The sequence below is a fragment of the Solanum dulcamara genome, chromosome 7, assembly GCF_947179165.1.
Source record: "Solanum dulcamara chromosome 7, daSolDulc1.2, whole genome shotgun sequence".
Taxonomy (NCBI): domain Eukaryota; kingdom Viridiplantae; phylum Streptophyta; class Magnoliopsida; order Solanales; family Solanaceae; genus Solanum; species Solanum dulcamara.
In genome coordinates, this window is record NC_077243.1 from 67,228,418 (window position 1) to 67,300,506 (window position 72,089).

Genomic DNA, 72,089 nt, shown 5'->3' on the forward strand with positions numbered 1-72,089 from the left:
AGAAGCTTTTTGTGCAAACGGCATCACAAGTACACAATAATCTATTTTTAGAAATATGGGGAAAAGCCTACATCCGAAAAGAGAAAAGTATATAGGTTTAGAGGTAAATTTAGGATTTTAAATTTTATAATGATGATTTAATTGATAATAATTGAACTTAAAATTTAATATTTTATACATATTTAATAAATTTATAACATAAATATATTATTTGATCAAACTCTATCAGATTCGATCAAACCCAGGCTACTCGCCCATGTATAGGTCAAAAAGAAAAAGAAATGCAACAATGAAAGGTAAAACATTTTAAAGACAGGATAAGAAAGAGGCCATGAGTTAATATTTGTATAATGATATTGTTGACCAATCAGTCCAATCAACTTGACTCACTTGAAAGAGGGTCAGTGCATTTTCCCTAAGGGGATTTCTACTTCCAGACTCTTTACATATTAGATTTAACTTGTATAATTTTTCAAAGTTTAGAGGTAAATTTTATACTATTAAAGTTTAACGATAAATTGGAGCCTTTTCTTGCGTAAAAAAAGGTCACATGTTGAAAAGCTTTCGCCGCTAATAAATAAAAATTTATTTTTGAATCAATTTTCAATAATAATGATATATTTTATCTCAACAATAAACGAATGACATATTTTGAACATTTTTCAAAGTTTAGTGACAATCTTTCCCTAGTAATTTTTTTGAACCACATGCCACACACAAATGGTTGTTGAGTCATCAACTTATTTGGTCGTGTGATCTTTCCACTTATAGAAATAGAAAAAGAGCTAGCTTGCCTTCCTCATCCTCAATTTTCCAATTCCGTTTATGTCATTGAAAATTGATTAGTACATGCACATTTTTGCCCGGGCCTTGCAATAATGCCAAACTTCCGATGGTCATTGCTCCTTTGTTTTTGCCTTCAAAGTAATCCATTGGTCACTCTGTTCCAATTCATGTGACATATTAACTTTTCTTTTTAGATTTGTCTCAACAAAATATTATAGTTTTATAATTAGAAATACTTCAATTTTAAAATTTTCTTTTATCTTTAAAATAACAAATAATTTAGAACTTCAAAGTCCGTGTAAAAACCCAAAAAAGTAATCAAGACTAAGTTTGGGGTTTAAGGATGAATATAGTGTGCGCATGCGACCACAGTATCACGTTGCGCTAGCTTAGAAGAAGAAGAGGTTGGCGAAAAATAGAGTTGTTGGAATATAATCCATGCACGATACAGCTAGGCTTCCAGGCCCAGGGGTGGACCCATAGCCACTTCAGGGGTTCATCCGAACCCCCTTCGTTAAAAAATTACACTGTATATATAAGATAAATTTTTTAATTTATGTATATATATTTAACATTGAACCCCTTGAACATAAGCCAAAGGACTTGCTCAGTGGCAAAAGGGGTTCAATATTTCACCTTACCTTGTCTCAGCTCGCGGGTTCGAATCCAAATAAACACATTTTTTTTCTAATTAGCGTGTTTAATTATTTTTGAACCCCCTTCATAAAATTTCTGGTTCCGCCACTGTCCAGGCCTATGTCGTACCAGGGAAATGTCCACTTCATTCATTAAGGGTAGCTTTTGTCTAGGAACTTTTTGATGTTAGGTGAATTTATTTATTTTCTATTTGGCTAAATTTCACCTATATTTGCGCATTATTTTTAGTAGATTCTAGTATGATACTTTTAATTTTAACTCAATTATATTATATAGAGATTATGAAAGATGTTTTATGCATTGTAGATGAAAAGACTTTGACATTTATTAAATATGAAGCAAGAAATGAATAAAACTCGCAAAACGAAGCCCAAAAACAAAGTCAGAAGCTTACCTAACGAAGTGGAAAGCGGGGGAGGATAACCAGCTCAAAAATTAAGAATCAAGGGCAAGGCGAAGCATATGACCTCTCAATGCGAAGGGCAAGGAGAAGTTGCCTGCCTCGCACCACGAGGTGGGACAGATTTGCCCAAATTTTGGGCTTTTCCAAGTCCGATTTGGTGGGTAGGGGTGTTTTAATGCTTTTGAAATAACATACTTGTGCATTTTGAAAGGATAGTTTAGTAATAGTGGAGAGGAGAACGCGATAAGAGTACAGAAAAAATCAAAAACTTAATTATTTTAGGGTTACTTCTAAACTCTAACTTAAATTACTTTTCTCTGTTCTTTAGGAATTTTACTTTGTGAAATCGAATAATGAGAGGTTAAAAGCCCTCATTATAGGGTTATACCATTGCATGAACATTTATCATAATTATATGATTGTTTAGCAAATTCTACTATTACAATTTGTTCTCTGAATCTTATATTCAACTATTTTGTGGCTTCACGATCCTTAAAGTAAATGGATAATTGGTAGCAGGACTCGAGAGAAAAAAAATTAGGAATATAATGCGGGTTAAGGGGAGTTGGGTTCATCGTCGGATGAATTAGCGTCTCGAATGAAAACATATTTAGTTTGCTCACTTGGATCACGTACAGAAAGATATATAAATGTATTCAGAGCGGTTTACCACATCCCCACTCAACGATTTAGGTGTAAGGCCAATTTCGAAAGATGGTTATAAGGTTTGAGAGACCATGACCATATTATCAATTATGTAGTTCAATAATTTTTAGATATTTTAAATATGATTTACTACTATAATTAGATAAGATGAAATTACCCAAGAATCATATTCCCAAGTCTTAATTTCTTTGTGAAGAACTTTTAGTATTCAATCTTCTTTATTATTATTGCTCTTATTGTTATTAGTAGAATAAATCACCAAAACAAGCTCTCTCAGATCGAACAACACGAGTTCTAATAACTTTGACCACTCTTCATTAAAAAAAAAAAGCTTCAAATTCCATTTTGCACAAATCTAATAGATTATGTATAAATATATCATAAATCAGATAAATCAGTCAGCATCAATTTTCAAGAGAATTGATTTTTGATCAACTACAGCATTTGTCAATTATCAATCACTTGTGATATATAAGTTGGACTACTCTTTGAGTAAATAGACAATAAATAAATAAATGAATGAAATTAAAATTTTTAATATTATTTAATATGATAATAATACTTTACTATATCATATGCGAGGTCCATCAATTGGTGACTGACACATGAGTTTGAGAGAAAAGTAATGGTTGTACAAAAGACTCTTAGAACAAGTTTTATGCTTTAATAGTGCTTATTTCTTCTTATATTTATGGAATTATGTCATCAATTGATGAGTCCTCACATAATAATATTTAACAAATTAGTAATTCTTAACATAATAACATGTGACTAATTACTTGTGATTATCATATAATCAATGATCCTTACAGCACCACCTTAGAACAAAGATTTTCTTCGAGAACCATCTATTTTTTATTTATTTTTAATTCAGTGTCCAGTACCCGCATTGAAGTCCGACTAATTCGAATTCGAGCAGTGTAGGGCCCCATTCGGGATGAAGAGCTCCTTATCAAGGATTTTTTTCACACCCAAAACTTAAACCCGAAATCTCTAATTAAGGGAGGAATAGTTACAGACAAGTATCATAAAAAGTATCTATTTCACCAATTTTCAAGACTTAAAAGAGTATTTTACTAATTGAGTTTTCAAAATGTCATGTTAGCCGAGAAACCCTAGTTTGTAGTCTACTTCTATAGGTGTAGTCACTATGCAATAGTCCTAAGCGCACATGCACATTTTCACCATGAAATTCTGGTTGTCTCATTTTTTTTTTTTAAGGAACTGTGGTGCTTTTATACGATTTTTACTATTGATAAATTGGGCCATCGACCCTATAAAATGCCTCTTTCCTACTCACTTTACCATTCACCTTTCAAGTACAAACAACTTTTGGCTGAACTCCAATTTTACACCTAATTCACTAACATTGTCCTTGCAAACTCAAATACTTTTAAGCCATGCAATCCACTAATGTCACAGAAATCTATTATAACCCACCTCACTATAGTTACACACCCACATTTCAATCCATTAATAGAATCCCTAGTCCCTTTAATCACCTTCAAATTGGTCCTCCAATTCAAGAATTCAATTCACAAACAACTTATTTCAACTATAACAATTCAACCTGTGATGAAAGTGATGAGCAACTACTCATGTCTCTAATAAATGAACGAAAACAGAGAAGAATGATATCTAATAGAGAGTCCGCAAGGAGGTCGCGCATGCGCAAACAGAAGCACTTGGACGAGCTATGGGCACAGGTTAGTGACAAATGTATAGATACGATATTCCAAATTTTGAATCGTAAGAAGAAAAAAAAGTACTAGCTTACTAAGTTTTGAATAAATTATTTATATATATATTAAGTTGATTTTTCCACACAAATACATGATTAAGTTGATTCATCCACACAAATTAATTTGTAAAGATGGTACTCATTACTTTTTAATTTGTGCCAAAATTTAATATTGACACCCTTCTATATTTGGAAGCTCCTTATTTTCAAATTTCTCACATTTCCAAACAACTTAAGTAGAACTTTAAACATATAAAGATTAAATCTTGAATTTACCTCTATGTACAGGTTAATTGCCTGCGGAATGAGAATCACCTGCTCCTGAACAAACTTAATCACGTCTCTAAGAGCCATGACCAAGCACTTGAAGAAAATGCTCAACTCAAAGAAGAAACTTCTGGACTTCGTCAAATGGTTACTAAGATGCAGCTCATGAATGGCCCTAATTATCCTTCTTTAAAAGATCTTGAACTTGATGATGATGAACCTTGTAGTGGTTCATCTCAAAATGAATAGCAAATTTAGTAGTCATAATACATAGACGCACCTATTAACATAAATAGGTATGCATAAATAAGTACTTGAACATATGTAAAATTGAAAAAGTAGATGCATGCATTCTATATGGCAATTCACATCCTACGTCTGACATCCTACGTGTATTATGCCATATTGAACATATGTGTCTATTTGTTCAATTTTATATAAGTTTAAATGTCTACTTATGTACATCCAAAATTGAAAGCTATAAATATCAACTAAATCCAGGTTAAAGTGCACGTTTATGTTGATGTATTATGCCAAGTTATAAGGTCCTCTAAATATTATGCATGTTGGCATGGTTTTCTTTCTGTTTTTGCTTTCTTAATATTTGGTTGTTGAGATGGTGGAAATAATTTGAGTTTTCCTCCGCTTATTGGTTTATCTCCTTGTTGTGGTCAAGGCTATGATTATTATTTGGGAAAAGTATACTAAATTGACTAAACAATCAAACTATTTATATCCATATACCTCATCCCCTAATAACTCTAATTCTGTTCAAACGGCCCAAAAAAATTACGTCACGTGCCCCTTTTCTTATGAAGTTGAATTTCACCGATAATTAAACTAAAAATGCAGCGCGTACCTATCTGATTTTTTAATTCACATATAATACCTTTTCATTTCTCTATTCTTTTCTTCTTCTTTTTTCTTTCTATATTTTGTGCATTACTATTCTTTTTATCTTGTTTTGTCTTTCTTTTATTTAAATATAAAAATCATTATAATGGTTGATCTTTCTTGACTAAAATAATATATAAAATAAATAATTAGCTTACAAGAAAAATATTAAAAGGAATATTAAATTTAATCATTTATTTAATAAAGTCTAAATTAATAGAGATCCAAATATTTATTTTTGATTAGATCGTCATCTTTTATTACATCTCTTTTTAATAATTGAATACGAGATTAAGAAAAAAAATTCTCTCTTTCTATATTTTTGCTTTTTTAAGAAAACAAAGTAAATACAAAAACTAAAATACTAACTACTTTCATATTAATAAAATAAAATAACAAAATAACTAGACTATAATAATAAATAAATAAATAAATAAATAAATAAGAAACAGTAGGAAACCCATTGTATAAATATGTGAAACAGTCCTTAATGATACCATGTCAGTATATGATATGTTGTAATAATATCACTGAGAAATGAGTTGGTTGTACATGAATGAGTGTAGGAAACCTTAATGATATCATAACAGTATATGAATATATCAAATAATCCTTAATGATACTATGTTAGTATATGATTATATGAAATTGTTTTTAATGATACCAAGTCAGTATATGATATATTGTGATTTTGTATCATTGAGAAATGCGTGATTGTATCATACATGATCTGAGAAGTGTTATCAATATATGTAATAGACCTTAATGATACCATGTCAGTATATGATATGTCGTGATGGTATCATTGAGTAATTATGAGTTTCTCTCACGAAGGATTGCTCATTAGTAAATGATATCATGCTATTATATGTATAATGTATTGGTATCATTGAGGAATGAGTTGGTTGTGCATGAATGAATGATACCATAGTAGTATATGAATTTATTATTATGGTATCATTAATGAATGAGTAATTTTATGAATGAATGAATGAAGAAAACCTTAGTGCTACCACAATGTACATTCACATAGTGTGATGGTGATTTGAGGAGTATTACTGATTATATGAAATAATCGTTGATGATATCATGTCAGTATATGATGGTATCATGAAGATGTCGAAGGATTGAAGTAGACATCAATGATACTATGACAATAGATAAATATATTTTGGTGGTATTATCATGGATTAAAACAAACATCAATGATATCATGTCAGTATATAGATATATTGTGATAGTATAACGGAGGTCTCATTAAAGTATTGAAACATACATTAATGATAACATGAAAGTATATGTATATATTGTGATAGTATCATTAGAGACTGAAGCAAATCAAAAAATAAATAGAAATAAAAAAATAAAGAGACCATTAAATTAAAGAAAAAAAGCTTAGAATGACCAAAAATATGAAATTAAATATGGTGAAAAATAAAGAATATTATGATTTGAAAAAAAAATGATGGAAAAGGAAGAATAATAATAAAGAATAAAAAGTAATTAAAAAGGAGAAAAAAAGGAACATGAAATAAAAAAATTATAAAATAAAGAAAAAATAAAAGGAACCAATAAAGGAGAAAATAAAATAAAAATTGAGTATAAATTAGACTATGGTGTAAAAATAAATAATTTGAAAAAACAACTGTACATAAATGCGTAAAAAAAACGTGAAAAAAGAGATGTAGAGAAAATAAACGAATAACGAAATATATGAGAAAAAAGGAAAAAAAGAAGCAATAAAAAGAATAAAGGAAGTATATCAAATAAATATTGAGTATAAATTAGATTATGGTGTAAAAAAATAAAGAATAAAATAATTTGAAAAAATTTAAATGAACAAAGAAACATAAAAAAAGAAGAAGTAGAGAAATAAAAAGAAAAAGAATTAAAAAGGAGCTAAATGTTATAAATACATTGAACAATAGATTGTCCATTTGGTTTATTCATGAACTAGCAAATTCATGTATGTATATTTTCAAGGTGATATGAATCTTTTTAAATGCTAATGTATCCATTAATTTGAGCATTTAATATAATGACTTTTGGAGTGATTTCTCAACCTATAAATATGGTTGTCATTCCCTATTGTATGACACTTGAATAGAAGAAAAGTTCTCTCCTTCATCTACATTTCTTGCCTTCTTCTCTTTATACTTATATTGTTCTGAGCTTAATTTTACAATACATTATCAGCACGAAACTCTCGCCAACTGAGATTGAGTTTTAGTTTTTCTTCAACTCATGTTCTGATTGATCTCGTTATGAGAATCGAGAAGGGAAAATGATTACTGCAATCAAGAATATTCTATGCATAAAATCAGTAACCAAAGGCATATACTCATACTGGTTGAATATTCTCTACTCCACAAAATTTCTTAAATGAAAGAAGGTATAAAGTTTTGGTAGCATGAGTTTGAGTATAATTTTCATTATGCTAATCTTGAAGGGTAAGTTTGATGTTTATCTTATTACAATTACTTATATGTCGAATGCATTAGTTCACATAAGTGGTTATATTTTCTAAATTTTATTTAAATATTTTGAAAGACTCAAAGGGTGAGTCATATTGTACATCGGTCTATTATACCATTGGTTAAAAGTAAGACGGTGGATTCAAATCATATCGCACCAAAAGGGTAAGACATCAGCTTCAAGTCTAAATGCACCATAATGATAAACATTTGAGGGTAAGGTGGTAGATTTAAGTTCTATTGCACCAAAAGGGTAAGACCTCAATTTGAGTTTTGATGCTCTATGATGATAAGATATCGAATATGAGTCCAAAAGAATTATGGCCTAACACACCTTATTTGGATAAGACATTGAGTTTGAGTGTCAATACATCATAGTGATGATAAAATAATGACTAAGACAAAAATAATATATTTTTGATCAAAAGTTTGAAATCCGCTCAATTGATTTGCTCAATTCTATCATATGAATGTGGTAACAATGAATAATAAGTCTGAAACAAGACAAGTGATTGAATGTACGAATAAGGGTGTGAAGGGACATAATTATAATAGTCATCATTGTGATAATTATAAAAGGAAGAACACTATGAGTTCTCCAAATAGTCCTTCAAAATGTGAAGGTAATTTTTATCATCATAATGATATGAAATGCCATTGGACCCATGGTCATTGTGTGATCTAATAATTTGATAAATTTATAAATCCTCAATCAAAAGAAAGAAATATAAAGTGGTGGTACACTTGACATTTCAAAATGATGTTGAGGTGGGTCATGCAAAATGATAAATTTTAAAGGCATGAGAATGATCTTATAATTTAAATTTATGAAGCGTATACACATGATTAGTCCATTCCCCAAAGAGAATGTGACTTGTGATAAGCATTATGAATGCTCGAACATTCTGAAAGAGAATGAGTTAAGATGTGATAAAAATATTATGGGTCGGATATATGTCACAACTCATCTCTACGAAAGATTTGAGGGAAATAAATAAAAAATATTATGGATTGGATATATGCCACAACTCACCTTTATGGGAGGTTTGAGAGAAATAAATAAATTTAATTTTGATGGGTGTCATGAGATACTACACAAAATTAATTGTGATCTTCAAAAGAGCTATTATACTATCGGAGGAATAATATTAGGGTTGTAGTAAGTCTCAAAAGAAACTTTTTAAGTTTCGAAGAAATTAAAAATAAAAAATTATTATAATTGAGAAACTATAAATTATGAAAAGATTTAATATCTTCAGATTACTACAATCGGGGCGGGTTATGAATATTTATATAAAAGGTCACCCGCATTTTTCTCTTATTTGTTGTATACAAACATGGGCATGATGATAGAATCACATGCAAAAGTAAACTAGAAGTTTACTGGAATAAAGATCAGTTGGCATGGCCGGTTCGCCATTTCAGTTCAAATATGATGCAAAAATAATTGCGAATTCATGTGACTGTATAATGAATAAATAAAAGATTCGTCAAGAATTCTCTTGTGTTTTTTGTTCTCATGATAAAATGATCATTATATCATTGTACCAGTTAAGATTGAGATTGTATTTTCTGAGATTTTTGAACTTATAAAAGGATGAATATGGGCTCATTCACCTGCCATGTGGACCTTTTGCGACTATATGATAGTTACATCTATGAAATGGTCACATGTGCTTTGTTGTCAATTTAAAAATTGATTTTTGTAAGGTTGTTTGCTTGAATTATTAAATTAAGAGCACAACTTCAAACTATGAAAGTGTGTTGATAATGCTGGTTGGTTTAACAGAAATTGTATGCCTCAAATATAGCTAAACCATAGATATGAGAACAAAATTCCCAAATAAGATCTGATATGAGATGAGTTTATTTAATATGTAGCAACACATGTACGCATCAAGCAAACACTGTTACCCTATCATAATTGGTTAAGAGTCAGGAATCAAATAATTTCAATCTAAAGGTTAAATCTGTGATATCTGATTCAATTGCTCCATCACGCACAAAGATGGATCCCCAAATGAGGTTGGGGTGATTAGATTTTCTAACATTAGGGTAAGAGTTGATTGGAAGATGAAAATTATGAGTGAGATGAATTATCTAGATCCTCATTAAAAAATGTGAACTTGAAGTTCAAGAGATAATTCATTTTCATAATGTTGCAAATTAATTGCAAGATGAATTTGCTGATCCTATGTTACAATTCAGTTGCAAATGCTCCAATGAGAAGTCCTTGAAGAACATAGTCTATTGTATGTCTGAAGCGTGATTGATCAATCTATTCCAACTATAAAACTCCTTGAGGAAGGAGAGGAGAAATGATAAAAATGATTAGGATAATAAGGCAAGTACTTTAAAGGAGCACAACGACATAATACTTCATAAAATCTTGGCAAAGGTTCAAGTACCTGAAATGATGGAAAAATAAAAAAAATTCGATAAGTTATATCATAGTGGAATCGAGTCAAATGACCGTTGACAATATCTTTGATATCAAGTAGCGCTTAATGCTATAGATGATGACGAGGATTTTGATTTCAAATTTGTCATATAGTCTGGACAGATAAATGATTGGCCAAATAAAATGCACTATGCAAGTATATTTTATTTCACTTAGAAAAGTGATATTTACGGACATATCGTTTATATATCAAGATATAATGTTAGTGGGGGTATAAACAAATCATTATGCAAAAGTATAACCGTATGGTATAAAGTATGATTTGTGCCTCGGGGCATAAAATATTTTTCGCAAAAGTCCTAACATTAATTAATGGAGATATATTCTCCAATGGTGGATGCAATGAAACTTATTTTAGTTTGGCAATAGATGAATGTCACGATCCCTACCCGCTGTGATTGGCACCCACACTAACTCTTCGATGGGAGAACCATTCTAAATAGCCCAGCAACACTAATCCCAAAGAAATCTCAAACTTAAGGATGCAAATTAGGTGTAAAACAAGAATAAATGCTAAGTTCCCATAAACTCAAAAAACAACTAGTTATCAACCTAAAAAATGCCGAAGTAAACACATCCTAGGAACTGAAAGTATTCCATACCAAAACTCTAAACTAAACAAGTCTAAAATAAGGGGATACAACCCCAAACGAAGAAGAAACATAGTCATGAACTAAACCAATGTTTTAATCTAAGTCCTGGAAAAAGGACTAGAAAATAAGAGTGTCCACGACAGCTTGAAAGAAATAGCTCACCCTTGAACTCAAACAATAGTCACTCCTCTAAATGAGGTCTCTCCGCAACCGGCTGAATATGCCCCATACTCAAAAAAGGCAAAGAAAGAGTAGTATTAGTACACAAAAATAATGATGTATTGGTAGGATCACGCGATTAGCCAGTAAGCGGATCATAGACAAGTAAACTCAACATAAACAACATACATATATATAGAATAAGTTAACCAATCTTATCTTCAACCATATTCAGCAAGTTCACGATTCAAAATCTTCAACATGCTATAACTTCACATAAGGGTCCTCTCAGGGTACCTAAAAATAATCAACCTTGTGTCGGAACATAACACCCAATCTAAATGTGGGTAGGATTATGACACCGATCCAAATATATATCAGAATGTGACACCCAATTCAAACATACCAAAATCACAAAATACATTCAGTATTTACAATATTATATCACCAAGAATAGGTTTATCACAAAAACAGGCCAGTAAATGATCATTTCACACATAATCTAGCATGTCTCCCTATTCATATATACATATGCATGTCATGAATTAGTTTAGAAAGTATATGAAACACATACAGGAAACAAGACCGTCACCTACGTCAAATTCAAGCTTCAACAACCTTACAATGCAAGAACCTTTCCTTTCCGGGTTCGTTCCTCTCATTCTTGATCTAAAAATAGTGAATACATATAAAAGATCAACATAATGCCCTATCTATCCTAAAAAATAATACAATTCTCATCCTAGGCCAAACCCATGATCCTAACCCCACCCTAGGGCTATTTCTCACCATTAATTTTCGGTTCAAACCCTCTCCCAATGATTACCAACCATAATTTCTAGGTTCTAGGAATAAAATGATGAATTTAGAAGTAAAATCCTTACCTTAAACTTGGAAATCCATGGTAAATTGATGAAATTTGCCCTAGGTCATCTCCTGAAGTCTTAGAAACTAATTTTACAGAAAAAGACCATTTTGGGGGGTTTTCCCGACTTAAGTTTCGTCTGCCCCACTCGGGCGGCAGTAATCCCGTTCTAGCGGATTGGCGGAGACAGAGATCTTGTAAAGAGACTCCAAGTCTCCCCTTTCACAACACACCCTCTTCCCTAGATGAATTAAAATATATCCTTCATGCCAAATCCGATTCTAAGAGTTTTATTCGACTAAATGCGATTCCTCGAAGCCGTAAATATTTTGTATCATCTTGGCTATCAGCTTATCTAAATAAATTAGATATTCTCTCTCTCACCATTCACATGGTCGCCCTAGACTTGAACTGACTCAAAATTCATCTAAGTCTGGCCTAGGCTAATTTTTTTGAAGTTACTACTCAAAGTTTTCTAGCCCAAAATCCTTCCCAATTGGCCTATTCCTAACAAAGGGGACATATTGTTATAATTGATATCAATTTATCTATTACTCATCCCAGAGTGACTAACTAGGGAAAAATAGGGCTAAAGTAGAGATAGAGTAGTACCTGTTTCAGCGAATAGTTGAGGATACTTGTCTCGCATGTCTTTTTTAGTCTCCCAAGTAGCTTCCTCTACCAAATGACGTTTCCATTACAATTTAACCATATTAATATCTTTATTCCTCAACTTCAAGATATCACGATTAAGGATTGCAAATAGCTACTCTTCATACTAGAGTTCCTTGTCTAATAACACCGAGTCTCATTTAATGATGTAGTCCCCATCCCCATGGTACTTTTTCAGCATTTACACATGGAACACCAGGTGTACCCCATACAATCTAGGTGATAAGGCCAATCTGTAGTCAACCTCATAACGCTTTAATGGGTGACACTTTTAGAAGAACTTGCTCACTAGCCTCGAATGTCATATCCCACACTTTACGGTCAGTACACTCTTTCTAATGATTTTGAGCCGTTAGAAGCTTATCTTGGATGCTTCTTACCTTATCCTGATCATCCCTCACTACGTCTACCCCTAATGGCTCCACTTTCTCTGCTTCAAACCACCCTATGGGGGACCTGTATCCCCTCCCATACAGGTCTTACTAGAGTGGCAACTATTTTTTTAGGAGAACTCACACAAGGGCAAAAACTTGTCCCAATGTCCCCTAAAGTCTATTACACATGCCCTCAACATATCTGTCAGCACTTGGATAGTCCTTTCTAATTGCCCATCTATATGTGGATGGAAAGCCATCCAAAAAGTGAGTTGAGTACCCAACTCTTCATGTAACTTACCCTAAAATTTGAAAGTGAATTGCGTAACACGGTCTAAAATGATAGAAAAGGGCACAACGTGCAGCTTTACTATCTCCTTCACATAAATCCTGGCCAGCTGTTGTGCATTGTAGTCCACTCTAATAGGGATAAATTGTGCCGACTTGGTTAACCTGTCAACCACCAACCAAATGGAGTCATACTTTTCCAAAGTCTTGGGAAGTCATACCACGAAATCTATGGCTATTCTCTCCCACTTTCATTCAGAAATGGACATTCTTTCAAGCAAACTTACAAGTCTTTGGTGCTCATATTTCACCTGTTTGAAGTTCAAAAGTTGGCTACATACTCAACTATGTCTTTCTTCATACCAGGCCTCCAATATAATCGTTTCAATTCTTGATACATTTTAGTCACTCCTGGGTGAATAGAGTATCGTGAATCTTGAGATTCAGACGGGATCTTCTGAATTAGTCCATCTATCTGGGGAATACAAATCCTTCCCCTAAAGTGAAGCACCCCACCTGCATCAAGTGTTTAGTCTTGAGCCTTGAGCACCAACCTCTTTCTCTAATTTCATTTAAGTTAATATTTTCAAACTGCTTGGTCTTGATCTCTTCTATAAAGGTGGGCCTTAGATCAACTTAGGCCATTATCCTACCTTTCTCTGAGATGCCTAGCCTCATGAACCTATCCTCCAAGGCTTGAATTTCTCTATCCAAGGGCAGCTTAAGGTCTCCCAAACAGGATAGACTACCCATGCTCACTAGTTTTCTGGCTCAATGCATCTGCTACCACATTAGCCTTACCTGGATGGTACTGGATAGTGACATCATAGTCTTTAAGCAACTCTATCCACCTTCGTTGTCTCAAATTCAAGTCCTTCTGGGTGAACACATGTTGTAAGATGCGGTTGTCAGTAAACATCTCACACTTGACGCCATATAGATAATGTCTCCAGATATTTAGTGCAAACACTATCGCTGCCAACTCCAAGTCATGATTCGGGTAGTTCCTCTCATGCTTCTTCAATTGCAGTGAAGCATATGCTACAACATTCTTATCCTTCATCAACACAAAACCCAAATCGGAATGTGAAGCATCATAATAAACAATAACGTCTTTACCTTCGATCGGCAGGGTCAAAATTAGTGTTGTGGTCAGAAGAGTCTTGAGCTTTTGGAAGCTCTTTTCATACTTGTCAGTCCAATCAAATGGCACCTCTTTTTTAGTCAGTCTAGTAAAGTGAGTAGCAATAAAAACAAAGTTTTTTATGAACCGACGATAATAACTAGCCAGTCCCACAAAACTTCTAACCTCAGTCATGGAGCTAGGCCTAGCTAGTTCTTAACTGCCTCAATATTTTATGGATCCATCATTACCCCTTCTTTTGAAACAACATGGCCTACAAAGTCAACTGAGGGCAGCCAAAATTCACATCTAGACAATTTTGTATACAACTTTTATCTTCACAAAATACCTAAAATAATTTGAAGATGATTTTCATATTCCTATTCACTCTTTGAATATAGAAATATATCATCTATAAACACTATCATGAATGAATCTAGGAATGGCTTGAACACCTCATTCATCAAACTCAGGCTGGAGGTGCATTGGTCAACCCAAAGAACATCACCAAAAAATTCATAGTGCCCTTACCATGTTCTAAAAGCTGTTTCGGACACATCCTTAGGCCTAATCTTCAATTGATGATACCTAGAACCGAGATCAATCTTTGAGAAGACTAAAGCACCTTGTAACTGGTCAAAAAGGCCATCAATACTAGGAAAAGGGTATTTATTTCTGATGGTGACCTTATTCAGTTGTCGTTAGTCAATGCACATTCTTATACTATTATTCTTTTTCTTGACAAACAATACCGGAGCACCCCAAGGGGAAGCACTGGGATGAATGAACCCCTTATCAAGAAGATCCTGAATCTAAGCCTTAAGCACTCTCAACTCTGGCGGATCCATACAGTAAGAAGGAATGAAAATTGGATGAGTACCCAACTCTAAGTCTATGCAAAAATCTATATCTTGATCAGGAGGCATACCAGGCAAGTCTGAAGGGAATACTTCCAGAAATTCACACACTACTAGAATAGACTCAATAGAAGGAGACTCTATATCAATGTTCCAGATATGGGCCAAACAACCCCGCCCCACCATTTTTCTAACCTGGATAAAGGATATGACCTTAGCTAGCTTAGACTTGTACACCCCTTCTGACTCTAACCTTTCCTGCTACGGGATCTTTAGAGCCATATTTTTTGTATTGTAATTAAGTAAAGCAAAATAGGGGGACAGCCAAGTCATGCCTAAGATCATAAGAAAATCTGTCATGTTTAAAATCACCAAGTCAACCCAAGTCTGATATCCCATAAACACAACAAAACAAGTACGAAACACATGGGTAACTATGACTGACTCTCCAACAAGGGTAGAAACCTGAACAGGGGCATCTAATATATCATACAGTGCAACAAAACTCAAGGCATATTTCACAGACACATAAGAATAAGTGGAACTTGGATCAAAAAAATAGTAGCCATCCGATCACAAATAAAAATAGTACCTGTGATAACTACATTAGTCGCCTCTGCCTCGGTCTTACCCGGGAATGCATAAAATTGATCCCGATCATCCTGATGGGCTACCTCCCTACTTGGCTGGGTTGCTCCTCTACCTTCACTTCCATTAACTCAGCCCTCACAGCCTCTCGAATTGCCTTCTCACCTAACTTATGGACGTCCTCTACCATTGCTTCCCCCAGCTGATAGGACCACTTCTCTGGACTGTTGGGCTGCTAAAATGTCCCGTGGGGGGTGAGGGAACTCCCTCCATATATGTCCTTGCTCTCCATAATTAAAATAGTCACAATCAAAATATGAGCGGCTACTTAGGAATGATGCTCCCTAGCTATCATGTGTTGGATGGTGCTGTGGAGTATCTAAAAAACTTCCAGTAGAAGCAGGTAGTGTTGACTGAGTTGGTCAGGTTGCAATCACAGGACTGCCTGACCCGTTAGAATAGGATCCTTGGAAATTACTGGTGCTCTTGGGATTATTAACCAAAGATTTGGCTTTCCCATCTCTTCTCACACCTTCAACCTTCTTAACAAAGTCTGTGACTTCATTGAAACTCCTGCAACCAAAGTCATTTGGACGAACAATACTTGCAACTCAGGTTTCAGCCCCTTCATGAACAACCTGATCCTCTCCTTCTCTGTAGTGACCAACTGAGTAGCATACCTGGACAATGCATAAAACTTGGCCTTATAAGCAACCACTAATAACCCTCCCTGCTCAAGGTCTATAAACTCATCCTTTTTTATGTCCCTCAAAGTACGAGGCACATACTTTTCTAGGAACAGAGCATGAAACTAAAACCAAGTGAGTGGGGGCAACAAAGGTAAACGACACTCCCCATAAGACCTCCACCACTGCTTGGCCTCACCCTATAGTTGGAAAGTCACAAACTCTACTCCATGTTGGTGCACTATACCCATCTTGTGCAACCTCTCGTAACAATCAAGAATAAACTCATAAGCATCTTCGTTTTCAGTACCATGGATGAAATACTAGAGGTTTGAGTTTGAGGAACTTGGTGAGCATGTCATGCTCAATACTAGTCATTACTGAACCCATGAGTGGTTTAAATAAGGTATCAGTTCCTACCACATCATCTGCTAGCTGAGCTACCGTAGCAATAGGACGAGCAACAAGTGCTGGTGCTGCGAGCATAGTGGGAATGGCTTTAGTGCCGGCCAACCCACTCAAGAATGCCATGATCTGCTGGGCTAGTATGGGGTCCAAAGGAGAAATACCAGTAGCCCCAGTTTGGATGTCCTCCTCCTTTTAAACATGATCTTCTTCCTCTTCAACTTCTACCTCTCTCTCTAACTTATTCTGGGGAGAAGGAGGGGCCTCATCTACTAGAACCTCCTTAATAGGAACTTCTACTCTAACAGGTGCTGCTCTCCCTCTGCCCCTACCTCGCCTCCCTCTCCTTCCTCTTCTTTTGCCATGCCTTGAATGACTATTTCTTCCTCTAGCTCCTCCAGAGCTATAGTCCTTACACCATTATAGCGAGTGTTACCATCTGCGGACAATAGAGTGAAAGATGTTAGATACCGATTTGGACCACCAGATACCAATTGGAATCAAGTTATAACATGAAGGAAAGAAGATAATGAAACTTTTCCTAAAATCTTGTAGCCTTTCGAAGAAAAGTATAGAAGTCTCTACAAGAATATACTAGACTTGTTTTGGTCAACGAGATCAATGAACCTAGGATCTAATACAAACTTTGTCATGACCCTGATCTGGAGTGACTGACACCCACACTAACTCTCTAGTGGGAGAACCATTCTAAACAGTGCAACAACACTGATTGCAAAGAAATCCCAAACTTAAGGATTCAAAAGAGGTGTAAAACAAGAATACATGCTGATTTCCCATAAACTTAGAAAAAAACTAGTTATCAACCCAAAATATGCAAAAGTAAACACATCCTAAGAACTGAAATTCATCCGTACTGAAACTCTAAACTAAACAAGTCTAAAACAAAGGGATACACCCCTAAAAGTAGAAGAAACATAGTCATGAACTAAACCAATTTTTTAATCTAAGTCCTGGAAAAAGGACTAGAAAATAAGAGAGTCCACGATAGCTTGAAAGAAATAGCTCACCCTTGAACTCGAACAATAGTCACTCGTCTAAATGAGGTGTCTCCACAACTAGCTGTATATGCCTTGTACTCAAAAAAGGTAGAACAAGAGTAGTAGCAGTACACAAAATAAATGGTGTACTAGAAGGATCATGCGGTTAGCCAGTAAGTGGATTATAGATAAGTAAACTCAACATAATAGACATATATATATATATATATATATAGAATAAGTTAACCAATCTCATCTTCAACCATATTAAGCAAGTTCACAATTCAAAATCTTTAACATGTTATAACTTCACATAAGGGTCCTCTCTAAGGACCTACAAACAATCAACCTTATGTCAGAATGTGACACCCGATCAAAATATATGTCGAAACATGAAATCCGATCTAAATATGTGTAGGAACATGAAACCTGATCCAAACATATCACAATTACAAAATACATTTAATATTTCCAGTATTATATCACCAAGAATAGATTCATTACAAAAACAGGCCAACAAGTGATCATTTCACATATAATCTAGCATGTCTACCTATTCATATGCACATATACTTGTCATGAAGCAGTTTAGAAAGTATATGAAGCACATACAGGAAACAAGACCGTCACCTACATCAAATTCAAGCTTCAACAACCTTACAATGCAAGAGCCTTTCCTTTCCGAGTTCGTTCCTCTTGTTCTTGGTCTACAAACAGTGAATACATATAAAGGATCAACACAATGGCCTAACTATCATGAAAAATAACACAAGTCTCATCCTAGGCCAAAATTATAATCCTAACCCCACCCTAGGGCTATTTCGCACCATTAATTTTCAGTTCAAACCCTCTTGCAATGATTACCAACCATAATTTCTAGGTTCTAGGAGTCACAAGATGAATTTAGGGAGTAAAATTCTTACCGTAAGCGTGGAAATCCGAGGGAAATTTATGGAATTTTCTCTATGTAGCCTCCTGAAGTCTTACAAACTAATTTTGAAGAAAAAGACCATTTTTAGGATTTTTCCCGACTTAAGTCATGTTTGCCCCACTCTGGTGGTAGTAATCTCGCTCTGACGGGATAGGCAAAGACAGAGAGCTTGTAAAGAGTCTCCAAGTATCCCCTTTTACAACATACCCTCTTTCCAAGATTTATTAAAATATATCATTCACGCTGAATCCAATTCTGAGAGTTTTACTCACTCGAATGTGATTCTGTGATGCCGTAAATATTCTATATCATCTTGGTTGCTATCATCTTATCCAAATAAATCAGTGATTCACTTTCCCACCGTTTATATGGTTGCCCTAGACTTCACCTGACTTAGAATTTGTCCAAGTCTAGCATAGGCTAATTTTTTTCGAAGTTACTACCCGAGTTTTCTGGCCCGAAATCTTTTCCCATTGACCTATTCCAATGACGGGGACAGGTCGTTATAATGAAATACTTGAATATGTGTAATAGATGATTGTCATGTCTCGCTAGACGATGAAGGTTATACAAAAATACTTGAAACATTCAAGGTGTTTGAAACATATAAAAGTTTGAATGAAACTTATTCATTAAAGTTTCAAAAATCCTTAAATGGATTGAAACAATCAGGATTGAAAGGGTACAAAAATGATCCAATTTGTCCTTGCATCTTTATAAGAAGGTTGGATCTAAATTTGTTAGGATAATTGTGTATGTTGATGATTTGAACATCATTGAAACTCATAAAGATCTTTGAAAATCTATTGAATGTTTGAAAAGAGAATTTGAAATGAAAGATTTCAGTAAGAATTTTTTTTGTCTAGGCCTACAGATTTGACAAGTTGAATATTTGTCAATCAATCAACATACACAGAAAAAATTTGAAGCAATTTTACATGAATAAATCACATTCATTAAGTACCCCAATGATTGTGAGATCGCTTGATATAAATAAAGATCCATTTCAAAATAAGGATGAAGAGTTTCTTGGTGATGAAACTCCATATATTAGTCGATTGGGATGATGAACCAACTATACATGATCAAATATTTTACAGTGAATGTATTGGCAAGATTCAACTTCTCTCTATTAAAATGATGTTGGAGTGGCGTTAAGGACATATTCTTTGAAGAATCATGGACATGAGTTTATTTTATTCCAATGAATCCAAGACAAAATTTATTGGTTAAGCAGATGTAGGATATTCATCCGATTTGCATGAAGCTTAGTCTTAAATAAGCTATTTGTTTACATGTGGAGGGACAAAAATATCTTGGCATTCATTGGTAAGTCGGGAGTGCATTTGATTGAGATCAATGACCCATCATATTGAAGAAATATGTGATTTTCCTTTAAAAAGGAATACTTCAATCACCATGTACGAAGATAAGACAACATATATAGCTCAATTGAAAGAGGATACACCAAAGGAGACTGGACAAAGTACATTTCATCAACATTCTTCTTTACACATAATCTTCAGCAAAATGGTGAGATAAAAGTTTAATTGATTCGTTCAAGTGATAATCTCGTCGATTTATTCGCTAAGGCATTGCCTACATCAACATTTGAGAAGTTGAGACATCAGATTGAAATTTACCATCTCTGAGTTATCAAATAAAGCTTTCATCAAGGGGAGTGAAATATGCGTTGTACTCTTTTTCTTAATCATGATTTTATCCCAATTAGTTTTTCTGATAAGGTTTTTAATGAGACAACACTTAAAACATATTATGAGATATATGTACTCCCTTTTCTTCACTAGACCTTTTTTACTAGGTTTTTCCTAGTAAGGTCTTAACAAGTCACATTATCTATGGACATTCAAGGGGGAATATTATAAATACATTGAAAAATAGATTGTGCATTTGGGTTATTCATGAATTAGCAAATTCATGTATGTATATTTCCAAGGTGATATAAATCTTTTTAAATGCTAATATATCCATTAATTTGGGAATTTAATATAGTGACTTTTGGAGTGATTTCTCAAATTATAAATGAGATTTTCATTTAATATTGTATGACACTTGTGTATTGACATGTCTCCATCATTATGGATAGGACAATGAGGAAGGATTTTGGTCTAGAAAATTTTGGGTAGTAAATTCGGAAAAATTTAGCCTAAGCCAGACTTGAATGAATTCTGAGTTAGACAAAGTCTGGGGTGACCTTGTGATAGGTGGAGGATCAAATCGGTAATATGATTTAGTAGCTAATATCCAAGACGATACAGAGTATTTATAACTTCGCGGAATTGCATTCGGGTGAGTAAGACTCCCGAAATTATACCTGGCGTGAAAGGTATGATTTAAGATGCCATGAGATGGGAGTTTGTTAAAATGGGAGTTTGGAACTCAAGTAACGAGCTCACTATCTCCACCTATCTATCCATAGAGGGATTATTTCTGCCAGAGCAGGGCCACCAGTGCGGGACGCCAGAGTAGGATGGTCCCGTTGTGGTTGGACAGTCACGAATTTAAGATGGGAAAAACCCAAAAATGATTTATTTCATTCCCACTCCATTCTTGAAAGACCAGAAATGACCAAGGGTGATTTCCTACTAGTTTCCACCCCAATTTGTGCCAAACATAAGTAATTTACTTTCTAAACATGTAAATTGATTCCTAGAACCCATAATCTATGATGGATGATCTTGAGGAAGGGTTTTAGTTTGAAAACTAACAGTGAAAAGTAGACCTAGAATGGGGGTTATGCTCAAGAGTTGGCCTAGGATGAGAATTTTGTTATTATTCATGTTAGTTAGGCCATTTTGTTGATCCTTTATATGTAGTTACTTTTTTTTAGACCTAGAACAAGCAGAACGAACACGGAAAGGGAAAACTCTTGCACTTTAGAGGTTTTGAAGCTAGAATTTTAGGTACCTGATGGTTTTGTTTATTGTATGGGTTTTATGTACTTTCTAAATTACTTCATGGTGTGCATGTGTATATGAATAGGTAAGCATTCTAGAAAATATATGAAATGATCATTACTGGCCTATTTTGTGATGAACTTGTTCTTGGTGATATAATGTTGACTATTGTTAGTAATTGTAATTGCTTTGTATGTTGGATCGAGTGTCATATTATGATACATAATTGGATCGAATGTCACATTCCGACACATATTTGGATCGGATATCATATACCGACACAAACTTTTGATCGAGTGTCACATTCCGACACAAGTTGAGTGTTTGCAGGTCCTATGAGAGGACCCTTATGTGAAGTTTTATGATATTGTGGTTGTTGAGCTGTGATCTTGTTGAGTACTAATTTGAGATGAAAATAGTTAATTTATTCTGTATATATGTGCTTATTATGTTGGGTTTACTCGTCCATGACTCGCTTACTAGCTAGCCGCGTGATCCTACCAGTACACTATTGATTTTGTGTACTGATACTACACTTTCTCTATCTTTGTTGAGTACAGGACATATTCAGCCGGCTGCAGAGAGACCTCACCTAGAGGAGTGATTTGTTCGAGTTTAAGGGTGAGTTATTCTTTTAGGCTTCCGAGAACTCTTTCTCTCTCTGTTTTTCTATTCAGTTCCTTCTTCTAAGACTTAGATATTTAGACAATTGGTTTATTCGTTAATAATTTTCTGTTGGGAGTTGTACTCCCTTTTCTAGACTTGTTAGTTTTAGAGTTTTGGTACGATGACTTTCCGTTTCTAGAATATTTTTTGCATGTTAAATTTGTTGACTAGATTATTTTCTGAGTTTATGGGAACTCAGTATTTCTTATTGATTAAAACTGTTTCTAAAATCTTTAAATTGTTTATATCTCACAAGTGTTGTTAACTTGGGATTCAAAAATGGTTCTCCCACTTGAGGGTTAGTGTGGATGCCAGTCATGGCGGGTTGGGGTTGTGAAATAGTTTGTATCAGAGCCTTAGGTTCAATGATCTTGTCATACCAAAACGAGTCTAGTAGAGTCTTGCTGAATGGTACGTAGACATCTGACGATGTGTCCATTGAATCAACTCCTCCCTAAAGCCCCATAACGGCCCAGGAAAGTCATCACTGTCAAAACTAAGGGTCCTCGTACTTTATTTACTCGTAGCAAGAGGCATGCCTCACTAGATCAGTTCGTTCAGTCTAAGGGTCCTCGTACTTTATTTACTCGTAGAAAGAGGCATGCCTCACTAGATCAGTTCGTTTAGTCTAGTAAAAAACATAGCCAGATAATGAAGAAGTCTTCTCTTAGGCCCATCATTGCCAAGGTCGAGTTGGAAGACAGTCTTAATGAGGACCTGGTCTTTATTCACTCTAACCTATCCCATTCACCTACAAGGATTAATAAGAATGTGGCCATGTTTTTAAAGTGAAAAAGGTGAATTATTTTGATTTTGAGACTATATTAAAGGGGTGAGTGGTTGACCCTGATGTGAGAGATGTTCTTGTAATTTAAGAATTGCTCAAGAAATTAAGCTTTCATGGTTGGAAACACTTATTTTTGGATACTTCATTATGGGTGCATGAGCACGAAAAAAATTGGAGTTCTACACAAATTTGATTGTCCTATATGACAACATCAATGGTGGGGTGGAAATAGTTTGACTTTACCATGTTAGGGGAAATTCCACAAGTTCCTGTAATGGGGTCTGAAGAATATGTTTAGAGGAAGGATATGTTGACAAAGAAGTTTACTCAGGAGAGGATTAATTCGAAGCCTAGGAAGGTAATGAATGTGGAAATGCATCCCTTTCACAAGTTGTTCTTTGAGGTTATGCATAAGAGAAAACTTCCGTGTGGGGAGCATATTTATGAGGCTACATATAAGGATATGAGATTGGAGAATGACCTAGAGCAGGAAGAACAAATCAACTTTCCTTCCCTTATGATCAAGCACAAGGCCAGGATCGTAGATTCTAAACCTGGTCCACATTAGCTTGCATATGGCAACCTGCTCACTATAGTGTTCAATACTTAAAATGTGCCTCTAAGAGAGCATTCCAAAGCCACTAAAAATGATATGATCAATAGGAACACACTCGCAGATTGTGATTATCTTCCCCAGTTGGAGGATTTGGTTCTATCCCACTAGCCCAGTCACTCAGCTGCTCATTGATATCAAGAATGCTCAGGGAAAAAATGCCCTTTTGACTGAGGAGATAGCCAGCCTCACGAATTAGCTTGCTGACTCCAAGGAAGAGATCACTTGATTGAAGGACCAGATATTGCAACAGTAATGAGACAACAATGCTCGCATGGATCGACTGCTAAAGATCCTTGACAAGCTATCTCTGTCACCTTCCTCCCCATCTTCTAATGTTCCCCATCCTTGTTTTTATCTAATCTATTGATGAATTGAGTTCCCACATGTTTTTGTTGTTTGTGATGGATGTGGTTTTGTTGTTAATGAATGGTTCTTATGTTGGTGCCGGTGTGGCTTAAAATGGTGCTTGCCTGGCTCTCTAATGTTAATGCTTTGATTATTTTGCCGTTTATTTCTGAGATGTGTAATATCCTTAGGCTATCAAGTTGTTTTATTTTAATTTTTGTGGTAGTGTTTTCCTAGTGCCCATGCGCGTCGGTAATATTGCATTTGTCATTCTCCTCATCTAACAAACTAATATACTCAGTGTTTTCAATTGTGCCAAAAGGAGAAATATATGGTAAAGATTAAAGATTGTATTTGATTTTGATTGGCCTAGACTAAATGTTCGTCATCATCAAAAAAAGGAACTTGATGGAAAGCACAAACCAGCTTTCATGGAAGTTCTAATGATGGACAAATATGCAACCAAGTTCAATGGTAACAGAGAGAGAAGGAGAACCAGTTCCACAAAAGCGGCAAATAGAAGGAAAGCGCCAAACGAAAGTTAGAATCCACATAGGACTCTATTAAAGGAAAGATCTGATTGACTAAGAATCAGTTTTCTTATGAGATTCTATTAGGGTTCCACACGCGTAAAATAGTCCCACTACAAAAGGATAATTATGGGACTTGTTAAACGACTTTTGCATACACTGAATTTGAGATCTCAGCAAAGGGGAAGAAGCAAAAAGAAGAGTAGTCGGCAATAGAAGAAAGAAGAACTGGAGCATTACTTATTCAATTTGTAATACCGTTAGTGTTGTTCTAGGGTTATTATTGAGTTAAGTAATTCCTAGATTGAAGTGATTAGTCGTGTGAGTGATGTTTTGTAACAAGAAGTTGGTGTGACTTCTTGAAGAGTAGTTATAACAGTTATAATTAACTGTTGAGCTTGAGGTACTAGAGTTATTCCATTCGATTATAGAGTTGTAATATGAAGTTGCTCTTTGAAGTTAGTGGAAAGTGGTTGCTAAAATCCTACACCCTGTAGGTCGTGATTTTTCTTCCATTGAGCAAGAAAATTTTCCACGGTAAAAGTTGATGTTCTTTACTTTACTGTCTCCTGCTAATTATACAGGAACTAGGTTACCTGAATGAGTAGTTGGATTTGTGTTCTTCATCAGACATCATTCCAATTTTAATACAATCTCCAAATCTTCATATCTTCGAATATTTCTATCTTCATATATTCGATTCTTCAAATCTTCATAATTTCAAATCTTCAAATCTTACCAAAATCAACTTTAATCTTCACTAGACACCCTCAATATTGAGTTATACGTGTCAAACGATATACTCAATCGTTTACAACAATACCCAATCCAAATAAAATAATAATTTTTAAAAATCAACATTTTGAAGTTTTTTAGTATCAATTGTGGAAAGTCAACGATTGACATAGATGAGAATGAAAAGAGGAAGAAGATGGGGGGGGGGGGGGGGAAGAAGAAAAGAGTAGAGAAAGAGCCGAGAGACAGAGAGAGCTTCGTGCTTGTGAGAGAGAAAGAAAGGAGAAAGAGCGAGAGAGAGAGAGAAAAAACCAGATCTAATTGAATACATGATATTGTAATATATTGTTATAGATGATAATAATAAAAGAGTATGTATAAAAACAATAATTATCTATTAAAAAAGGAATCCTCCAAAGTAATTAGTCCTAACATTACAGTGGTCAAGCATTCAGTGTCATCCCTTTGATTATGTGATGACAACATACAAATCTACAGACCTCCAAAAATGTAAAGAAATAGACCAAAACTAGAGGGAATGGAGCTTGGTGCATTGTAAATATGAGAACCAAACTAACCCGTATGCATAATTAGATGAGTGTACCTATTTACATAACAAACTCACAGATATCACATTTTCCTCAGTCAAAGTACTGTGTAAATGAGAAGCTTACACGTTCCCTGTAATTGTTACAAAAGGAACTAATCTTCTATAATCTCTCCTCCTCCCAAGTGGACAACTATCAAGCACCCTCCCTAACATCAACCGTGTGTTTTGCAATGCTAATTCTCTTGCTGACAAACCAGATTCAGATGCATTAGATTGTGCCACTGGTGTCGAACCTGCTCCAAACCCGTGGCCCATTGCAAACTGCAATGGCCCACTTCGAGCCTTAAGTGATGTTTGAGATGCAAGGAGCTTCTCTTCGGTGCCAACAAGTCCATACTCAAATTGCCCCGGTTCATTAGGATGTGATCCGGGTAAAGAGCTACAGCTGTGTAAGAGGGCTTCCAGCACACTAAGTGCCTCCCAACACATAGGGCTTTCCACCAACTGAGATACAATTGCATACAATTGTGGACTCTGAGCAGCATCCATAGGAGTATGCTGAAGTAATGCCTTAAGCATAAGAAGGATAACTCGCTGATATTCCGCTGGCCCTTTTTCAAGAAGCCGTAGGAGGTGCCCAAATGCCAGAATTGAGTGCTTGGGGAACCATTCATTGCATAGTAATGGTGAAACACAAGCTAGAAGATTCTCTATTCGTTTGATCTCACCACGGGAGTAAGCCATGAAAACCGTAGCCAGTTCATCCATTGATTTTGATTGACACCAGATGGCTATATTGGCGGCAACAGAGCAAGCCTTTTGATGTTGCTGCTGTAGTGGTGACATAAACCCCGGAACTACGTCCTGGCTGAGCTGTAAGCAGAGCCAGGGAAGCAAGCCAGTGATGTGCATCAATAGCCGTGTTTCTGCGTCACCGAAGATGGAATCACATGAAGGCACTGTAATCCTTGATAGAAGCTCAACAGAAGCACCATGACTGACAGTGGACATAAGGCCTTTAAGAACCAATGGCTGTACTCCCTCAAAGACTGGAAACTTTACATTTGACGCTGATGGTTCACAAGCATTCCGTGATTCGAGACGTTGGAATTCAGAACTGTCAGAAATACTTGAATCAACCTCATCTCGAGGCATACTTGAAAGAAGCACGTTTTCTGTTGTTCGATCTCGAAATGATAAACGGTCAATAACCCGACGAAAGAGCTCCAGCACTTGACAGTACACATGAACAAAATCAGTATGCATCATGGCAATACAACCCCAGAAAAGTTGGGGATAGAGTATAACCTTTTCTGGTTCCATATTCTCCACCATCACTTGTAATGTTAACAAGATCTCCATAACAAAACCTAAAACAGCTGGTATAGGATTTCCCAAGCATCTGTGAAGACAACGTAGCAGGGATACACATGCATCATTTGTTACGCAAGGCCTTAGTGAACGGTAAATCTGGTGGGAGCGGCAGGCCAAGTGTCTAGATGTGCACTCCATGGCCCATTTAAGTGCCTCTGCTCCCCAAGTTTCTCGTAGATCTCCTTGAAAGAAGATAGCATCCACCATACTCTGCACCAGAGCAGACAGGAGTGCTGCACTTGGTAGCTCTGTTCTCACTACCGTGGGGTCCTCATTCTCCCACATCATGCTACCTCGCTTAGATTGAACATATTTTATGAGGCTCACTACTTGCTGCTTGTTCTCTCCATCATTGTTTTCAACATCATATAACTCCAAATGACGCCCTGCAAGTGAATACAGTAGATTTACAAGCAGATGCTGACAATGCTCCAAGACAATATCCTCTGAACTATCCATAGATACAAAAGTGACATGAAAGAGCAAAGGTAAATGCTCCCGGAAGTCCTCGTCATTCTCATAAGCAATTTCAGCAAGTAGAATCAATGCTATGTCTGCATGAGAGAGAGAGTGCTGCTGATGTCCTTGCAATGCTGATTGAAGTTCTTTCGCATTAATCCCGTGCATTACAGACCCAGGATGCAACCCATCTTCCCCCGAATTTGGAGTGTCAATGAAGTAGTCTCCGCTGTCTCGAGAGCGATGACGACTTCGACTTCGCATACTACCAGTTGAACTCCGTACCCCCATTAATGGCCCTGACATGTTCACCAGTGATGGAAGCAGTTGGCCAGACCTACCAGCAGTTCCGGGGACAATATTCAACTCAGGAGGCATAGGAGTCAATGGGCCTGAGGCACTTCTCCCTCCAACAGTGGCTGTTCTCCAGCTCAAGCTCCCACTCGTGTTCCTCAGTGGACCATCGAGAGACCCACGAACTAATAAAGGTGACATGTGCGGTTGACTATCTACAACTGATGCAACTTGAACCACAGAATGCCCCTGAGAAAATTCTAACACTGTGTTTCCATTTCCCTCACCTTGGTTTGCACTAGGCCTCAGAGGTTCTATGCTATCAAGCATTCGCTGAGCAAGTTGATAAACCAAGTGATCAATAGTACGTTGGGGGCATATACGAGCTAAATATAAACTGACCCTTTTAGCAACAGAGAAGTACGTCGCAAATGCACCACTTATTTCTGCTGACGCATTTGAATCGCAATCTTCAATACCTTTTGCAATCAAAAAATCTAAAACTGGACTTATGTTCCTAGGTTTGCTGGCAATTGTACTCCAAAGCTTCTCAATTTCATCAGGAAATTGATCACCATGCCGCCATGTCACGTAATAAAGGCTTTTCAATAATCTGTCACTCCAACCAGAGTCCTTGAGTCTCCAGAAATTGAGATTCTCAATCCATGGAGCCATGCACGTCAAGACTTGATGCTGTGCAATTATATCGACTGCATCAAGCTGCCTCTGCATGATTTCTTCACAAAGCCACTGACTAAGTTCAGGGTGATCTTTAGCAAGTTTACAAGAGAGTTTGTACTGGAACTGCTGATATGAATCGGGAAGATTCCCTACAACAGCAGCTCTGTAGCTACCTGAACCCTCCATGCCATCCTCAGCCCATTCACGGACAGAAAGTGTCTCAAGCATCTGAAGGGCATCATCACGAATTTGTCTAGAAGGATCTACCACCTTGTAGAGGATCAGGCTTAAGAGTCTCTGAATTTCACACTTTGGTATCTCTTGACGCATGTAAACTTCTGCTAGCACACTGAAGTAGCCATCTGCGATTGCAGCATCTGAGTAGTAGCACTGTACCAAATACAAACTTAAGTGCTTCAGAGGTATAACAACATGAACACCAAAAATCTACCAAGGCGAGAGAAGATTAAAATATAACTTGCTGCAAGTAACAACAGAAAAAATAGTTGATGAACCTTCAACCTTATTTGTATACTAGTCTCTCGGCACGTGGTTTGCGCGTGTACCCATATCAATTATTATTCAAAACAATAATATAGAACTTACGTACACTCATAAATTCTAATCAAAAACTTCAATCCAAATCCTTCCCTCCATGCCTTGAGAATTCATCTTCCTTTATTCCTAATTTTTTTTTTTACAATCCACAAAGTTGCAAACAGTTGGGTGAGGCTATTCACTCCCTCAAGAATCTACACAAGTTTTGGAAAGTCTCAATTTAGAGAAGGGTTAAATTTTGTATGCACCTAATTGTTGTGAGCTTTTATGAAGTGCTGTAAAAGAAAATAAAAAGTCTATATGCATAAATGTTATCATCAATGGAATCTCAAAAGACCAAAATAGAAGCATAAATGGGGATGAACTTTAAAAAAAAAAAAGTGTACACGTTTAGCTTGCATTAGTGTTGGCAGAATAAACATCCTCCCCATTTATTAAGCAAAATTGCACAATAACAACATGCATTAACTATTTGGCAGAGGGAACAATTCTTCCGTTTATTACTTGATTCAATACAATTGATGAGATTATATTTAACATAAAGTTTTGTTATTAATTCCAAATTCTTTATCTTTTATTATTTAATATTTAATTAATTAAATGATTTATAATATTTTAATTTTGTGACCAGGAGGTCACGGGTTCAAGCCTTGGAAACAGCCTCTGACAGAAATGCAAGGTAAGGCTGCGTACAACAGACCCTTGTGGTCGGGCCCTTCCCCGGACCCTGCGCATAGCGGGAGCTTAAGTGCACCGGGTTGCCCTAATTTTGTGTACGGGCAAAATGGTAATCCAACTTTGGACTTAGAACCTTCCCACTTTTAATATAATATATATATATATATGTGATATATGATATATGATGATGATGATCAAATAGGTAGCAGTAAATGCATCATTGAAAATGCTAAATGAATGTGACTGAGACACCTACTATGGAAACAGACGCAATGGAACTATCCAAACAAACAACTGCACAGAAAATAAATAAACAAAAGGGCATACCTCACAACACCATTATGCATGTATGTCTGTGGGCACGTGTATTTTAGATAAGTCACACATCAACAATCACATTTAAGATGGTTAATCTGATTATACAAGTGCAATTTGAACATAAATCAAATTAGTAGCTTAAGAAAACAAGTGTAGTAGATAATGAATGAATGAATTACATGCACAGAGAAGTCCTACATGTAGAAGGAAAGAGAAAGAGAACCACACCTGATCAATGCAAGCAGGAAAGAGGTCCAAATTTGTTATAAGAAGATTTCTTAAAGCTAATTTTGCAAGTGAAACTCGAAGATGACTTCCTCTGTGCTTATCACGACCAGTTGTTCCTCTGCCACTTTCACCAGTGAATTTTGAATAAGATGGAGTTCTTGGATCAGCAGGTGAATAACCAAACGGAGCCCTTGGTGCAGGCTCAATGAATAGGCTATTAATCCAAGATATTACACGCCCGCTCATCTTTCTTGCATTGTCATCAAAGCAGGGGCCATACAATAGTGAAGCCATTGCATTTGAGGAAGCCCACTGGATTGCCTCTACCTGTTCACTCAGTTCTTTATCAAATGATAGTTTGTCCATGGAGTCTTTTGATCGAGAGTGCTGAGCAGACTTGTATCGCTCTACTTCACGTCGATAGTCATTAACACCATCCTGATTCCAAGTATGGCTAGCATCATCACTCCAGGTGAGCAGAAGATCAAAGAGTCGCCTCCTAGTTCTAATATCAAATTTCTCAGATCTAGAATCAACAAATTCAGGAGCCAGGGATCTCAATACAGAAGCAAGTGCATAACGGAGGGGTTGCATATCTTGAAAACTCTCAGCAGATGCTGATAATATCTGTCTGGTTGTATCTTCAATGAACTTTAAATAGTGAAGACGGAAAACTGGTTTCCTACTAAGCATTCCAGGCCAGATATTCTCAGCAACTGTGCGATATATATTTGCAATGTGGATACGAAGTTCTTCTCTACGAGACCTTTGGCTCTGCAACAAAAACATTATATATCTATTTAAGAATCTGACAGGACATAAATGCATACCAAACAAGTAAAGTGCAAATGAGTACCTATAACTACATGCCCAATCAGGCTCATAAAAAGTTACGGAAAGAATCTTGAAAGACTGTTATTATAAATACAGAGAGTTCCATGCCAGAGAATCTGTTTAGCAAAAATTCGGAAATTCTTGTGCAAATATAATAGATGCATCAATTTACGGAACATCAATTTATTGTCAATTTGTATTTTTACTTAACAGCAATTATTAAGGGCATAATCGAGATTAATGAACACATCAAGATTTTTGGACATAACAGAATTGGTTAGAGAACATCATCAGTACTATCATCTCCTGCTATTAGCATGCAAGAAATGTTCTTCTCCAAACCTGGGCATTTGTTATAAGGGATATGTTAAACGCATGGCTGTCAGTCGATGTAAATAGATTAGTATGGAAAACTCTTGATGTTATCCCTTCACTAAACAAGTTTCTTTACTACAACTGTGCATCAAGTTGGTGGCTGCATTATCTGGTTTTAACCTCCAAGGGTTCACCTTTACATGTCATTTAGGAAAGGAAGAAAAAGGCTTCCAATTCAAGCCTTCAATTTTCCAAGTGGACTAAGAAGTTCCATGTTCATAATGTTTCAAAACTCTGCCATGAAATAGATAGAAACTCATGACACTCCAGTGAATCCACAGAAGGAAGAAAAGGAAAGGCTGAATCAAGCACTCAACTACTGACGTCAAATAATAGGGAAGATGAGACAAAAGGAGAACAGTGATGGGGAAGTATCAAAGAAGTACCTTCCATTTTGGTTTCCCTTCTGTCTCCAGAGAGACCTCGTCAACGAAAGACGCTAGCTCATTAAACATGACTTCACATACTTCAAGATGGGCGTGACCAAGAGCCATTGTAGCTGTATGCTAAAACAAGCAAAAAGAACAAATTACTTGACTCATTGATAACATACACTGAAAAGTTTTGATGGTCTCCTACTTCTCTCAGCTGCATGAAATACTAATACACAGACCATCACCCAAATTCCTGGGCTCTTATTCTCATAAAAATATTTCAGAGAGAAACAGAACTTTGAACAACTTTTTCGATATCTACGAATATAACAGTATATAGAGGATCTCCTGATAATAACCAGTGTCATCACAGGGAACAGCTCAAGGATTATTTATCAAACTGAAAAACTTAAATTGTAACTTTAAATCAGACCAGTGTTTATTGGTGTATTTTCCAATTCATAAAAATAAACTCTGGTGCTTTAAAATTCTTTCAAGTTCCAAATGCATAATATGTTTGTCCTAGATAGAGGCTGCTGGACGTTTGAAGACCAAAATTCAGTCAAAGGATTCTTAAATACTCATGAAATACAAGATTAAAGAAAAATTACACCAACTTCATAACACTGATCTCAATCGCAAGTCTTCAACAATCAAAACTTTTTATACCATCATCAACTTATCAGTAGATTGTTAATATATTACTATATGCACCAATATTTACATCGAGAAATAAACACATACAGAGCCTAACAATCTTATTACCACCTGAAAGGTTTTCTGTAGTCACTACTTACTATATTTGGTTCGGAACCAGACTTTAAGGATGGGAAGATAAGGTGAAAAAGTTCTTTTGTAGCTGCTGAACCACCACCTTCTTTACTATCAGGTGGACATGAGCATGCAAATATTCCATACATCAGCCATTGATCTAGCTTGTTATCTGTGTCCTGTGATTGATAAGCCTTTCCGCCCAAATCAGAAGGAGTGATATGAGCAAGCCTCTGAATAACTTCCAGTCTGCAAGTAGCATCAAACAAAGATGGAACATTTAACCATCTGCATAAATTGCTTGAATTTGAAATTTTGACAAAACAGGAGCTGCATCAATGAACAGGAAATTGAACATGAAATATTTGTTCTCTGATAAAGACCAAAATGGCCCAGTCGAAGGAATGTATCAAGGTAGAACACCATATAAATATAATGTTCATCTCATCCCAAAAAATAGCAGACGTGTATTCCATGTCAAATTGCATGCATAGATTTTTCTTGCACAGAAGAGAAACTAATTCATGATTCTAAGGACGAGTAAAGAAATTTTGTTAACATGAATCTTTCTTTTTATAAGCAGTATTATAGTTGGACTAAACCATTACAGACAAATCATTCCACAACAGAATTGTTTAGACTTTCCCAAGTATACCCGAAAATCACTTATACAAGATAGATGATGCTCAAAAGCAGAAAGCAAGGCACAACTTTCATGTCTTAGATGTCGATATTGCCACAACTGGCTTACTTTGCATCCTGAACAGAACTTGGACACAGCTCAGCAGCATACTTGACAAGCTCACTAAGACAACGAGCCCATCTGTGCTTATCGGGGCTATCAAATAGTATAGATTGGAGAGTAACATCAGGGGGTACAGGATCAGACTCTCGCCTCAGATCAAATGGACGCCCTGTATCCCAGTAACAGCTCTGAACTATATCATCCTGCAAAAATACATAGCTCCTTTACTAGATACATACCTTAATTTCTTAATCAGAAATAACAGAAGTACCTGAATACTCAGAATGCACTACAAAGGAAAGAGCTGTGACATACCCCATTCTCTTCTAAAACATCAATTATAAATATGGGTTCAGCTTCATTTCTCAAGATATGATCTGATCGCTCATGCAATGGAAGTTCCCTAATATCATTTCGCAAGGCACGAACACAACGCAGTAACTCCAGTGCTGTGTGTCGAATCTGACTATCCACAGAACTAAGGAATATAAGACCAACTGCATCTATCTCCGAAGCATGAAATTCAATTGTTTGGGAGTGATGGAAAGAAGACTTCTTGAATCCCTCAGTTCTCTGCACACACTTTGCATCTGAAACATCATACTCCACCTTATCGTCAGTTAGGCAAGCTCTCCAAAAACACATAAGTTCCAAAAGGCGCTTCAGAGACGTTTGAATCAGAAGAGGGAACTCATCTGGAAGACGCATAATGAAGTTTGCCATCCCTCTCATAACTGCAAATCGACGGTGCGGAAGGTATCTTACAATGCGATTGAGTACCTGTACAGCTTCCTCACGCACACCTGGATCAATACTGATACCATGTTGAGGTATTATCCCAGTTATTTTATCACTTCGGCCAACTTCTTCAATCAGATATGGTATACACTTCAAAACTGATCGGAATAGATAGCCCTGAGACTTCTCCTTTGTTACAGCATCTGTGGCACAAAAAGCATTTATATTACACCAATTTGGCACAAAATTCACTTCTTCTGACAATCTAGAGGCAATTCCAAAGAAGAGGTCCAAAGATAAGATAAGAAAAATATTCTCTAAGGGATTAATGGTATGTGAAAATGCAAGTTTACTTAAAGGTATGGCCAAAACGGTGGTGGATGGTGAACAAACATTCTAGGGTTTCAATTATAAAATCCAAACCATAAACATTGATTTGGTTTATGCAATGTTTATTGCTACATTACAATCCCCGCATGACTTCTCTCCAAACAAAAAGACCCCCGAATTTGTAAGGATTGCAACTTTAATAAAAGTGAGGTAGGCTCTAAATGCTCCAAGGCAACCCTTGGGGCTCAAGTCACATTATACTAATCCCTTAAAAGGTGAGATATTTGTCTAGTGCATATCGTATGTCTTGAGTTGTCAAACTGTACACTCTAATAACTACTTTACAATGCTCTGCATGTTATGATATCCAATCCGTGAGCCCATACACACTTTACTCTTATTTTTTTTAGTATTTGACTAAAAAATATCTTTAATTTATTTTCTAAATTTGGTGACTTAGTATGTCTTTATTTACAATATACATTTAAGTGACTTGCAAGACATTGCTTTTGAGCTCAATATATTTTTCAATATCTTTTATCGGAATATATTTACAATGTCTTTTCATATTTTAAATTTGTATGTTATTTTTTAAGTATAAAACTAAAATGTGCACAATGCCTCGGATCTAACACCTCACTCTAGTTTGTGAGAAATATTGGTTAAAAATATTATTGAATTGTGTATCTACATTATTACATTGAGACCCTATTTATAGACACTACATTTGACTCTTTTTCCAACTAGGACACTACATTATAATCCTTTTCCAAGTAGGATTCTATATATTATTCCTATTCTAAGTAGGATTCTATATATTATTCTTGTTTCAATTCCTATTCTAACACTCCACCTCAAAATGGGGCATACAAGTCATATGTACCTAGCTTGCTATAAATGTAATTAATATGAGGATCAGGGAGAGGCTTGGTGAAGATATTTGCAAGTTGATTACTCGACTTTACAAAATTGTCAGTCAATCTCAATGTGAAATACTAGATTTGATGAAGAATGTCGATAAAACACAGAGTGATCAGCTCCACTACGAGTCATGCAAAACTACTAATTGAACTTCCCAAACCAAGCTCGAGAAGACTATTTCAGACCATAGAGTGACCTGCGCAATTGACATACAAGGCTATCAGACTCGCCCTGAGCAACAAAACCAGGTAGTTGCTCCATATAGACTTCTTCCTAGAGATTATCGTGGAAAAAAATTCTTAATGTCCAATTGATTAAAAGCTCAATGACGAACGACAACCATAAATAGAAAAAGTCGTACATATGTTATTTTAGCCACGAGAGAGAGAGAGTGTGTATCACTTTCACTAGAAAGACGCACGGCACAATGCAAATCAGATTTGAGGAGTCACCGGAAAGACTCACGGTGCTACGTAACTCAAATATGAGAAAGTAGTTCAGAAAGATGCACGGTGCTACACAAATCAGATACAAGAAAGTAGTCATCGGAAAGATGGCACGGTACTACACAAATTAGATATGAAAAAAGTAGTCACTGGAAAGATGCACGGTAGTATACAAATCGGATAAGAGAACATAGTCATCAAAAAGATGGCATAGTGCTATGCCAATTTGATATGAGAAAGTAGCCATCGAAAAGATGCACGATGCTATGCAAATCAGATATAAGAAAGTAGTCATCGGAAAGATGGCACGGTGTTACACAAATCGGATATGATACCATGTAAAGATATGACACTCGAGCCTAACTCAACCTCAAAAGCTAGCTCATGAGGGGAAGATTGCCCAAGTCCATATAAGCAAAACGTCAGTCCATTCCCCAACCAATATGAGACTTTTACCCACTCTAACACCCCCCCCCCTCCCATGCCAACTGGAGAGTGGACCGGGATCCCAAACGGGAATAGACCTGGCTTTGATACCATGTGAGAAATATAAGAAAAAACTATTATTGAATTGTGCATCTATATTATTACATTGAGACCCTATTTATAGACAATATATCAGACTCCTTTCCCAACTAGGACACTACATTATAATCCTTTTCCAAGTAGGATTCTATATACTATTTCCATTCCTATTCCTATTCCTATTCTAAGTAGGATTGTATATACTATTCTTTTTCCAATTCCTACCCTAACATAGTAGTTGTTTTGTTCTGTCAACCTCATATTGTACTGTGGACAACCTAAATAAGAAATCATATATTTTCTCCAGCATTAACTTTTTTTGATAATTATCTTTGGTTAGAATCGATATAAGACAAATAAAAATAAGAAATCATATCCTTGCTCATTATTGATTTTTTTAATTGATACATATATTTGGTGAGAATTGTTATAAGAGGAAGACCTGGAAACCAGGTTAACGAATCCAAGACCTGCCTTCTTATTTGAAAGGAGAGGAAGTCGTATGGCATAGCCAGTAGGAGGCAGCAAGGCTTCAGAACAAAGCCACAGGGAAGGGACCTTGGCTATATCCAATTTCCCAGAGATTGTAGCAAGGTCACTTGGTCTTGTCTCAAGCACATCAATCACAATATGTTATCGTTCACATTACAGAGAAATAAAGAAACATGTATTCAACCAAAAGTATATTTCTCGTTTTTGCATTGCCCTATTTTTTGTATTTGCATTTCCCACCAGAAGACATCTGAGTCACAAAATAATATTGAGAAAGCCCAAATCAGAGTTCTACCTGTGTGAGGATTACATAGGCAATGTTTGGTTTATTTTAGTTGCAAAAGTCCACATATACTTCAGTCATTCATAGTTCAAATGGCATATTTCAATACATGAACAGACAAAGAAAGCTAATGATTCAATGAAGCTTGACCAACCTAAGTCAATGTAGGCGGTCTCAAAGATGTACGTCTCTATAGGTCTATTGTGAGAATAACAGCTGAACAAAAAACAATGTCTTCTGAACAGTGAGAAAAGCATCTCAAGAAGATTGTAAATAAATCAAATATTTACAAAGTTCTTAGATTGAATTCCGAGAAAATTGGCAAAATCAAGTACCCAACTCGATCATACACATGAAAGTTGTCTCATATAAAGGTTCATGAACAGAAGCTACGTATTTAAGATGATTACCTATGGTGGTCCTTGAGGAAGTAAGAAGAGCCTGGCTGTAGGGCTTGTGACAAGATCTCAAAATTGACTCAATTGCAGCCTTCACTTTTGGGATGTAGTGGCCAATACCACGAGCTGGCAATTTTCGTTATAACAAAATGATGACTCCAGAATAACAAGGCCAAAACAATGAATAAAGAATTCCAAGAAACGAAGGACACCATATTTACCATGAAGAATTTCCAACCCAACATGCTGGCTGGTAGGAGACATGACAATGGCAAGCAAAGCACGAAGACCAATAACTTTGGCTTCACTCGGACTATCTTGCTTCAGCAATTCCAAGATCGTATGGTTCATAGCAAAATCAATGTTGTGTTCAGCAATGGTAACACAGAATTCTACTAGTTTATCATGTTGCACATCCTGTGTAAGCATGCCTTTTCTGAGAACCGTAAGGAGTTGTGATGATACACTGTCTAGGTAATCCCATACACGATTTGGAGGCTGGGAATCACCATGAACACTCAGGTAAAATCTTAAGACGCGGTGTAAACAGTCTAAGGCCATGAATCGATGGCTCTTGTCCTACAGAAAGACCAATGTTATATTATTCTTTCAATGATCTTACCCATACCAACTGCATAAGTAGATACATGACTAAGTTGACACAAAAGAGAAAGTGAGAAGAAGCTACAGTAACTTTTACTTTGTTCCTAGAGTTGCACAGCTTACCCTCAAATGCTTATAGAGTTGCTCCATATGAGGACCAAAGTTACTGAGGAAAAAATGCGGATCACCAAGACACAGAAGAAGTGTTACTAAAGGATAGCCAACCTGGGTTGCAAAATACTTACAAATTAGAGAAAAAAGAATGAGAAAGAAGCAATCAGAAAACATTAAAGTTGTCCAGAAACAAAAGTGCAAGAAAACAGCATGCACTGTGGACAACAGAATGAGATGGAGACAACTTGGTCAAAATGTCAGGAAACATTAAAGTAGTCTAGCTAAAAAACTTTTTGAGACTTTTCTATAGGTTTACCTGATCTGCTTTTCACCTCATCTATTTTTCATCTTAGATTGGAAAACACCAGAGTAAGACAGGTGGAAGTTCTCTAAATGGACTTTTTAAGATGCTTACAGAAATATGTTTGCTTTGCTTGTCCATCCAATGCATGAGCTGAACCCTTATTTGTGCCACAGCTTCGTACCATAAAGTTAGTGCAGGATCTATGAAGGAAGGAGGCCATTGACCTTTTCCACTATCTGCAAGAGGTGCTAAGATATTTGATAGCATATTGCATAAGGCATGATGAAGTTCGCTTTTTCGTTTATGTGGAGCACGATTAAGTGGGTTAGCTTTAGCCACAAAGGAAGCTGAAGCATTCAGCCCACCCTCTGTCTTTACCTGGAAATATATTTATCTTTATAGTACCTCAATGCATATTAATTCAGTAAAATGATATAACACATACCCCGAGCTTCAAGTAGCGCATTCCATTTATAATACTAAGTGTTTCACTTCTAGCAACACTAGTATCTATCCGGCGTGTGTTGAGCTCCATGAAGAAACGTTCTGTCACTGAACTAAATCTGGTGAGAGAGAAAGGAGAAATGTTAACACTCACAATAATGAAACACGTGGCTGAACTTGACATTCTCCCTGATCAAAATCATTTGTGAAGTGAAGTACACAAACTGTATGATGTGTATCAGTGTTATCAAAGGCACGCTTAAAGCGCACTAAATCCCTGAAACAAGGCGTGCTTAAAGCGCACTTAATCCCTGAAGCGAGGCGTGCTTAAAGCGTACTTAAGCCCTGAAGCGAGGCGCGCTTAAAGCGCACTTAAGCCCTGAAGCGAGGCTCAAAACGTGTTGAGAGCTTCCCCTCGCTTAATGTGCGCTTCAATGTCGTCATCAAGGTTCTAAGGCATACTTCTCTTGCCAATGAACCTCTTCTGAAGTGACAACACTAAACAATTGATATTTAACTTTATCATAATTATTTTTCAATTTCTTTGTTCATAAATTTGTCATTCATGCTTATAAAAAATTATTAGTCTTGGACTAAACATATATATATTTGTATTATTTCTCCCTTTGCACCTTTTTTTATTAAAGCCCGCGTATTATCTGCGTTTTCTCTTAAAGCCCCAATGGACCTTAAGAGTTTTTTTGCTTTTGAAAACACTGATGTGTATAGGGTCAGGTTTTACTGCTCACATACAACTCTCATGAAACTTGTAATTTGTTTTACTTGAAACACAATAAGGGTAAAATTTGCAGAGGTATCATTTCTTCTTCTATCTTCAACACCATTTTTATTCCATCCTTGTTAAAACAAATTCCAATCAAGTTGGGATCCAGTGAGTGAGTTTGGAAATATTGGACTATAAAGGTAGGAGTACCATTCACTTACCTGATCCTTGATAGGGCACCAAGGAGTTGGGCAACCAAGTCCAGAAGAAGCCCCCGTAAATCAACCAATGAAGGGTAATCAACCTGGCTAACAACCCTGCAATAATAAAGTGTTGCACTACCACATAAACTTCAAGGTCAATAGCCTTATTTCCATAATCCTACAATCCGACACAAAAATGAGAATAAGTCAAGGTCGACCAGTTAGTCTTTCTTGGTCATTGCAATTGCAATATAAACATATGTATAGAGAACAAAACTATAATGCTTGGAAAGATACAAAAACCTGATCTCGCCATAGTATCACAAGCCTACAAGACAAGAGTTGTCCAGTTTAGGCTGAAACATCTATCCATAAAGATGAACTTAAGTTCACACCTGTATCCCCTTACACCACTTCACTATGCTAGAACAAAAAGTACACTTTTTGAGAGGCATGCCCTCTCGAAATAACCAGAATCAGTTCCACAGAGCCTTTTATGCACATGAAAGTAACTAAGAATTGTGTTACTTGGAAGTTAGAGGTGAGGTAACAACGAGGTTTGAACAATGTATGTCCTATCTGAACATGTCACTGTAGAGATGCATAAATTTCAAATAAAAAAATTAGGCATACCGGAGAAACAAAATAGTAGGAATACCAAGATCAGATTTGTGATTCTAGCATATAGGGAAGAAACAAACTAGGGACCAAATGATGAGAAGTGGAGCAAAACAGCTGTCAGTATTTATAGCTTTCATTCTGGAAAAAGTAAAAAGGAAGTTGAGTGTCATGAAATTATGCATTATCTTGACAAGTTATTACCTGTCTGCATTTATTAGCCAATCAAAAACAAAATTTTCAAGCCCAATCCAAAGCTTCTCTGCAGTTTGGAAAAGCACATTAAACTTAATAGAATTTGACTAGCTCCCTAGGGAAAGGAATATTTTGTTGAGGACATTAACTCTACAAATGTACCTGTAAGTCCTTCTTGTGGACAACACTCAACAAAGCGAATACATGCAGAGCAAAAGATGCATTCCACAGCAAGCTAAACCATCCAAGAAGCAAATCAGATGCTCCGAACAGAAATTTACAGATCTAGGATTATTTATTATATATACAGTTCAGGTACAAACATGAATAGTTTACTAAAATAGAACAATACATATTCATTTCCTTTGCTATGTCAATTGAGTTTTAAAAAAGGTACTTCCAAATGAGGGATAAAATTGAGACTTTTGAGTCCATTTTCTCATAAGTGAATTGTTTTCTTTGTAGTTCTCTTCAGACATCTTGTAGTGAACCCCATAAGAGCTAAACATAAAAAGCTGTTGAGTATTGATGCAATTTGATGATAAACAAACACAATGTGCTTTGTGTATTGATTGTGATGTGTGTACTGAGAACCAGGTCCTTAAGACTCATACGAGTGTGTAGCAATGCATGCCCTGTGCTGATATATTTTAGGAAACATATCAGTGTGCCTTCATTCAATTCCTGCAATATATTCGGTATAATTAAACCAGATTTTCCTAACTAATTGAGTTGTAAAAGGGTTCTAAGTATGGCCAACCGTGTGGTTATTTTTGGTAAGACAGCGGAATCCTTCCCAGAAAAAGAATACGATTGATTTGGTTTCATTTCCAGGAGTCCTCCTTTGAAAAGAACTCAGGAGGAATTGGTTTTCTTACCTGCGTGCTTACTAATAAGATTGATAGATATTGTGTGTACTGTTTTGTAGATTATTGAGAGACCCTGCAAGCAGTTCAGAGCACTCAAGCAATTCATTTTCATACTTTTTTGGCCTAAACGTAAGTGCTTTAAAGCACTTTTTATCTTCCCCAATCACTACAAAAAGTAGAAAAAGAGCTTAAAAGCCAAAAGCACTCAAAAATATATCCAAACACCCTCTTCGAGTTTTGTCTTAGATTGCAGGAGTTGTAATATGATTTTGGCTCATTTTGTTTAGTGGAGAAGTTAAATCCTATGGGGGTAGGTCGTGGTTTTTACACTGTTTGAGCCGAGTGGTTTTCCACATTAAATCTTGTGTTCATTACTACATTGCACTTTAAAGTTTTTAGTTGTTTAACTAAATATTAATAAGAATCAGATTCATTGGAGGCAAATTTTAGGAGGTGAAGAAAATTTGGTACAACCCAATTCACACACACAGAGACACACCCTAGAGTTGTGAAGGTGCACTAAATTAACAAAAGCTGAGTTCCTGTAAAGGTAAAAGGACGAAGATCCTATTAACCTGAAAAAATCATAAGGCAGTCATTTATTAACAATCTCAAGCCTTCAGGTATAAGACTTCTGTTGCATGTAATCTGCAAATATTATAAGATACATTCTAAGTAAACATATCTATATGATCCATGACTGGAGAGCTTTATGTAGATTGTTTCATAACAATGGGTCAGGTTACATGGTTACTGACATAGAGCTTGTTTGGATTGACTTTTAGTTTTTGACTTATAAACCAAAGCCATAAATTAGAAATTCTAACCTATGGCTTTTGGCTTATTTTTATCATTTTAGCTTAAAAGCAAGTGCTTATAAGCACTTTTTTAATTTACCTGAATACTCCAAAAGTGCCTAAAAGTTATTTTGGCTTAAAAACACTTAAAATAAATCGATCAAAACAGGCTCATAGTTCAAACGTCTAAGAGGAAAGAGGCTGAACCAGTGATGCAAGTTTGGGTTACCTTACAAATTTGTCTTGGATAATGTGAAACTTTTGGCAAAATAGATCAGAACCCCCCTAAACTTGTCGAGTTATATTCCGTGTACACTTAAACTTTGTATTGGCTTAACTATCCCCTCAACTTGGTAATTTGATAGTCTTGGTCTCCCTAGATGCTAATGTGGCAAAGAGCATGAATGCACTCTCTTTTAGTCGCGTGAGAGGAAAGAAAAATCGAAAAAATCAGCTTCCAAGTGGATATTTTCAACTATTAAATGCCACATAATCAATATAATGATTTATTTGTTTCAATCGTATTTCTCTATACATTTTCTTAAAATACATTGCATATTTTATTCTGAATGTATTTTATTTCTTTTTCCGATGCAATGACTATTTGTTGATATATATTTCTTTTATTTTTCAAGACCCAAATTTACAAAATTTACTTGGAACTTTATTTATTTTAGCCATATTAAGAGAAGGTTTAGCCAAAATAAAGAAATTCAAACAGATATTTTCTACAAAAAAAAAAAAGAAAAATTGTGTATTTTCTTCATAAAAAGTTTATTTATTTCAATTGTGCATTGTTCCTTTTTTGGGCCAAATACATACAATATTTTGTTGAAATTTTATTTATTTCTTCTTTATATACAACAATTATTCTTTCTAACTGTTTATTTCTTTTTTTCCTGATCTTGATTAAAATATCATTATCTTTAGCCAAATAAAAAAAATACAGTTAAAATATCATTGTTTCAAATTTTTTTATCTTTTTTATACAAAATTAGCATTGAAAAGATGATTAAATAATTAGTAAACTTAAAAAGGTAAAATAATATATTTTATTCTAAAAAAAAGCCAAATGGACAAAAAAAATCCATGTGGTAGCGCATGTGTTACACATCCATAAGTTGCCAGCATTTAGGGGGTTGTGGCTATCAAATTACCAAGTTGAGGGGATAATTAAGCCAACGCAAAGTTTAGGTGAAGACCAAATAAAAGTCAACAAGTTTAGGGGGGTGATGCTCTGTTCTGCCAAAACTTTTTGGAGAAGAACATATTCTAATTAAGAATCTTGTGTCAAAGATTTCTCCGGCTATCCATTATGAAGCACTGTGCAAATAAATTGCAGAACTGTATTCTTCACAAGCTTTAAATTTGCAGATTGATGGTCAATTTTCCTTTTTCATCCAAAAAATTTATAATGAGTGATCAATAAAATGCAGTGATCTCAGTTTGATACAACTAATCGAATGAAGAAGTAATGTGCAAGAGTTAGTAGATTAACAGACCTTTCTCTGAAATGTTGATGCATCATTTGCACCTTTGGGAGATTCGCTATAACCAACATAAGAATGATAATAAGAATACAACGTTAATAAGACAATTTTAAAGAGTTTTTTTATGAAACTGAGATATAACTAGTTTTATGACAGTATTAAACAAGGAAAGAATACGAAACATAAAAGCTCTGTTGTGAAGAATTTCTTCAAAGTTAGATTCTTAGGAAAAAGTATGCAGCCCATTGATCAATGAAAAGAGAGAAGCAGCTACAATGTGGAATGAAGTTGGTCACAGGAGAAGAGAAAATAGTAAAATAATACACTAAATAAGACCCAATATAAGTGATCGTGATTAGCTTGATTCTAGGAGATATTCTTCTCTAGCTTAATTGTGGGAGCAGATTTTATTCAATGGTTATTATTTGTAATTGATTGTCGAACCTAAATTAGTCATAAGACTATTTGTATAAGTAACCTGATTCTTGTGATGTAAAGTCACCGAAAACATGACAAATTCAAGAATATGACCAATACAAATACAAAAAGAAGTCTTCCTCTTTCCCAAAAAATTCATGATAACAGAGTTATTTTGGTCCTTTTTATGTGAATTATTTACTCTGCAACATTAGGTTTCCACTGTGTTTCAAGAGGTCAAGTTTCTTCCATCTTTTACTATTCATTTCAAAAAGGGTAGTTGTACATGACAACTTTTTACCAGTGCTGGTGCAAAAAAAAAAAAAAAACTAACCAACACAACCACAGGTTTCCGTTATTGCCGACGACCAAACTCAAACAAGCAGATCCGTCAAAGACCTTCGCACATGTCATCACGCGCCACCAGCAGCTCCAACTCCGGTGACGCGTCAGTGCCAATGAATAGATCACCTCACGACAACCTTTTATGGGAGATTTTTACTTCTTGGGGTTCGCAGGTCTATTTTGAGACTACGTCCAAATTCCAATAATTATTTGTTTGTTCGTTTGTTTTGACTAGGTAACAGACTGTGTATATTAATCATCAATACAAAGTGCTAGAAGACAAAATTACATCATTGCATCTACATCCAAAAGAGTAAAAACAATGGACTAACACAAAATCCTATCTCATCTTACAAGGATCCTAGGATGTCTATTGTAGAAACTGGGTCATCTATATAATCTGAGCTGTACCAATAACAAAAACTTATAATGCAATTCATTTTTTTACTTTTGCACAGAGCTACTATTGCCTTCAAAACACCTAGAGTTTCTCTTTTTCCAAATGGCCCACCATATTACTGCTGAGACAATTCTCCATCTGTCTTTGTTAGTGCTACCACAGCCCTCAAAATTCCAGCTAGTTAGTGCCTCGCTATTCTTACCGGCATCATCCACCTTATCCCTCTGAAGTTGGTAAATAGATTGCAAAGCTGGCAAACCAATTTACAATGAAGAAACAGATGGTTAATTGTCTCTTCATTATGCTCAGAAAAATAACATCTGGATATGCTTGTCCCTTTCTGTAGATTCTCCTGAGTTAAAACAGCTTCTTTCACAACCAACCAAGTGAAAATAACTACTTTGTATGGAATCTTTACTTTCCAGATAAGCTTCCAAGGTAAAAATCTGATCCGAGAACACATCTAATTCAGGTCCTTATCGGCAGAGCATACAGTAAAATGCCCTTGTTGTGGCATTTGCATCTTAGAGTGTCTTCTCCTTCCTGTAGCCCCTTGCACTGGTCTAGAATGCCATAAAAGCTCCAGTTGACATAATCATATGCTTTTTCTATATCCAATTTACACATGATTCCTGGAATCTTGTCTTTTATTCTTGAATCTAGACACTTATTAGCTACGAGAACTGCATTAGTGATTTGCCTACCTCTACCTTTCAAGAAGGCCATCTGTTGTGTATCAACTAGGTTATGCATCACTTTATTCCATCTTTCTGTAAGTATTTTGGATATCAGCTTGTAGACAATTCCTATTAAAACTAATTGGGTCCGAAGTCTCTCCACTCCTTGGCTCCATTTTTTTTTTTTTTTTTTGGGGGGGGGGGGATAAAAGCTATGTATATTGCATTAAAGCTCTTCCCTCAAGTGAATGAAAGTTCTAAATGGTTGCAATCACATCCTTCTTGACAATCTCCCGACATTTTACAAAAAAACCCATGGAATACCCATCTGGACCTGGTGCTTTGTCTATAGCACAAGTCTTAAGCCCAAGTAGGACTTCTTCCTCTTCAAAAGGTATTTGCAATTCTTGTTGTTCTTCTATATTGATAGAAGGGCACTGATTCACGTTGTGAGAGGGCCTCCAGTTCTCACTCTCACTATACAACTTCCTGTAAAAGGATACAATCTCTCTTTTGATGTTTGTAGCCTCCACCAATTCTTGTCCTTCTACTACCAGCTTATCAATGTGATTGATCATCTTGGGAGCATTTGCAATTTTCTGAAAGAACTTAGTGTTCTTGTCCCCTTGTTTTATCCACAATGTTCTTGATCTTTGTCTCCAAGCTATCTCTTCCTTTTTTGCATAATCTTCAAGATCCTTGACCACATTTGCTTTCTGGACATCTTCTTCTTCAGTTAAAGGTCTATTCTGCCGAATACTATCAAACTCAGTAATTCTGTTGAGCAGTTCCTTCTTCTTTTTCCCCAACTCCGATATGTACTTGCACTCCATACTTTCAATTTGAACTTTAGAAAAAAGAAAAATTAATGGGCAAACTAAGTTGCTGGCTAGGTTCGAACTAGAGACCATGATGTTGAAAACAAGCCCTTAAACCAATGAACCATCACATCACTTTGAGCATGGGTTCCTTTTGCTAATATTTAATATATTTTTTAAGAATTATACAAGTAATATATCAATTTTAGTCGGATGACCACGGGTTACCGTGACCCAAAATTTGCACATAAATTCGCCCCTAGTGATACCTCCCCATGAATGTTTCCCTCAAGGTAAAATGGCATGCGTAGGCCCAATTTGACAAAGGTATTCTCAAGAACAGAGGTAAGAACAAAGGTATTCTCAAGAACAGAGGTAAGAATTGCAATTGCTTGAGTGGCAATTTTCTCCACACTTTTTGCTTCTCAATCAATCTCAATTGAGCTATCAGAAATGAAACTACATAATGGGACCTTATAATGCAATCTCATTCTCTAATCCAATTGTTGTTTTTCTTTCTATATTTTTTATTTATCCACAAGGTGCCTATCAATTAGCTCCAAGAAAGCACGCCGGGAAATGTGGGGGGTTGCATGGCATTTTGTAGACGTGGTTTGAGTTGTATCTATTTACACATTATGACTCAATTTATCATGCTGTGAAATGTGAATTCTTCCGAGTAGATAAGTAGCTATTGGCATACTGGACAGAGTATGCAATGATAAAACTAGACATACATTTACCAAATTATTTGAAGATGCATGATGAGTCTGTCCATGCAAGTGTAATGAATCAGTATGAATTCGGAGTGCATGACTAAAAATGGATATCAACTTGAAACAGAAATGGCAACCATGCGGCACACTTGAGGGAAAATTACAGTTAAGAACATTTACCTTTCTCTCCATATTAGAAGAGCCTCTAGAAGAGGACCAGGCGTGTGTCGAGCAATCATAGCTAATGAATCCAGTACTTGCTCATAGGCTGGATCTGACGGCCGAAGGTACTGTCCATCCTGTTTAGCCCAAGTAAAGTTTCAGAATAACACACAAATCAAGTAAAAATAAAATATGCCATCTCTTTAACTTCACATAATTTGTTTTTGCATAAGCATGCAGTTAAAATTACATCATTAAGAATCATGCCAATGAAACGCAGAGCATATAACTGTAATAGAACCAGTGTCAACACAAAAGGATTATGCTTCCTATTTTCTCTTTCTGGTGCTAGAGAAAAATTTGCTAATTTTCTCTCTTAGCCCTTCATGTGATACATTTCAGGTAACACTTTGTGTCCACTGAATTCCTTCCTGGGGAGGGAACAAACAAAGGGATTGAGGTCACACTGACCCACTAGAAGAGTAAACCGGCCAACACCAAAATAAGCCTATCCCCAACTCATTCTGCTCTTCTTCTTTTTTCTGCTCTTTTCCCACCCAAGCAGTTGAGACAACCTATCAGGGCCTTCTTATTAATAAGCATTAGGACACTGGCAAGCATTTCTCCTTGGAAACTCTCTCTGATGCTTATCTAGGTGAGACTAAAATATATAAATGACATCTCCCACAATAGCTAAAAGCTGCTGTCAACACTGTTGCACGATACTACGACAAACCCATACCACGAGTACACTAACAAGAGAAGAAATTGCTATCTTATTAGGTTCAGCCACTATAGCTGTTTGGAACCCACAAACCATTCCAACCGGAGGTGAGAATTTCTTCAAATATGTTCTTGAATTCATTCGAGATCCAGAAAAAGATATCATCTGGACTTAACTATTGGTCTTGCAGCAATTGTGAACACCTGATTAGGCGAAACAAATGGTAAAATATCTTTCCAAGTCGTGTGACAAGTATAGCATAAAAATTTATGTAATGCACAAATAGATGAAGCATTGTTATACTCCCTCCATTCCATTTTATGTAATAGTACTTGATTGACACAAGATTTAAGAAGTTACTTTGACTTATATATCATATACATATTATTAATAGTGAAAGTAAACATTAAGATAGTTGTTGAGTACCCCAAGGCCAAGATGACAGCATTATCTTCAGTGGTGAAACCAGGATTTTTATTAAGGGGATTTAAAATATAAAGAAGTAAGTACATGAAGAAGACAAGTGAATCCTACGTCTACTATATTTTTGACCTCATATATACATTGCAATTTTCAGAAAAGGGGTCCATGAACTCCTTGCGCCCCCTAACAATACTGAAAAAACAAATTCAGAGTCCTAGCTGAAGGACACTACGCCAACTAATCTCAGCTGCCTAAATCTGGAGAAAGTTTCATGCTAGTAGAACTTAGCAAGTAAGCAGTGCCTTAATCTGGCTTGGATACCACCAATAGTGGGTGAAAACTTATTTTGGTAGAAAACATCAAATCAAGTTTAGAATATGAACAGTTTAATGAATTTGAATTCTTGAGAGTAATATATTGACATTTCAAATAGAAAGAGTGTAACTTTACATGAAATATAGGGAAATAAAAAAAAATTGTAGAAAGACTACCTGAGCTTGAGCAGTTTCAATGCGACGCCTAGCAAGCGGAAGGAATCTCTGTAGCAGTGCATCAACGATCAGCTTCGCAGCACTTGTCTTCATTTCCCCCCAATTATTTTACACCAGTTGGTTCCAATTACAAACTTCTGATTTCATATCCTACGCAACTTGTCCACTTTCATCATCCCAATGACCAGAATTTCCAAAATTAGGATTCAAATTTCCTCATCCAAACACAATTTCGTATTGAGATTGAGATCATCTTTCACCAATATTTTTTTCTCACCATTGTTGCTCCTGCTGATTTCTTGTTCGATAAAGGCGGAACCCGTTAAAAAAGGTACACTGTTTCGACCGGTTCAGCTCTGCTATTTTTCTTGCTTTGCTCCTGCTGATTCGGGTTTTGCTTTAGACCAGTTCTAGTTTTTTCCTTTTTTTTTTTTTGTATAGTTTCAGAGTTCTCGAGACAAAATGATTAATTTATTTTTTTTTAAAAAAAAAGCCTCTTAAATGTGCAAGTAATAGTTTTGACTCTTTAAATTTGTCATAAATTAATAAAAATAATCGAAAATGATCATATTTGTCCTCGTACAAAAAAAAACAAGTAGAACAGAGGCACTATAAGAGAGAAGTTTTTTGACTGATTTTCCACACTACTAGGACAGTCTTGATAAAAATGTTTGTCAACTGATCTTCACTTTGGTAATACTGCAGCTCTATTATTCCTTTATTATTGAGATCTCGCAACCAATAATATTTCACATCAATGTTCTTCCATGTAATACAAGATTTCTTGATAGCTTAATGGTAAAATTGTTGTCACAAAAAATTATAGTTGCTCTTTCTTGTTTGAATTGTAGTTCTTCAAGAAGTATCCTCAATCAAACAGCTTGGAAAGCATAGCTGAATCAACAACAAATTTCGCTTCGGTACTAGATAAAATGAAATTTTTTTGCTTCTTGGAAGATAATGAAATAGCCCTGTGCCTAGTACAAAAACAAGGCCTGAAGTGTTATTTTTGGTGTCATGATCTCTTGTATGGCCATTGTTAGCAAAATCAATCAAACCAGATTAATCACCCTTTTGTAGAACAAACCAAAAACAAGGCCTGAAGTGTTATTTTTGGTGTCATGAGATCTTGCATGGCCATTGTTGGCAAAATCAATCAAACCAGATTTATCACCTTTTTGTAGAACAAACCAAAATCTTTGTTCCTTGTAAGTAGCAAAGGATTCTGTTGATAGCTAGCAGATGAATTTTTGTCGGGCTCTCTATATACCTGCTTATAAGACTTACAGTGTCATGATCCAACCCACAAAACGTGCAGGCACCTACTCTAACACCTAAATAGGAGAACCCTTAATCTCAATCGGTTATAACATGCGAAAAATAAATAAATAAATTGTAAGATAACACCCTAATTGATTATAAAATTACCATAAATTGACTTAAACCTCCACAGTTAATTTACAAGGAAACATACTATGTAGCGACCATCTTGGGAAGATGCTACTACTTAACAAGAGAACGTATATAATACATGTGACATATAAAGAGATTCACGTAAGACATATTTATATAATCTAGTAGTGAAATTTGACTCATTTAAAATAGTGAAATGTGTAAGATTTTGCCATTTTAACATTCATTTGATCTCAATTTAACCAAATTTAAGTTACAACCCATGGTGTCATGAATGGATCAACCCTCAAAAATAAATACATAATACATATACACAGTCACCCCATGGATCATATACATGTCCCAAAACTACTACAAAATATAAATGCCTATATGCAAATGTGATCTTCCTTAAAGCTCCCAAAAACATTATCTTCAATGGCCAACTTCAAGCATCTCCTTAGACATTTCCTACGATAGAAACAACTATCGCTAAGCATAAAGCTTAGTGGTGCAAAACTACAAGTTTGAAGCCTTTAAATTCTCCAATTACTCTTCGCAGGTCATGAGTGGCACAAATATAAACATAATAAATAAATCAAACCAGCAAATATATCACGAGTATCAAGTTCGATATTTAAAAGTTTCAGTGTCAAGAATTCATAGAACCAAATTTACAAGAGATTAAATAATAAGTTTCGCCTAATATGTACGTCATGCCGTCAAACCAAACATGATCAAGTACCAAGAAGGATAAGAGCCTTGTATCAAGAAAGGTAAAGACCCAATAATCAAGAGAACCAAGAACCATATTAAAAATGGCTTTCTAATTCGTACTCAAAATGGACAACTTCCATACTTAAAACGAACCAAAAATCCATAATCAAGATGGCAAAGAGTCCGAATCAAGAGGCATGCCAATAGTTACAAAGTCACAACCACAAGAAGGACAAAGTCCACAAGAATGTCAGGTGATCGAGCAATCAGTGGTGAGTTAAACAAGTGGCTTGCAAGTCTCGAACGATAAAACACGACAATACAAAGTAACAAAAAATAACCAACATACCAAGATAGGCTTTCAAATATACCAGCAGGTAACAAGAGTAAGAGTACAAGTTCATACTCAAACCTCAGCCTTTTAGCATACAAACAGTCCAACACAACTTCAAGAGTTCAAACCGAAGATCAATCAATGTCTCAAGTTCCTCAACTTGTACACGAATTTAAACAACCTTGAAAATATAATTAAATATCCTCTTTAATTTCCAAAATCAGCCTAGCATGTGTTACAAACACTATGCTACCAAAACAATAATTCTAGCCAGCTTAGTACCTCTGATTGTAACTTAATTTTGAATATGCAAATCGTAAAACTGGATTTTTAAGTCTACATAAAATTTGTAGATATATGTTTTAAGGTTGAAAACAAATAAGAATAACCTCAAAATACATTTTGTACAAAAATATATAGGCGAGACAATAACAATTGCGCATAGGGGATTTTTAAATCAAGAATCTAGACAGAACTTGTCCTATATTGCGTCCTCTTTTTTGACTTAATAACAACGAAATTAGGTCCTAATATGAACATAATAGTTGTAGGTATGTGTGTTGGATTTACAAAACATATTTATTTAGTAAAATCAAAGGTCTACACAATGAGATATTTAAGAATTACTAATTGCTACAGAGTTCCAAAAGCGGATTTGATCACTTACCAATGATTAGGGTCTGTCTTGAGTTTCAGCTATGTAGAACTTATTTTTCTTATGATTTTTTTGAACTAACTCATTTTAAGGGACTTATAAATTTTCTTTAGTCCCAAATAACCGACCTTCCTTGGAGGAGCTTCAATATTATATAATATAGAAGTGATATACATCATTAAAGTTGTTGAAAAAGGGTAGTTCCACAAAAAGTCACTAAGGGCTGCCCAACTTCTAAAATAAAATACCTTGATTCTATTATTAGAAGGATATTTAGGAGTTATGAGAATTTACTCATCTACGCCGATAGACTTCTTTATAATACCATAAGAATGTAATAAAATCGAGTTCTCCCACGTCACAAGGTTCGAGTCTAGGAACTGTAAAGTATGAGTTGATCCTATAATCAAGAAATAACCTCTTGAAGTACGAATATTAGCTTAAGAAATTAGGGGTTTTGCATACTAACATCCCTAAGAAACTAGTCTAAATAGGTACAAAAGCTACTAAAAAAGTATAATAAATGAAAAATAAGACACATCTCCCACCATAAGGAAAGAATGAGTAGAAGCTGTTTGAGATCATCATCGTCTTCACCTAAAAAACATCATTGATCCTCCAACTAGACTATTCTAAATGGCATAGCAAGAGTAGTATCAGTACAAACAACACGTACTGGTAGGCATCATCCGTGAACCCAAAACCCACCACATAATATAAAGTAAATATTCAGAAGAAAGAATGCAATAAGAAAATGCAACACCCCACTCATACTCTTACCATACCGATTACTCTAACCATAAGTAGTATACTTGATTCTAGCATCCTACCCTATTCCGCTGCCAACTCTATCACTTTTCCTCAAGCTCTCACTCCAACACCCTGCCCTTGACTATTTAGTAAACCAATTGCAAGACTGCAAATATCAAAACAATTTTGGGATTTTTCTATATTAAATTCATGTTTGGCCCACTATAGCGGCCCTGCCATAGTAGCGTGCACGGAGTCAGAACCTCTGAATTTCTCCCTCAAGCCCCCATTATCACACGCAACCATAGGACCACCACATAATTAGCCTCTAAGTCACCAAACCCAAACTTAACAACATGTCCACTACTTTCCACTTGATCACATGCCACCTCATACTTAATTATGTGACATACGAATAGACGGCCACAACATGGTAAAATAGAAGATACACAATCTAGCATCACTCAGACTTCTAGTCCATAACTTGGATCACTTTACACAATAAGCACAATTAATCATAATTACCACCACCAGCATAATTAATCACAATTACCACCACCAATATGGTTCTCTCATGGAACTATAAGCACATACTTGGTCTTCTCATAGAACGCATACTCAATCTATTAGTGTAATGACATGGTACCCATTTCTATAGTTAGTGTACTGGTGTGTATTTCCAAATTTACTAGTGTGGTATTCAATCCAAATATACCGGCGTAGTTCCTAATTAAATTATACCAGCATAGTACCCGATCTAATAGAAAATCACATATCACAATCACAACCACAGTGCATAACAACCACATTTGTACAATCAAGTAACAAATTTATTGAATGCAGTTTGATCAACGTGAAGTCATTTATACTCACCATTTATTTCCTGAATACGGTTACACAAGTAATTCACCCATAACAATAATCATGAACAAATACACACATAGCCCAATACTGGACCCCTTTAGGAATACACATTCATTTCCAGGAATTACCTCCCTAATCCCATGTATTAAATGTTCATTCTATCCTCTTTGATTACTACTAGTCTCAAGATCTTACTATAACCCAACAATTTTCCTTACACATAAACCTTACAAGAACCATCAACCATCTCAATAAGAATTATCAAGGTAAAAAATCAAGAACTAGATAACCACCACTAGTCATAGAATAATCATAACCCACATAGTATATTCCTGCCCTAAACAGTAATAACAACACTTTTAACTATCTAGACTCCGTGTACGAAGGCTTGGACATGAAATCTCCATCAATCTATAATATATTATGGAATGAGAATAAGTTTATAACTACTTGGTTAAGAAACCTAGCCTACCTGGGCGTCAAACTGCTGCAACAAGTAAGTTGTGCCGCTAATGATATTCCTTCTTCTTCACGTTTCTAAAGGCTAAATCATCTAATAATAACAATTATAAGAATAATTAATAAATTACTCTTCCAACAAATACCTTTGCATTCAAATCCATTGGTTCTAGTCTCTAATCTACTCAAAACTCCATATTTTGGAATGGTTAGATCAGTTTTTAGTCCCAAGGAATGATCTATCAATACTAACTCAAATTCAAGAGATTTCCAACTTATTAATTCTCTTTAAACCAGAAAATTTCACCTAGGTCAACTTTTGACTCCCACCATGATCAATCTAATGTTATTCTAAAGATTAAAAAATCAAACGAGTGTTAGATTGATGGAAGGACTTACCTTTTAGGAGGAAATTGATAGAATACTGAAGAAATCGCCTCTCCCTTTTCCTAACCTGACCTTGGACGAATTTTGGAACTAAAATAACATGTCAAGTCTGAAAAATGCACATAACTGCATGTAGCCCGCTGTAGCAGCCCCCACTATAGCGGCCTTGCTATGGCAGCTTAGCACGGATAATCTTCAGTAAAATGGGCATAATATTTTACTCCAAACTCTAAATGACGCAAATTTGGTGGAGTTGGAAAAAAGACCCATAGACCTTTAATTTGACAGGTCATGAGCGACCTAATATATCATAAGCTGAACTATGTGGTCATTTGAGATTGACCTTAGTTTAAACTTAAGCCCAAAACTAAATTGGTACGGCACTTTCAATTTAACTTTGTGATAGGGACATTGTACGACCTTAATTCATAATTAATGTACTTACATACCAAAGAATCGATCCTAACCTTTGACGAATGAGATTCGTATATTATCTTGGGCATATTTATATGTCCAATTACCATTTTTAACCCATAATTTGAACTAAGTTTGAGAGCAAAGTCCTAGGTATTGTTAAGTTTTTGGTATTGTTTTGTAATATAGGATAACAAATATGATTAAAGGTTTTGTAGGATATAATTGGATAAATAAAAAAGAGCTAAGAAAGGAGCAAAGCGAAAAGCAGATCAAGAAGGGAGCGAGAAATGGGTCAAAAGGCTAAAGCCTAAGTAAAGAAAGGAATCTGGAAGAACGTTCAGGTTGCGGACCTGGAGAGATAAAATCAACATCGACACTTCATGAAATAGAAGAGTTTGTGTTGAGTCCACGTCATGGAGAAAGCCAAGAATTTTTGCACCTCTAGCGAGGGAAAATATCTGCATCGCAAACCTAGGACTTCAAATTTGGCCGCGTTGGATTTTTAAGACTCTATAAATAGTTCTGTTGTGTTAATTAATTATTATTCAGTCTTTATTTGGGAAAACGAGAACGGAACAATGGAGAACATTTATTAGGGTTACTTTTCTCTAACTTGCTTCGTTAATTTCCACTCTTTGAATGTTCATCGAATCTATTTGTTTTGTAATTCGTATAGTGAGTGGCTAAGTTTCCCTACTCTAGGGTTGTAGCTACGAAGTTATGGTATAACATTTTATAAGTTGGTTGGAGATGGGTTATTATCTCTAATTACTCTGGTATTTTTGTTTTACTATTCTAATGTTTGGCCAGCGTTAGGATATAATTGTTATCTACCATCAACTTGGAAGATGAATAGGGGATGGAACAAGAAATGTAGGGATCGTGTTCATTCTAGGGTTAACTTAGTTTAATGCATTTTTATTAGTTCATGCCTATCCCCGCTCAACAATGTACTTAGGCTGTTAATAAAAATAGGAAATTAGAGAGCGGAAGACCATAATTGTACTTATAAACAAGTAATTAAATAACCCATCAGATACCAAAGTAAGAAATATTATGCTTAACCTCTATTTATGCTACATCCATGGAATTTATTATAACCTGATTAATTCACATTTAAATTAGTGAATCGTTATTAGTTGTAGTTAGTTATCATTCTCTAAAATTAGAAGTAATTAGACATAGTCAATTCTTACAACTCACGCGATTAGTTTAGTTCATTGAAAAGTCATCAATAGCCTAATTAAAGACTTTTGGGTTCGATAATCCACCTCTAAAAAGAGTCAATTTACTATTTGTCATACCGCGTACACTTGCGTGTGTTTTGGTAGAAACAAGTTTTGGCGACGTTGCCAGGGACTTTAAGTTAGGAAATTTGTTCTTTTCAAAGTTTCTCTATTAATTGTGGTTGATAATATGATCTTAGCTGTGAATTCTGACAGGTAACTCGAATGAAACACTAGACAGAAGAGGAGACATTTTAGAGCCACTAACTAAGCCTGAAAGATTCTTACATCAACAAAGGCAAAGAGCGGCTTCTCAATATCCAGTAGAACAACTCAATATGGAGGATAATCAAGAAGTGTCAGTAATTGTACCTGTAGAGATAAAAGAGAGGATAGTGCATGATGTGGCAGTCCTACTCATAGCGAATGTCACTTCTAGTATTCAGAAACCGCCAGCTGGAGATAGATTTGAGCTGAAGCAGAATATAGTGCAACTTTTGCACACTAAGGGACAGTTTACTAGTTTGCCTCATGAAGATGCCCAACTACACATCCAGAACTTTGTGTAAATCAGTGACACTTACACGCCAACTGGATATCTCCTGATTATGTGAGGCTGGCATTGTTTCCCTTTTCTCCATTAGGGAAAGCAAAGCGGTGGTTGATGTTAGGACCACCAAACTCAATCACTTTTTGGAATAATTTGGCTTGCAAGTTTTTAATTAGGTTCTTTCCTTCGGGGAAGAAAAAGAAGCTGTAAAGTGAAAACCTAAGTTTTAAACAAAAATTTGGAGAGAATTTGTGACAAGCCTGGGACTGGGTTAACTCCTTACTCGTTAGTTGTCCTCATCATCATCAAGCTAATGAGGTGTTGGTCCATACTTTCATTAAGGGGTTGAAACTAACACCAGAATTCTTCTTGACTCTGTTGGAGGTGGACAAGCGTTGGAGAAGACCTATGATGACCTATATACATTGCTTAATCACATATCTCAGGAAAATTTTGAGTGGAATGGATAGAACTCCAAGCTTGTGGTGCAGAAACAATCGGGCATGTTGGTAGTTGATGTTATGATAGCTTTGACTACACAAATTGCAATAATGCAGAACATGGTGACCACACATTTCAATAATTTGTCATTGGGACAGCAAGAGGCTCCGATAAATATGGTTCAACAACAACCAATATGGTGTGAGGTATGTGGAAGTAGTGAACATGCAGACGAGTACTATAGAGCTAATCATGAGTTTGTGAACTTCATAAGTAATGCACCAAGCGGTGGAGGTCAACAAAACTATGGTAATACTTACAATTCAAATTGGAGGAACCACCCGAATTTCTCTTGGGTGGAATTCAGCAAAATCAACATCAAGGGTAGACCCAATTCAGGCCACAAAGAGGTGGAAAATACTATAATCATCAAGGACAGGGAAACCATGAAACTGGAAAATCAGGAAATATAAGTGTTGAAGACATGCTGAAATAGATCATGGCTGACCAAGCCAAGTTGGTTGCATATGTCCGCCAAAATCATCTAGAAACTCAAAGCTTAGAAAAACAGTTGGGAAAACTAAAAAGTGCACAGAACTCTCGCTAACAAGGTATTATTTTAGGTAAAATTGATCCAAACCCCAAACAGGTGAATGCCATGAACACCCATAGTGGTCATCCGCTAGCTGAATTGGCTCTTTAAATTTAATCAACCGAGGTAAGAGGTAAAGTCAAAGTTGGGGAAGAAGGTGAAACAATCATGTCAAAAGTAGATGAAGCACCAAAAACAAAACCTCCTCCGCCATTCCCACATAAGTTCAAGAAGAAGAAGAAGGAGGAGGAGTGATTTGAAAAGTTCATCAACTTGCTTAAACAAATACAGATTAACCTACCTTTGATTGATGTTTTGCAGGGTATCCCAAAGTATTTCAAGGACATTGTGGCCAACAAGAGCAAGTTGGCTGTGTATGAAATAGTGGCACTCATTGAGAAGTGCAGTTCCAGAATTCTGATTAAAGTTAAGCTCCTAACCAAGCAGAAAGATCCATGGAGTTTCATTGTACAAGTTACCATTGGCAAGTGTGTTAATCCATGAGAACTTTGTGATTTGAGTGCAAATATCAACTTGATGCCCACCTCTATGTTCAATAAATTGGACTTGGAGTATCCAAAGCCTACCACCATCTTGTTGCAACTGCCAGACCATTCAATGGCTAGGCTGATAGAATCATTTGAAGATGTCTTAGTCTAGGTGGGATCTCTTATTTTCCTTGTGGACTTGTCATCTTAGACTTTGAGCTAAACCCAGAGTCCCTTTCATTCTGGGACGCCCATTTTTGGCAATAGAAGGGGCATTGATAGGTTTAGCGACTGGAAGGCTCACAATGAGAGCTCATTACAAGGTGGAGGTTTTTGATGTGTATAACACATTTAAGTTGGTTGTTGTATATAAAGAGTTGTCTGCGATAACTGTGATTGGTAAGCAGTGGTAGAAAAATGCGTGGAATCAAGGGACTCTATGGAGAAAGTGTTAATGGGTCAAGATATAGAGGGTGATGTTGTAGCACAAGAAATTTCTAGCATGTTAGATACTCCTAATGTGAGCGTGTGGAAAAAATATGTGGAGTCATTAAATAGAGTACTGGGTCCTTCACCCAAACCTTCAACTGAGGAAGCTCTTAAATTTGAGTTAAAACCACTTCCATCTCATCTCAGGTATGCATTTCTTGGTGCCAATGATACTTTATCTATAATCTTTTTATTTTCTTTGTCTGAAATACAGGTTGCAATAGCCCTGGAGGTGCTTAGATGAAAAAATAAAGCTATGGGCTAGCAAATGTCTAATCTATATGGGATTCTCCTAGCTTTGTGCGTGCACATGATTTTCATGAAGGAAGGGCATAAACCAGTTGCACAGCGTCAACGTAGACTGAATCATGTGATGAAGGATGTGGTAGGAAAAAATGTTATTAAGTAGCTAGATGAAGGTATCATATATGCTATCTCAGACAGCAAATGGGTGAGTCCATTCCAGTGTGTGCCTAAAAAGGGGGAATAACTATGATAAAAAATTAGAAGAATGAGTTAATTCCCACCAGGACAGTCACTGGATGGAGAATTTGCATGGACTACCACAAAATAAATGAGGTGACAAGGAAGGATCACTACCCAGTTTTGTCCATTGGTTAGATGTTAGATAGACTGGCTGGGCAAGAATATTATTGCTTCCTAGATGGGTACTTAGAGTACAATCAGATTTCAATTGCACCTGACGACTAGGAAAAGACTACTTTCATGTGTCCTTATGGAGCATATACATTCAAGCATATGGCATTCGGATTGTGCAATGCTTTTACAACTATTCAACGGTGTATGATGGAGATCTTCCATAACATGGTCGAGGATTTTGTAGAGATTTTTATGTATGACTTCTCAGTATTTAGAGGGTCTTTTTACTTGTTTGCAAAACTTATACAGGGTTTTAGCACGGTGTGAAGAGACCAATATTTTCCTAAACTGGAAAAAATACCATTTTCTAGTGAAAGAGGGGATTGTGTTGGGTCACAAAGTGTCCATAGACAGAGCCAAGATAGAGATGATAGAGAAATTACCTCCCCCGATTTCAGTTAAAGGTGTCTACAGCTTCTTAGGATATGCAGGGTTCTATAGAAGATTCATTCAGATTTTTTCTAAAATCACCATGTCCATGTACAGTCTGCTAGAAAAGGAGTTGGAGTTCACATTCGATGATAAGTGTATGCAACCGTTCGAGTTGTTGAAGAAGAGGCTGATTGAAGCCCCAATCTTGATAGCTCCCAATGGGGAGTTACCCTTTTAGCTCATGTGTGATGCTATTGACAAAACAGTAGGAGCAGTCTTAAGGTAGAGGAAAGAGAAGATCTTCCATTCCATTTACTATGCAAACAAGACTCTTGACTCCGTACAAACTAACTACACTGTCATGAAAAAGGAGATGCTGACACTAGTTTATGATTTGACAAGTTCAGATCCTATTTGGTAGGTACGAAAGTTGTTGTGTATACTGACCTTGCAGCTCTTAGGTACCTGTTTAACAAAAAGATGCAAATCCATAAATCATTAGATGGATCCTGTTGCTACAAGAGTTTGATATTGAGATAAAGGACTGCAAAGGTTGTGAGAATTAGGTTGCTAACCATCTCTCCATGTTGGAGAGTTGAACACATATTGGTGAACAAATGCATATTAAAGAGGAATTTCCAGACGAGCAGTTGTTAGCTTTGGAGGTTATTGAATTGTCATGGTATGCTGATATCGTCAATTACTTAGTAACTGGAGTGTTCCCACCAGATGCAACTTCACAACAAAAGAAGAGGTTGATGTATGAGGCCAGGTTCTACATATGGGATGAGCCTTCGTTGTTCAATCAGGGTTCTGACAGAATGATAAGAAGGTGTGTGCCTAAAACTGAGGTACATTAAGTGCTGGATAGTTGCCACTCTTCCCCATATGGTGTCCATCATGATGGGGAGTACACTGCCTATAAGGTATTACAATCTGGTTTATTTTGGCCTACATTGGGTATGTGAAGAACTGTGATCAATGCCAAAGGATGGGCACCATATCAAGGAGACATGAAATGCCATTAAACAATAGCTTGGAGGTCGAATTTTTTGATACATGGGGGATGGATTTCATGGGTCTGTTTCCATCATCTTATGGGAACTAGTATATCTTAGTGTTAGTGTAATATATGTCCAAATGGGTTGAGGCTGTGGCTCTTCCCACAAATGATTTAAAAGTGGTGAGCAAATTCTTGAAGAAGCACATCTTCACCCGGTTTGATACTCCTAGAGCCATTATCAATGATAGAGGAAAACACTTCATAAACCAAACTGAGAAGAATCTTTTGGAAATGTATGGGGTGCGGTATAAGGTAGCTACGCTTATCATCCTCAAACCAGTGGGCAGGTTGAGGTATCCAATAGAGAGGTGAAGGTGATTTTGCTAAAGTCTGTGAATGCACAAAGGAAAGATTGGTCAGCAAAGTTGGATAAGGCACTTTGGGCATACAAAATTGCATAGAAAACACCTATTGGGACATCCCCATATCAGATGGTATTCGGTAAAGTGTGTCATTTACCGGTTGATTAGAACATCAAGCCTATTGGGCAATCAAGAAGTTGAATCTCGACCCAAAGTTAGCAGAAAGAAAGCGGTTGGACTAATTGCACGAGTTAGAAGAGTTTAAGCTCCACGCCAAGGAGAAAACAAAGCGATGGCATGAAAAACACATCATCACTCACAACTTCGAACCAAGGAAAAAGCTACTCCTCTTTAACTATAGACTTAAGTTTTTTTCAGGAAAGTTAAGGTCCAAGTGGAGTGGCCCTTTTGAAGTGGTGAGCATGACACCTTAAGGAATTGTGGAATTGTGAAATGCGATGAAAACATCTATATTTTTAGTGAATGGGCAATGAGTCAAGAACTACATTGGGAATGTTGTGGACTGAGATGAGGAGGTTGTAAACCTTGGAGATGAATGATAGAAGAGTTGAGTTGTGCTGCGATGTTAAATCAGGTGCTACACGGAAGGTGACCCGTGATTTGTCCACATTGGATTTGAATTTTTGTAATTTTCATTTTTAGGATAGATTTTTATTTTGATGATATTTTCTTGTAATCTTAGGCTTAGGATGAATTTTGGTTGAAAAACAAATAGGTGGGACAAAAAATCACACAACAGTGGAGTCCGCGATAGACCCGCATCGCGGACTTTGCCCAAAAAAAGAGGGACTGAAGCGACCAAGACAAGTTTTTAGGCAGAAGAATCCGTGACAACTCCGCCTTTTGGACCCCGGGTACATTTTTTATTTTTTTGATAAAAAATTAAACCGATCCCAACCCTTTTCAAATCCCTAGTTCCACCCTTCCATTCCCATTCCCTCAAAAGAAAAGTTAAAACCCCTTTTTTTCCAAGCTTTAACAATTCCCCAAAGACCAATTCGTGTCGCAGAGTTGAAGTTTTGCATCAATATTTTGAAATCTTCCTTCTTCAACACTCAAGGTATGTTCTAACTTCTTTTTTTCACTCTCTAGCAAATTTTTTGTCACGACCCAACTCCGTAGGCCGTGACTAGAGTCCGACCTGGACCTCCGTATATATAAATCTCAACTATAAGAAGTATATACAAGAATCTAGAGGGTTATAGCAAATTCATCTGCATATAGCCTCTTTCATTTGCACCATATCATGCAAGGGCCGACAAGGCTTCCTTAACATAATAACATTTATAATATGCCATATAGGCATGACTAAATCAAACTTGTAAACAACCTACCTACATATGTCTACAGACCTCTAAGAATATTAACAGTGACATATGGCGGGAAAGGGCCCCCGCCGTACCCCTGAATAAACAACTATATACATTATATGATCAGCACCAAAAACTAGGCTCCGAAATTGTGGAGCACTTCCGACATAGCTGAGTGGGAGTCCTAAGCTGGCGGATCTCTAAAGTAAGTACCTGTACCTGCGGGCATGAAAAGCAACCCCCCCAAAGAAAGGGAGGTCAGTATGATATATGTACTAAGTATGTAAAACATAACACATCATAGCTGAGACCATAACTGAAAATAGGATACAGGGGACAAGTGTAACAATTAACAAGTTAACGTACCTGTACCTTAGGACACGTAGTCATATACATCGTCATACGCCATGCTCGGCTCTCTAAGGAACCTGGTATCATAACTATTTCATCATATTACCATATCACCATATCATCATCCCCTCTCATCATGTATACTATTTCATCAGGTCATCGTATACGGTATCATATCATCGTATACGGCATAATCTTATCATATATGTCATCATAGTACATCCGGTCGACTATGGGGCTCGGGGTCACAAGTGTATACCTATATTTTCATATGCTTGCCTACGTAAGTATCTGGCCCTTAAGTAAGGGACTCGATGAAAGAGTAGTATACATAACGTACCACATCCGGCACCTTTATGGGACTTGGTGCCATTAGCACATAGTAAAATATACCGAGGAACGTTCGGCCTGATCCATAATTTAAAACAATGCTGAGGAACGTATGGCTCATTCCATATTTTCATCATATCATCACATATATACATATTCGGCTCGGGACTCGGTGAATAACTTCATCATATACGGTGTCATCGTATGCTTCAACTTGATCATACATGACATTTCAACATTATATACTTCGTACATACATATACATAGCTGGCTCGGGACTTGGTGAATGAGTAATAAAGCTGTGCACGATAACGTTCCCGACCCATCGTAGGACTCGATGAAAGAAGGGTTATCATATGCATGAGTAGAGTAGTGAGAAACCATATGAAACTAGGTTATCTCCTGAGACTCAATGAAATAGTCAAGTGAACCATCACTTGAAGACCATGGAAGTAATTCTCCGAGGTACCCTTTAGATGTTATTAGGGATTTAATCAATTAGGGCCTCAGAAACCACAGGAATGTACCAAGATAATGCCACACAGTTTATGCAATCAAAAACACAATTTAAGCAATCAGACACATAGCTTATACAATCAGAGATACAACTTATGCAATCAGAGACATTTATCCTCTCAGAGTCTTTCAGAATATGAGCTTATATTTCCACTTACTATTCAACATATATGTGGCTCAGGAGTAGTAATCTAAGTACTTTAGGACCCTTAGTATTTAGAGGTGACTGCGAGTCACGAATTATGTCCGGAACCTCTAAATGGAATTATCTCTAAACTCATATCAGACATCATTTTCCTTACCTTAAGCCCCTTTCAAAGAGAGAAATAAGCAAGCCTTATATGTACTACTTATCATCCTACGGAAGACTTAAAAGGCGAGGACTCCACTTATTGCAGGAGTTCTAACATCCAGAAGTGAAAAAGGGTCTTGACTCCTGCTCAACGCTTTATGAATGGAATGACTCCCAAATTTCGTATATAATTAACTTAAGGCTAAGACATGCCAAAAGAAAAGAAAGGGTATGCTTCACATACCTTTAGTGGATTAACTGTAATTCAGCTCACCTCGTTACCTACTTGACCTAATAACATGAGAGTAATACTGAGGTTAATGACCTTTCGCTTTTCGATTTCCAACTCTACAACCAAGTACCCATAGTAATCATTTCCTTATCCAATACCCTCGACTAGTTTGTTACTAGTTCCAAAGTTACCAAAAATCGGGCAGCATCTCCCCTATAACTTCAACATCCTCGAGATTTCACTCGGCCAAAATGTCAACAACCATACCAACAACAATAACCAGCAGCATATAAATAAATAAATTACTTCAACATTATCCAATACTACTGCAAACAACTAGCTCAAAACTACGATACCAAAATAGAGTTTTTAACCTTTATTTCGTAAAACCTTTAACCATACTAAATGGGGGATCATGTGGCTGAATCCAGAAGCACCCACACCTTTTTTAGAACCCTTTATAATCCTGAAACACAAAACCACACCAGCTACAACCGCGGCCCACAATCACAACACCCTATGCGACTTCGATTTAGCTATGATGACTTCAATTTAGTTTGTTTCTAATGTCAATCATCCTTATGAAATTTTCCACTTACAACCTTATTTAAGATATGTAATATACCTTATAACATCATTATAAACTTCAATTTGAAATAAAAAACATTACCTTGCCCAAAACTCGCCAAACTTGCCAAAACTTTCCTCGGAAGTTCCTTTAGCGCGACTAAAACTTTGTGGCTTCTTGCTAACATTTTGGTGTTACTCCAAACCATAAATTTACATTACTAACATATTCATAAAATCGTGGTATACCCTATATAATTAATTCACAGAATGAAATCAGAGGCTTACCTTTCTTTCTCCTTGGCCGAACCTACTCTCTCTCTAATTCTAGATTTTTCTTCTTTTCTTTCTTTCTCTAGAAGTCTCTTGAACTAGGAAAATAAATGAATTTATTTTAGATAAGAATGAGTCATAACATATATATAGGCTACTTTAGGGGGGTGACACTTGTCAACCCCTAAGTGATGACACATGTCAAGCCCTACGTGGTGACACGTGTCAAGCCCTCATTGGGCCAACACATCCCTTCCTCCTACCATAGGCTACAGGTGAGTTTCACCCCCTACCCTCACTTCTGCCACATGGCACTCTCCCTTGCTGCCATATGACACTCTCTCATGCTTCCACGTGTCATTCTCTTTTCCTCCTTGTGGGTTCATAATATCGTCTTACTTTACGAACTTATGTAATCCTTGCTACGTAAGCTTGGTATGTACTGAAGTAGCTTAAGTATGTAAGATGTCCAAGTTGGTAGCTTACGTAAGTAAGTCGAGTCCTACGACTCATTATTTGGTATCCAACTTCTTCCGAATTCTTACAATGCTATTTCCAATCTTCCCTATCATGAGGTGTCACATTCTCCATTCCTTAGAGTTGTTTGATAGCGTTATGGAATATCCGTCTCCCATGGTAACTGCTAAGAAGCTTGAGAAGCTTTAAGAAGCTTTAAGAAACTTAAGAATCCTTTCAAAACTTAAGAACCTTTCAAGATACTTAAGAAGCTTAAGAACCTTCCAAGGTACAAAAGTAGGGGGTGTAACATCCTTCCCCCCTTAGAACATTCGTCCTTGAATGTGAACCAAAACCCTCCTCAAGATATTATACGGACTATATAGAGAGTTTATCTGTTCCATCGCAATAACACATACTTTCACCGAGCAATCAATATCAGAGTTCTAAAGGTTGGCATTACCTATAGACGTAGATAATAGGTATGGATACTTGTGCTTCATTTCCCTTTCAGCTTTCCAGGTCATTTCTTCGCGACTCTCGTTTCGCCATAACACCTTGACGGAAGCTACGTCCTTAATTCACCACCCCTTACTCTGCCGATCTAGAATGGCATCCGGTTGCTTCTCATAGGATAACTCCTCTGTGACTTGGATATCCTCTATGGAATATACTCGGGATGGATTACCAACACACTTACAAAGCATCGATACTTGGAAGACTGGATGTACTATTTTTAGATTAGTCGGTAAGTCCAACTCGCAGGTAACCTTGACTATTTGATGGAGGGTCTGATAAGAGCCAATGCATCTCGGACTAAGGTCCTTTTTCTTACTGGCTATCATCACTTTCTCTGTGGATGACACTTTTGAGAGTGCTTAATTATAACTTAAAACTCTAAAGATTGACGTCGATTATCCGCATATGACTTTTGTTGAATCGGAGCTGCTAATAATCTCTCCCGATTAAACTTTACCTTCTGTACTGCTTATTGAACCACATCTGGGCATATTAGTCATGTTTTACTACCATTAAACCAATCAATTGGCGACCTACACTGTCCGCCATACCAAGTCTCATATGGGGCCATCTGGATACTAGAATGATAGTTAATATCATAAGTACTTTTGACAAGTGTTAGGCAATTGTTTGAGCTACCTTTGGAGTCAATCGTATAGGCCCGCAATATATCGTCTAACATTTAGCTAGTAAGATTACTCTGTCCATTAGTTTGAGGGTAAAATTGTGTACGAAGACCTATCTATCTTCCTAATCTCTTCATAAACTGATCTTCGGTAGTTAACTGTAACTTGGGCTCCTTCATCTAGGACAATAGCTATGGGAACTCCATAAGGTCCTACCACCCTTTTGACTTATAATTTCACACCAACTCGGCTGAGAATGTAGTCTTTGATTGGAGGAACATGGGCTGATCTTGTTAATCTGCGGATAACATTCCATATAGAATTATCTGTCCAGGGAGTTCAAAGAGAGTCTTGTAGCCAAGGTCATGTTGTGGAATCTTCGACCTCGTATATTACTTTTTGCCTTTTTTAGATGACATCAACTGGTACCCTCACCGTTTTGGGTTTTTCTTTTTGCCCATCAGAGTCGGCTACCAAGTTGTGCTGAAGTTTCCTCACACAATGACCTGTATAGCCGTTCCATGGTTTGCCTATCATTAACTGGTATTATGTTGAAGAACTGTGGCATATAAGTGAGCCATCTGTTAGTAATCAGCTAATCCTGCTTGCTTTGCTTAAGCCCTTTTATAATTCCCTTAACGTAACTTATAACACTCTAGGTACATAATCTTGTGTCGTTGCTTCGCCGCTAGTTCAGATTCTTCCATCTTGTGTGATCATAGCAGCACTAACTCAAGGGATCCCACCAGAACTTCGAAGTTTAACGTGCTTGGGCGAGAGTAGTACTAGAATAGGTGACCCCCCGGAAAGTCCTCATTTCACGTTCCATTGCAATCCTTGCAATAATGTGTGAAGGCACTCAATCTAGCCTAAGATTTAACTAGCATCTTCTTGCTAGTCTTCATGCTTCGCCTTGCCCTCTTCTCCCCTGTCTTACACTCGACGTCGGGATAGATTGTTGGTTCAACCACGGCTAGGTCCTATTTTTCCCTTAGTACTAACCCCATCTCGGTAGTTTGGTCTAACCCATGTTGACATCTCTCTGTAACGTATCCAAAACATCCTATCTCCTTTTCTCGTGTACTTCTCACTTGACCCTATACTCAACATATACATATCCATAGGTTGCATAATCATTCTGATACAACCTGTATAAGATAGACATAATCTTTTCGTTTCCTGGCCCATCTTGCTTTACATATCGACTTCACACTAGAACTTGCTCGTGCCAACGCTATTTTGACCTACTCCTTTATTTTCTTCCTTTACGTACTCTTTGGTCTCCTCATTTCCTACCATAAGAGATTTTTTATTCGTTCTTCTTGCTACTTGTATGTCACCATATCAGTGGCCAATGATGTTGTTGCCATATCTTAATCTTTACCCAAACATGGCCCTACTACCCTTTACACGGTCCTTAGTTTGCTCAGTCCTACTCTCTTATCGTATTCACCCCTTGTGGTAGGAACCCATCCCTTAGGGTTCTACTAATGATTTTTTGCACGGTCTCAGATACCGTGGCTCCTATCTGTTAACTGTTGGCCTCGAGCTCCTGCTAACTTGTGCCAGTATGGGATCTTGCTTGAAATTTAAGTGTTCCTATCAACATGTGATAGTGTCAGTTGATCTCATCTCACGCGTGTATTTCTCTCGTCCACCTTCCCCCTTTAGGGCGTATGCATGTCATCCTCTGTTTATTTTCATCTGTTCATACGTATCTAATTCTTTTCCAACACATTTGACATACTGCACCATGTCTACACCTTCTGTTAACCCATCTATACTTTAGGTTGCCCCTGTAAGAAACCTTAATACAACCATGGGGTGCTTAGAATTCTCGATAAATAGTACATAATCTAGTCCAAGTACTGGTACTCGAGTCATATAACTAATGTAGTAGCTTACTCAAAGCCGCATTTACTTCATCCCAATCAGTACGTCACTAGTGCTTATAATCGTGTTCGATTCTCCATTCGGGGGAACTTATACTCTGATGATATGTGTTTCTAGCTTTGCTATAACACTATCTTCATCCTAGTGAATACCACTTGTTCCTTTTAATAGACTCGCAATGCATTAATGGTCTTGCAGAGCAACCTCCCTCATCCTTGAGGGGTCTTACTATTTTCCACGGTAGAGGTACATATACACAATACCCCTTTTTGCTTCATGCGCTTTCATCCTTATCGTGTACTCGATGCTAACTTCTAATCTTACTCACAATCACATTCTTTAGTTACTTCGTTACTAGGCCCTACGTACTTCCATGATGATCCTCATTATATTCACACTATATTCTGCTCATGGTCAATCCTGAAGGGTAATATTTCTTAAACTTTATTCACGATCCTTACTCTGGACTAATTCCACCTAGTAGAACAAGCATACTTAACCCCCTTATCTTTCCTCGTCATTCTCATCCTTAATACCTCGCAGGCAGTCTTAAGACGTTCATATACATCACCATTCTTCTCACCATATCAGTATCGACCTTCTAATTACCACCCATACCACAATTTACTTATTTCCCAAAGTCAGTTGTACTCTTAGTTTAGTCGGATCTTATCGTTACCGTGGATACAATCTCTCAAGATATACTACAACCTTATATCTTATTCTCTTTTTATTTCAAAAAAAAATTTGGCAGAGTTTCCTCTATATTCCTTACTATCCCAAACCTACACTCAGGAAATACCAACAATGCCTCATAGGGCCAACATATATATATTCATATCACCGCTACACAGGGCACCCAATATCAACAATAATATAAAATAATGGACTGACCTCGTATGTCCAACTCGAACTGCACCCGTTAAACTTTCCTGTCTACTTTTCCCTTCAATCTTCGACTTTATATTTCAATCATATTTCAATCTTTTTACCTTATCCAACATGCCTCCTTCACACCATTACTTACCTATATACTGGGTAGCTTCCAATATCATCCGTCATTTTCTTCTGTCGATGTCGTTCTTCAGCTAAAACCAAAGGTTAGAAAAAGGAATTTCATGTCCTATGGCCCAGGCTCTATCGCACGATCTTAGATATAAAAGAAATGTGACATCCTAAATGCCCTATAGCCTTCTTTTTATAGATGTGGAGTGCAACACACCGATAAACAAGACTCTAGTAGACACGATCTGTAGATATTCCGAGGAAGGACCGCTTTGATACCACTTTTGTAACGAACCAACTCTGTAGGTCGTGACTAGGGTCCGTCCTGGACCCCCGTATACATAAATCTCAACTATAAGAACTATACACAAGAATCGAAAGGGTGATAGCAAATTCGTTTGCATATAGCCTCTTTCATTTGCACCATGTCATGCAAGGGCCGATAAGGCTGCCTTAATGCAATAACATTTACAATATGCCATATAGGCATGACTAAATCAAATTCGTAAACAACCTAGCTACATATGTCTATAGACTTTTAAGAATATTAACAGTAACATATGGCGGGATAGGGCCCCCATCGTACCCCTGAATAAATAACTATATACATTATATGATCAGCACCAAAAGCTAGGCTCCGAAATTGTGGAGCACTTCCGACATAGCTGAGTGGGAGTCCTATGCTGGCGGATCTCTAAAGTAAGTACCTGTACCAGCAGGTATGAAAATCAACCCCCCCCCAAAGAAAGGGAGGTCAATATGATATATGTACTAAGTATGTAAAACATAACACATCATAGCTGAGACCATAACTGAAACAAGGATGCAGGGGACAAGTGTAATAATTAACAAGTTAACGTACCTGTACCTTAGGACATGTAGTCATATACATCGTCATACGCCGTGCTCGGCTCTCTAAGGAACCTAGTATCATAACTATTTCATCATATTACCATATCAGCATATCACCATCCCCTCTCATCATGTATACTATTTTATCAAGTCATCGTATACGGTATCATATCATCGTATGCGGCATAATCTTATCATATATGTCATCATAGTACATCCGGTCCACTATGGGGCTCGAGGTCACAAGTGTATACCTATATTTTCATATGCATGCCTACGTAAGTACCGGCCCTTAAGTAAGGGACCCGATGAAAGAGTAGTGTACATAACGTACCACATCCGGCACCTTTATGGGACTCAATTCCATTAGCACATAGTAAAATATACTGAGGAACGTTCGGTCCGATCCATAATTTAAAAAAATGCTGAGGAACGTATGGCTCATTCTATATTTTCATCATATCATGACATATATATATATATATTCGGCCCAGGACTCGGTAAATAACTTGATCACATATAGTGTCATCGTATGCTTCAACTTGATCATATACGGCATTTCAACATTGTATACTTCATACATACATATACATAGCTAGCTCTGGACTCGGTGAAGGAGTAATAAAGCTGTGTATGATAACGTTCCCGGCCCATCGTAGGACTCGATGAAAGAAGGGTTACCGTATGCACAAGTAGAGTAGTGAGAAACCATATGAAACTAGGTTATCTCCTGAGACTCAATGAAATAGTCAAATGAATCGTCACTTGAAGACCAGGGAAGTAAATTTCCAAGGTACCCTTTAGATGTTATTAGGGATTTAATCAATTAGGGCCTCAGAAACCACAGGAATGTACCAAGATAATGCCACACAGTTTATGCAATCAAAAACACAATTTAAGTAATCAGACACATAGCTTATACAATCAGAGATACAACTTATGCAATCAGAGACATTTATCCTCTCAAAGTCTTTCAGAATAGGAGCTTATATTTCCACTTACTATTCAATATATAGGTGGCTCGGGAGTAGTAATCTAACTACTTTAGGACCCTTAGTATTTAGAGGTGACTACGAGTCACGAATTACGTTCGGAACCTCTAAATGGAATTATCTCTAAACACATATCAGACATCATTTCGCTTCCCTTAAGCCTCTTTCAAAGAGAGAAATAGGCAAGCCTTATATGTACTACTTATCATCCTACGGAAGACTTAAAAGGCAAGGACTCCACTTATTGCAGGAGTTCTAACATCCAGAAGTGAACAAGGGTCTTGACTCCTGCTCAACGCTTTATG

The 72,089-nt window shown here is 36.4% G+C and overlaps 2 protein-coding genes across 3 annotated transcripts; one reads left to right on the forward strand and one right to left on the reverse strand.

The window, feature by feature from the left end:
• The first annotated feature begins 3,842 nt into the window (after positions 1-3,842).
• On the forward strand, positions 3,843-5,092 carry LOC129895927 (basic leucine zipper 43-like). The gene is made up of 2 exons (XM_055971715.1): positions 3,843-4,218; positions 4,542-5,092. The coding sequence occupies exons 1-2, from the start codon at positions 3,913-3,915 to the stop codon at positions 4,767-4,769; spliced, it is 534 nt and encodes a 177-aa protein (XP_055827690.1). The 5' UTR covers positions 3,843-3,912; the 3' UTR covers positions 4,770-5,092.
• Positions 5,093-25,861: 20,769 nt separating this feature from the next.
• On the reverse strand, positions 25,862-49,850 carry LOC129895236 (uncharacterized). 2 transcript variants are annotated; one of them, XM_055970920.1, is made up of 17 exons: positions 49,392-49,850; positions 47,772-47,890; positions 44,231-44,276; positions 41,225-41,297; positions 41,072-41,129; positions 40,268-40,363; positions 39,324-39,441; positions 38,990-39,256; positions 38,584-38,685; positions 38,079-38,436; positions 37,870-37,983; positions 34,040-34,665; positions 33,731-33,927; positions 33,006-33,228; positions 32,221-32,340; positions 30,626-31,399; positions 25,862-29,233 (listed from the first exon to the last, which is right to left on the reverse strand). In XM_055970920.1, the coding sequence occupies exons 1-17, from the start codon at positions 49,482-49,484 to the stop codon at positions 26,156-26,158; spliced, it is 6,462 nt and encodes a 2,153-aa protein (XP_055826895.1). In that variant the 5' UTR covers positions 49,485-49,850; the 3' UTR covers positions 25,862-26,155. The 2 variants fall into 2 exon arrangements, with proteins under 2 accessions (XP_055826895.1, XP_055826896.1); XM_055970921.1 differs by lacking the exons at positions 44,231-44,276; positions 49,392-49,850 and having other exon boundaries at positions 47,772-47,873.
• Between the last annotated feature and the right edge of the window lie 22,239 nt (positions 49,851-72,089).

Bases quoted from the DNA above. Each gene is read 5' to 3' on its own strand.
- LOC129895927 (XM_055971715.1), top strand. From the start codon at position 3,913: ATGCAATCCACTAATGTCACAGAAATCTATTATAACCCACCTCACTAT. The intron at 4,219-4,541 runs GTTAGTGACAAA...CTCTATGTACAG, and splicing joins TGGACGAGCTATGGGCACAG to GTTAATTGCCTGCGGAATGA.
- LOC129895236 (XM_055970920.1), bottom strand. From the start codon at position 49,484: ATGAAGACAAGTGCTGCGAAGCTGATCGTTGATGCACTGCTACAGAGA. The intron at 37,984-38,078 runs GTAAATATGGTG...GAAAATTGCCAG, and splicing joins TGGGTTGGAAATTCTTCATG to CTCGTGGTATTGGCCACTAC. The intron at 31,400-32,220 runs GTACTTCTTTGA...TTTTTGTTGCAG, and splicing joins AAGGGAAACCAAAATGGAAG to AGCCAAAGGTCTCGTAGAGA.